The sequence below is a fragment of the Mesoplodon densirostris genome, chromosome 5, assembly GCF_025265405.1.
Source record: "Mesoplodon densirostris isolate mMesDen1 chromosome 5, mMesDen1 primary haplotype, whole genome shotgun sequence".
Classification (NCBI taxonomy): Eukaryota; Metazoa; Chordata; class Mammalia; order Artiodactyla; family Ziphiidae; genus Mesoplodon; species Mesoplodon densirostris.
In genome coordinates this window covers 89,356,923-89,417,870 of record NC_082665.1, presented here as the reverse complement: position 1 = coordinate 89,417,870, position 60,948 = coordinate 89,356,923, and the positions used below count along the sequence as shown (strand labels likewise).

Genomic DNA, 60,948 nt, shown 5'->3' with positions numbered 1-60,948 from the left:
GAGATAGATGGGCCCCAGGATGAGCAGCTGGCGTTTGTCTCCTGTGGACAGTGATGTCAGCCTACCCATAGGCCTCTTCACTATAATCCATCTGGGCTAAGAGATGTGCAGGCACACAGGGAAGGACCATGAGATATACTAAATACGGACTCAGAACCAGGCAAAGCAAGATGATTGGCCAGAAGAAATGTCCCATATAAGTGATTCAAACTACCATGAGGGCAAGACCTCTCTCTGAGCTCACCCCTGTGTGCTTATTGACATGTACTCTTTTTTCTCCTAATAAACACTTTACTTGTTTCACTACTTTCTGTCTTTGTGGGAATTCATTTTTACAAAGACGCAGGGCCAGGGACTTGTCACTAGCCAGTAGTCTAGTGCCATGTCCTGACTTCAATCTCTGGCTGGGAACCAACATCCTGCTTCAAGCCAATGCAGGCCAAGGCCACTCAAGATCAAAACCAGCACAGGATTTACAGGAAAATGCTAGAATCAAAAGAAAAAAAAATCAGGAAAATAAAGGATGGACAAAAAACACTCACTATGAAAAAAAAATTCTTGGAGCAGATAAAAATTGTGACCAAATATATTATCATTAAACTAAAAAATCTTAATAAGTAATTATATAACAAATAGTTCAAAGCAGAGATAAAAGAATTCAGGAAAAATGTCATAGGTAACAGAGATACAACACATGAGTCAGCAAAGCACAAGACAGAAGGAGGAAAAGATAAAATCTCAGGTATGATGCCCATATTAAGAACATCATAAAAGAGAATGATCCTGGCTGAAAACACACTGACAATATGACAGGATTGAAAAATAAACAAAATAAAAGAAAAGAAAAGCAGGAGTAAAAAAAGACAAAGATGAATAGGAACGATTGAAGAAGGACATACAACACAATTAACTTGCTAACTGTGAAAACTGAAATAGGAGGACAAAAAGGAATTGATGATGTAATTCAGGGGAAAAAAAGTATGTTAAATATAAACTTTTTGCCTATAAATTGAATAAGGGCACTATTTCTCAGGGAGAAAAAATGTTAGAATAGTACAGTACCCTAGGACTTCTCCAAGACTTTAAAAAAATTCTTCTTTGTGAGAAAGATTAGAAAACAACATAAATGTCCACTAATAGGAAGGTGTTAAAGCTAATTTGGCTTATTCAGAAAATGGAATACCATGCAGCAGTTGGATGAGGTAATTGACTCCTTATGTGTTGATGTGGAAAAATCTCGAAGATTCTTTTAATTGAAAGATATCAATAGGAATAATATTAAAGATGTGTTATTGAAACAGAGCAGGACCCTATGGCCCTTGCCCCCCCACCCCATGCCCTCAGCCTGCCTTTTGACTGTGGAAAAACCTTATCCAAAGAATAAGTTTAATCAGACAAATGAGAAAATGCAGAAACAAAGGAAAACAGTCAGAGACCAATAATAATAATTTAGTCATTGAGCATAGTCAAGGACATTTAGTTCCTCCTCAAGGGCTACAGATAATATTCTGAGCCATATCCTGTGAGCTGTCTTATAGATACTGAAACCCCCATCAGGTGAAAGGAGTCAACTATGTGATGACCAGGCTGATAGCCATGACATAAGCTGCCATAATTCTGAGAACTGGCCTCAAAGAAATGGGAACAAACCAACCCTGGAACTGAAGACTAACTACTTAAAACAATCAAATTGACACTGGTCAGACCACTGATGACCAATTTCAAGATGACTGTCAGAGCTGACTGTATTGTTTCTGCCTGTAACCCCCTCCTTCTGTCTATAAAAGCTCTTTCCCACTGATTGTCAGGGGAGGGTGTGGGGAGTGGGCCCCTGGACAGGCGTCCACCCTCCCCCTGGTTGTTGGCATCCAAAATAAAGAAAACTATCTTTTCCACCAACCTGGCCTCTTTATTAGCTTTTGAGTGGGGAGCAGCCGGACCCCACCTTTGGTTACATTATTATTTCTATTTAAAAACAATATGTTTGGTATCTATGCTTAGATATACATAGATTCTCTCTGGAAACACATATTAAAAGTACTATAGCAGTGAATACCTCTGGGGAAGGAACTAGATGACTGTGATAGAAATGTCAGACTGAGAATTATTTGTCATGTTCTGTCTTTGAGTGCCTTTTATATTTTGTAGCATGGGCATATATTACCTATTCAAAACAAATAATAACACATAATTGTAAAAAGGCAGCCAAACCTGTTAAATTATATGCAGGGAAAAAAATATAACAATGACTGAACACCCGTAGTGTTGCTTTTGACAGACATTTTCCTGCAATATAATGGATGATGTTAAATAATTCCATCAAACATGTTGATACCTTTGTTACCAAAAGCTCGACGTCTCTGTATGCTGGTGCCAAATCAAATCTCAGAGACAGAGTTTTAGGTGAAGTAGGAAAGGATAGCTTTATTACCTTGCCAGGAAAAGGGAGACACATCAGGGGTTTCTGTCTCAAAAAACTATGTGTCTCAACCCCAAAGGATTTGATGAGGGGTTTTATAACAATAATTCAAAGGTGAAGTCTCTGACAAGATTAGGGTGTGTGTAGGGCCTGCACTCCCTTAATCTCATCTCAGGTGGCCTTTGGTCTCGAAATCTTGATGAGCTTCTCTGGTCCCTTCATTCTTGACTCAGGTGGTTTCTTGGCTGCTCCCCACCTTGATTAGTAACTGCTTGAATCCACCTTTTGGAACTCAGGGAAGGTCATGAAGGCTGGAGTCTTGCCTATAAGAAATGGGGGACAAAAGGCCTCCGTGCCTGGAAGCTACACAGGGATTCACTCGGTTTCACCTTCAACTACTTAGAGCAGTATTTTGCTGCTAATTCATTTTGGAGGATCCATGAAGGCAGTGTTATTCAAAATTATACATTTGGCAAAGAAATTTACTAAAGTCCTTCAATGTCTATGGATAACTGGTAACACCTGCCCTTAACATTTCCAGGCCAAAATGGCTCTTCCACACTCCACAGTGCAGAACTCTGGGATCTCAACCAAGACATTGATTCTTTTACAGGAAAAAAAATATATATATATATATAGCCAATAGGACTCTTTAAATGAAAATACAATTTATAGTCTTTAATTTCCAAAATGAGCACTTACAGTTTGCTTCAATCAGTATCAGAATGTACCTATATCCTGGGTTTTTGGAACAGATGAAATGGATGTGAAGACTTGCCCAAAACACAGGTCATTTCACCCCCTTAAAAGATAAAGGAAAAGAAGCATCAAAATTTGAATAACAACCACGCCCAGAGAGAATTTCTTTGACCTTCTGTTACCCCTATACATTCCCTTCCTCCCTTTTTCTGTTGATAAGATAGAAGAGGAGGTTAACAAAAAGCAAAATAATCATAATACCATGCCCAGGAAGATTCTTTGTCAGATGATCAGGTCTGTTTTCTGATCAAAATAAAGCTACTTTTTCTTAGAATGTTCACCATACTCACTTCTGCAGTTTCTGAATAAAGCAAGTATGACTCTTATACATAAGATACTATTTTTTCCTATACAGCAAAACTTTCTCCAACAAGAAGTAGTGCATTAACAGGATGGTGGCCATGGAAGTCGGAATCCGCTAAGGAGTGTGTAACAACTCACCTGCTGAATCAACTAGCCTTGAAAATGGATGGCACTGGAGCTTCGGGCCCATACCCAGCCATTGCCAGCAGTTGGAGAGAGCGCGAGAGGGACAGGAGCGAGAGAGTGGGCGAGTGAGCATGAGAGGGACGGGAGTGAGCGAGTGAGCGAGTGAGCATGCGTGCGTGTGTGCGTGGCAGTGGTGGTGCTCACCGAGGTTGCCGCCACCGCCACTCGCTGCTGCCAACTGCCGTGGGACACCCCCATCCCCCACGGATGCTATGCCGTGATGAGTAGGAGGGCCGCTGCAGTGAGCCTTGAAGCCTAGGGCGTGGGCCCAGGTGGAGCCACTGCAGAGGCAGATCTTGGTAGTAGTAGCAAATATTCAAATGAGAACTTTGAAGGCCGAAGTGGAGAAGGATTCCATGTGAACAGCAGTTGAATATGGGTCAGTTGGTCCTGAGAGATGGGCGAGCACTGTTCCGAAGGGACGGGCGATGGCATCTGTTGCCCACAGCCAATCGAAAGGGAGTCGGGTTCTGATCCCCAAATCTGGAGGGGAAATCGACAGTAACACATTCATAGTAGGGGGCTTAAACACCCCACTTTCACCAATGGACAGATCATCCAAAATGAAAATAAATAACAAAACACAAGCTTTAAATGATACATTAAACAAGATGGACTTAATTGATATTTATAGGACATTTCATCCCAAAACACCAGAATACAAATTTTTCTCAAGTGCTCATGGAACATTCTCCAGGGTAGATGATATCTTGGGTCACAAATCAACCCTTGGTAAATTTTAAAATTTGAAATTGTATCAAGTATCTTTTCTGACCACAATGCTATGAGACTAGACATCAATTACAGGAAAAGATCTGTAAAAAATACAAACACATGGAAGCTAAACAGTACAGTACTTAATAATGAAGTGATCACTGAAGAAATCAAACAGGAAATCAAAAAATACATAGAAACAAATGACAATGGAGACACAACAACCCAAAACCTATGGGATGCAGCAAAAGCAGTTCTAAGAGGGAAGTTTATAGCAATACAACCCCACCTTAAGAAACAGGAAACATCTCGAGTAAACACCATGATCTTGCACCTAAAGCAATTAGACAAAGAAGAACAAAACACCCCCAAAGTTAGGAGGAGGAAAGAAATCATAAAAATCAGATCAGAAATAAATGAAAAATAAATGAAGGAAACAATAGCAAATATCAATAAAACTAAAAGCTGGTTCTTTGAGAAGATAAAGAAAATTGATAAACCATTAGCCAGACTCATCAAGCAAAAGAGGGAGAAGACTCAAATCAACAGAATTAGAAATGAAAAAGGAGAAGTAACAACTGACATTGCAGAAATACAAAAGATCATGAGAGATTACTATAAGCAACTCTATGCCAATAAAATGGACAACCTGGAAGAAATGGACAAATACTTAGAAATGCACAACCTGCCAAGACTGAATAGGAAGAAATAGAAAATATGAACAGAACAATCACAAGCACTGAAATTGAAACTGTGATTAAAAATCTTCCAACAAACAAAAGCCCAGGACCAGATGGCTTCACAGGCGAATTCTATCAAACATTTAGAGAAGAGCTAACACCTATCCTTCTCAAACTCTTCCAAAATATAGCAGAGAGAGGAACACTCCCAAACTCATTCTACGAGGCCACCATCACTTTGATACCAAAACCAGACAAGGATGTCACAAAGAAAGAAAACTACAGGCCAATATCACTGATGAACATAGATGCAAAAATCCTCAACAAAATGCTAGCAAACAGAATCCAACAACACATTAAAAGGATCATACTCCATGATCAAGTGGGATTTATTCCAGGAATGCAAGGATTCTTCAATATGCGCAAATCAATCAATGTGATACACCATATTAACAAATTGAAGGAGAAAAACCATATGATCATCTCAATAGATGCGGAGAAAGCTTTCGACAAAATTCAACACCCATTTATGATAAAAACCCTGCAGAAAGTAGGCATAGAGGGAACTTTCCTAAACATAATTAAGACCATATATGACAAACCCACAGCCAACATCGTCCTCAATGGTGAAAAACTGAAACCATTTCCACTAAGATCATGAACAAGACTAGGCTGCCCACTCTCACCACTCTTATTCAACATAGTTTTGGAAGTTTTAGCCACAGTCATCAGAGAAGAAAAGGAAATAAAAGGAATCCAAATCAGAAAAGAAGTAAATCTGTCACTGTTTGCAGATGACATTATACTATAAATAGAGAATCCTAAAGATGCTACCAGAAAACTCCTAGAGGTAATCAATGAATTTGGTAAAGTAGCAGGATACAAAATAAATGCACAGAAATCTCTGGCATTCCTGTACACTAAAGATGAAAAATCTGAAATTGAAATCAAGAAAACACTCCCATTTACCACTGCAACAAAAAGAATAATATATCTAGGAATAAACCTACCTAAGGAGACAAAAGACCTGCATGCAGAAAATTATAAGACACTGATGAAAGAAATTAAAGATAATACAAATAGATGGAGTGATATACCATGTTCCTGGATTGGAAGAATCAACATTGTGAAAATGACCCTACTACCCAAAGCAATCTACAGATTCAATGCAATCCCTATCAAACTACCACTGGCATTTTCCCCAGAACTAGAGCAAAAAATTTCACAATTTGTATGGAAACACAAAAGAACCCAAATAGCCAAAGCAATCTTGAGAACGAAAAATGGAGCTGGAGGAATCAGGCTCCCTGACTTCAGACTATACTACAAAGCTACAGTAATCAAGACAGTATGGTACTGGCACAAAAACAGAAAGATAGATCAATGGAACAGGATAAAAAGCCCAGAGATAAACCCATGCACATGTGGTCACTTTATCTTTGATAAAGGAGGCAGGAATGTATAGTGGAGAAAGGAGAACCTCTTCGATAAGTGGTCCTGGAAAAACTGGACAGGTACATGTAAAAGTATGAGATTAGATCACTCCCTAACACCATACACAAAAATAAGCTCAAAATGGATTAAAGACCTAAATGTAAGGCCAGAAACTATCAAACTCTTAGAGGAAAACATAGACAGAACACTCCATGACATAAATCACAGCAAGATCCTTTTTTGACCCACCTCCTAGAGAAATGGAAATAAAAACAAAAAGAAACAAATGGGACCTAATGAAACTTCAAAGCTTTTGCACAGCAAAGGAAATCATAAACAAGATGAAAAGACAACCCTGAGAATGGGAGAAAATATTTGCAAATGAAGCAACTGACAAAGGATTTATCTCCAAAATTTATAAGCAGCTCATGCAGCTCAATAGCAAAAAAACAAACAACCCAATCCAAAAATGGGCAGAAGACTTAAATAGGCATTTCTCCAAAGAAGATATACAGACTGCCAACAAACACATGAAAGAATGCTCAACATCATTAATCATTAGAGAAATGCAAATCAAAACTACAATAAGATATCATCTCACACAAGTCAGAATGGCTATCAACAAAAAATCTAGAAACAATAAATGCTGGAGAGGGTGTGGAGAAAAGGGAACACTGTTGCACTGCTGGTGAGAATGTGAATTGATACAGCAACTATGGAGGTTCCTTAAAATACTACAAATAGAACTACCATATGACCCAGCAATCCCACTACTGTGCATATACCCTGAGAAAACCATAATTCAAAAAGAGTCATGTACCAAAATGTTCATTGCAGCTCTATTTACAATAGCCCATTGATGGAAACAACCTAAGTGGCCACCATCCGATGAAAGGATAAAGAAGATGTGGCACATATATACTATGGAATATTACTCAGCCATAAAAAGAAACGAAACTGAGCTATTTGTAATGAGGTGGATGGACCTTGAGTCTGTCATACAGAGTGAAGTAAGTCAGAAAGAGAAAGAGAAATACCATATGCTAACACATATATGTGGAATTTAAGAAAAAAAAATGTCATGAAGAACCTAGGGGTAAAACAGGAATAAAGACACAGACCTACTTGGGAATGGACTTGAGGATATGGGGAGTGGGAAGGGTAAGCTGTGACAAAGCGAGAGAGAGGCATGGACATATATACACTACCAAACATAAGCTAGATAGCTAGTGGGAAGTGGCCACATAGCACAGGGAGATCAGCTTGGTGTTTTGTGACTGCCTTGAGCTGTGGGATAGGGAGGGTGGGAGGGAGGGAGACACAAGAGGGAAGGAATTTGGGAACAGATGTATATGTATAACTGATTCACTTTGTTATAAAGCAGAAACGAATACACCATTGTGAAGCAAAAATATAAATATATAAAGCAAAAGAATTAAAGTGTTTCATGGCGAAAAGAAAAAAAGAAGCAGTGCTTTGATTTCCATTCTGTTTCAAGTTCCTTATTTATGTTTCCAACTACTCAGAAGGTCTTATTTAGAGGAGCATTGTGATACCGTATGCCTGGAGGATGACTTAGGCTGAAGGGTCACAAATGGCCCCCCAAGTCAGTGATCTAAATCTGAGATGAAAATAACAAGAATGAGATCATCACACAGATGTCTGAGGAAGAGCATTCTAGGTTCCTGCAAAGACCCCAAGGCCATAATAAGCTTATTGTGTTTGAGGAAAAGATTAGAATTTAGGAAGAATATCATAAGCCACAGGAGATGAAGTTGAATCATGTAGGGTCATATAAGAGCATTAGGTCTTTGCATTTTATTATAAATTCAATGGAGAGCTATTAGAACAGTAATAAGTGGAGGAATGACATGATCTGATTTAGATTTTGAAAGATCATTGTGACTTCTGTGTGGCAAAGATTCCTGGGAAAGGTGCCCCAAACAGAAGCAGGGAGACCAATAAGGAGGCTATTAAAATACTGCAGACAAGAAAAGATTATGGCTTGAAAGTTTGGGTGAGAAGGTGGAATACGCTTTGAAGGTGAAAACATCAGAGCTTTTTAATGGATTGAATATGGGGTATGAAGAAAAAGGAAGACTTAAGAGTGAATCTAAGATTTTTGTTTTGATTAACTCAGTGTATTATGGTGAGGTGAGATGGGGCAGCTGAGATCAGGAAACTCAAGAAGTGGAGCCAGTTCATTAGTTGAGGGTGTAAATCAGGTGTTCTTTCTGACATATCATTCACACTGCCTATGTTTAAATAAACCTCATAATCCTTAGAAAAAATTATTATTTCTTCATTTCTGATCCAAGAGGATCTCTGGAACCACATCTCTAGTTAATCCTAACAAACACATGTAAATCCCATTTTCCAAAACAAACCTACTCTTCCATTTCCCTTTGTCCAAACTATCTACATCTGCACATGTTCCTAAAGAAGTATTACACATCCTATAAGTCCCAAGTATATATCAGTTTGTTTCTATTGCTTTCCTTGGCCCTTATCAGGCACAACTGCCACTCCCCCACAAGTATCATTTCATTTTATTCCTTCTTTTTAGAAGAAAGTATCACACTAACATTTTCATCAACTCTACCATGTGTTCCTCAAGTGTGAGTCTGTCTCTAATTTGTACTAAGATTCCTGGAAACTTGCCCAGTGCATAAATTCTCACTACAGACAAATTTTCCTACATTCTCATGCTGAAAACAGCTCACAAGTTGTATTTTAAACCCACCCACATATATAAATAGCAATCATTCTCTCTAGGTACATCTTCGAGTACATAAGACCAAGGAATGTTTGGAAAATCAAATGTTTAATTTAGAAACTAATAGCAAATATATGATTTTTTATTAAAGAAAACCTCACTTTAAATGTATTTTCATTTCTGTTGTAGAAACATTCCATTTTATATTAGGAAGAAAAAATACTATCTTCAAGTTTCTCAGTTCCCACTCGTTTGTTGGTAGTAAGTATTGCATGAAGGAACACATTATTTCTATGTTAAATTTGCACATTTGTAACTAAACACAAATGGTTTCCTTGCAAGTCTCAGATTTAGGTCAAGAATCTGACAGTGATTCAGGGGCTAAGAGGCAATGAAAGCAGTGAGTCTGGCTCAACTGTGGGCCTCAGTGCAGAAAAGGATGAGTGCCAGCTGAATGAGTGTGTGCTCTTCCTCTGCTTCTTTTTACAACTGTGTGGGGACTGCCAAGATCTGTATATTGCTGGCAGGCAAGCAGAGCCAATCCAAGCACCTGTGTTGCAAAATTCAGCAACTGTGCAATTGCTATTACCCATCCATCTGTGAGGAGGGTATTTGCCACATGTCAGTTGACTCACATAAGGGGAATTGGAAGGGAAATTCCATCAGATAAGGAGGACAGCAAAATTAATCGATAATTTTTTCTTCTTTTTGATTGAAAAAATATAGCAAACATGGATGGAAAGTGAGAATTATATGAATGATTTGAACAGATTAGTAATGGCTGTTTCGTGACAAATGGAAAAACTTTAATTCAAAGAGAAAACATAAATAATATTGTATCATTTGAGGAACAAAGATTTTACTGTTTTTAGTGATGCATTACACACGAATGAAGTACCAGAGTCACTAGTCCAGTATAGAGATAAAAGAATGATGTCGTCCCAAAGACTCTAAAACATTAAGTGAGGTTCATTATCTTAGATTCTTAAATAACAAAATCTCAATTACTGAGAATCAAAAAATTCAGACTGTGTGCTGTCATAACTTGTCTAAGCTAAAGTTGGGCTGCATTATCAATGAAAACGGGCTTAATAAAAATATCAATAATGTAAAAAATACTTATGGGAAAATATTGAAACCTCTTTTAAGTACAGACATTTTTAGCATATTTTAGTCTGTGAATATGCTAATAATATGCAAATTTAAATAATATGCAAATTTATCCTAATAGCAATTCCCACTTAGATTTACTGAGCATGTGACGTGCAGTGGAGGAAGTGCTACAAGTATCTTATTTTACTTCCTTTGAAACTGTTAAGGTTCTAGAACTGGGGCTCAAGGTAGTTAGTTACCTGTCTTAACCATTCAACAAAATGACCTGTTTAATGTTTTTTAAAATAAGTTTTACTCACTTTATTTTATTTCTGTGGCATAATTCTATTTTTTAAAATAAGCTTTACTCCCTTTATATTATTTTTGTGGCATAATTCATAGTGGTGCCTATTAGGCAGTACTTGATAAACATCTTAGTACTTAAGCTATTGAGACAGTACAATCCAACAATATTGTATTGTGAACTACATGTAGAATACTGTGCTAGCTGAGAAAATCAATAGAACTTAAAATACCCATGGACTAGGTCAATGAGAAAGGATTGAAGGATAAAAACAAATATTTGTCATGACAAGTTTCAGGTGGGAAATGATAAATTCATATTTTAAAAAGCAGTGTTTCTGGCCAGATCTATTAAATGGCAAAGATAATACATGCTTCCCATATATTTACTTTAGTCTCTCCAACTTTTAAAAGGTCATTTATTAAAACAAATTCTAGAAGAACATAATCACATATCTCTGAGTAGTGAGTATATAGATAATTTATATTTTCAGATTTTGCTCTTTTGTATTTAAAAATGCATTAACTCTTCATTGTGGAATTAAAAACTTGAAAGGAATGTTTAAGATGACCCACTGTAATCAGTGAGAAAGGTACACGTTGAACTTAGAAACTCCAAAGGCAAATGAGTTTAAACCAATGTAAAATACTATCTAAAGTAGTAGGCATAGAGATTGTTCTAGATTCTCAAGTGTATAGAAATACTAACTGAGAATGCATTATGTGAGGAAGTGCTGATTCATTTAGTTTTTTTTTCCAATATTTCATTTGGATAATTTTCAAACATACAAAAAAGTAGAAAAAATTTTTCTGTAAAAATTCATATATATACTATGTCAGTGCTTCAATTAACATTTCACTATATTTTCTTTATCACAGACCTATTTGTCTATATTCATCTACACATCCTTCTAGCCATTGATCCATGTATATTATTTTTGATGCATTTCAAACAAAGTTACAGACATCAGTATGGTTCCACAAATATCTCAACAGGCATATTATTAACCAGAGTTCAATATTTATTTCTAGTGCTTTTTTGTTATTGCTGTTGAGGTAAAATTTATATACCTTAAATGCATAAACCCTTAGTATCCTTTCAATGAATTCTGACAAATGCATCTATGTTCTAATTTTAAAACAGCATGGACTCATATTAAGCTCATCTTCTTATCCTCATTTTCTCAATAGCTTCCCAGGTTGGTGGGTTGAGGGCAATAAATGAAAATCAAACATTGTTTTTATGGATGAGGGCATTTTTTAGACAAATGATATCTTGTCAATCTGGCCCTATTACTATATTTTCTGGATTGACTAGTGATAACTTGTCAGGTTGGAATAGTGAGACCTCTTTCTCTGGACACAGTAGCAGGACCCATTGTGGTTAGACTAGGAGAGGTACTGACACCAACTAGACCAAATAGTTCCTTAGCAAGGCATCCAGACATTTAACTTTTTCATGGCATCCCTCCACAATAAGGATTCTAAACTTGAAAGCTAACAGTAGCCATTTTCAGGTATGAGAGGAGCTTGTTCAGCAGCAAGACTGAACAAGGAAACAGCCCAAAGTGACCATTACTGAGAAAGCTCTAATGGCAGTCATACTGGTGGTTCCAGTTCTTTTCCTGAGGTTTGGCCACATGAGGCCCTTGTGACCTATGAATTACCCTTATATTCTACTCTGCTAAATTTTCCTTTTTGATGAAGCAAGTCCCAATGTGTTTGTTATTTGCCAGTAAGAGTTATAATTATTCTATTAACTATAGGTAGATGATCCTGATCAGAAACCTCTTTATACCCACATTATAGAGTTATATGACAATTTATTAAATGTGGACCTCAACTATTTTCTAACTATAATCTTTCATGTAGTTAATACTGAATTTATTCCCTCCTTAATAAATAATGCTATAGAATGATGTGCTTCTTCTTAAAACAAGGAATGCCTTCTTGTACTCTTAGAAGTAGCTGAGACACCAAAAGGATTAAGAAGTACTGAAGAACCATCTCATCTTCATTTAAATTACTATCCATTTTATCTTCTCCACCCTGTTCTGTAAAACATTAATAAGTCTGTAAGTCTAAGCTCTTATGTCAATGTAAATGTGTGTAGCTTTTGGACTCTCCAAGAGATTGACTCCAAATATGGTATTTTCTTGCTACAATAATGTGTATATGAGAGGCAATAGCTCATCTCTGCAAGCTCTAATTCCATAATAATTTATTCCAAGGCCGTGGCAGATAATGCTTCACTCACTATTAATAGAAAACTGTGCAAGTGGCGTAGGTGGTACTTTCAGTTTAGTGATGCTGCAGTTAATTTCTTTAATTTATAAAGTATTTATAAATCTCATCTTTGCAAAGCTGCTGAAACTGTGTAGGCAGAAACCAGTTATCTCCTTATCTCACAGCCTTCCAAATTGTATCCTCTCCTGTAGGCTACATAATTACTTGCACTCCTCTCACTAAATCTGTGTGACCCCATCTGTTATTTTGTATCTTGTGAAATAGCTGATTATTTATATGGCTCATGACTAAGGATTATTTTGTTATTCCAGTTACTCTACAGCAGGTTTTGTTACAGAGGGCTTGGTACAATTCAGATTCCTGGGTTCTATGTCAGCCCAGTAAAAATCTCTATTTCACCTTTTACCTTTGTGAATTCTCCTCAGTTATATTTGGTAATACCCTGTGCCCCCAAAGCCTCCTTTATTTGATAATAGTAAAACCATATCAGCTTTTCATCATGCTCAGTGTTTGCCTGGTATGTCTTTTCTCATCTTTTTACTTTCCTTTGTTGCAATAAAACTCCATTTATATTTTGTGAAGTTTGAATTTCATATCATTTTTCATTTATCACATAATATTTTCTTCTGATTTTTGTTAAATTTTATTTATTTATTTATTTATTTTTGGCTGTGCTGGGTCTTCGTTTATGTGCGTGGGCTTTCTCTATTTGTGGTGAGTGGGGACCACTCTTCATCGCAGTGCGCAGGCCTCTCACTGTCGCAGCCTCTCTTGTTGTTGAGCACAAGTTCCAGATGCGCAGGCTCAGTAGTTGTGGCTCACGGGCCTAGTTGCACCGCAGCATGTGGGATCCTCCCAGACCAGGGCTCGAACCGGTGTCCCCTGCATTGGCAGGCAGATTCTCAACCACTGCGCCACCAAGGAAGCCCTGATTTTTTTTTTTTCATTTACAATGTAAACACCATTCCTAGGTTGAGGGCCATGCATAAACAAGCAGTGCACCCAATTTAGCCCATTGGGCAGCATTGGCTAACCCCTGCTCTACAATATAAAATAAACTTAATCCAATTTAAAATACTGGATTCAATATTTATAGTTCATATTTTTTTGCTCAATTGGTATTTATTGATTATCCAAATTGGGAAAAGTGCTGCAAAATTGCTAAGGTAAATAAACAACTCAGGCAGGACTCTGTAATTCCAATAGGGAAAATAACATATTTAAATGTGTAGGAAATCCAATATTAAATGTGGTAAGTGACAAAAGGGCATTACGGAAAATATTGGGCATTGATTTGAGGTTTTGTTGAGAAAGAATTTACATACAATAAAAAGCACAGGTGTATGGCCTGAAGAGTTTGACAAATGTGTACTGCTGTGAAACCACGATCCTGATCAAGAAAGAAAGTATCTTCAACACCCTGAGAAAATATAATTTGTCCTTTTACAATCAAATCCACACCATGATCAACCATTAATGAGATTTGCCTCAGATTAGATTAGTATTTTGTGTTCTAGAAATGTATGTAAATAAAATCCTACAGTATGCTCAACAATAATGATGGATTTCTCTAGTTCTCTCTTTAGTTCTGACAGTTATTATTTATATTTTGTTGAGCTCTGTTATTAGGTACATACAATGTAATATTTTGAGATCCTCTTGTCAAATTGACTCTCTTACCATTATGAATATTCATTATACCTGGAAATACCCCATGTCCTGAAGTCTACTTTATCTGATATAAGTATAGTCATGTCAGTTTTAGTTTGCTGCATTTACATAGTATAACTTTTCCAATGTTTTTACTTTCAACTTTACTGTGTTTAAAACTCATCTCTTGGGGCTTCCCTGGTGGCGCAGTGGTTGAGAGTCCGCCTGCCGATGCAGGGGACACAGGTTCGTGCCCCAGTCTGGGAAGATCCCACATGCCGCAGAGCGGCTTGACCCATGAGCCATGGCCATTGAGCCTGCGTGTCCGGAGCCTGTGCTCTGCAGTGGGAGAGGCCACAACAGTGAGAGGCCCACATACCACACACACACAAAAAAAACCTCATCTCCTGTATACTGCATATAGACAGAGTTTTCCTTATTTATCTGGTTTAACAATCTCTGACCCTTAATAGGAGCATTATGTCCACTTATATTTAGTATAATTATTGATATTTGGGGGTTTAACTGCACCTTCTTGCTATTTGTCCTATTCTTTTTTTTTTTTTTTTTTTTTTGCGGTACGTGGGTCTCTCACTGTTGTGGCCTCTCCCATTGCGGAGCACAGGCTCTGGATGCGCAGGCCCAGTGGCCATGGCTCATGGGCCCAGCCGCTCCATGGCATGTGGGATCCTCCCGGACCAGGGCACGAACCCGTGTCCCCTGCATCGGTAGGCGGACTCTCAACCACTGCCCCACCAGGGAAGCCCTGTCTTATTTTTTATCATCTATTCTTTGTCCTTTGCTTAGCCTTCACTGCCTTTTTATTTTGTTTTGCTTGTTTTTAGGAAAAAACAAAATCACTTTAATTTGCTACTTTTCACTTTGAAAGGTCATTGCAGTATCATTTGCAAAATTCTACAAGGAAAGATACCACTGGATGGTCATGCCTGGGAATCACTGAGAAACAACAGTCCTGTGTGTAGTAAACAGAGTGGTTGAGCCAGGCAGACTTCATAGGCCAGCATTTCTTCTTTTGTTCTCCCAACCCAATCCTGAGCTAAGAGAAGACTGAACAGCCAGCAGGTTTGGAGGGAACCAGGTTTATCTGATGCAAGCAACTGTTTGGGGGCTGGGAGGCAGGGGATGCAGAGCACAAGGCTCCCCCTGGCCCAGGATTCAGGTAGGTGACCCCCAGTAGAGGCCACGCTGTAGACTAAAGCTGACCCCAGCACCTATCTGTGCAGGGTTTGGGGGTCTCAACATTGCCAAATACTGAAAAGTGATGTGTGAACAATTACCTTGCGAGCTCTCTTCGGCTGTGTTCTGAACTAGGGCGTTGAGCTGCCTCCAGTTTCACAAAGAACTTGCAGAACTCCCTTGTGGAAGGGAGGAGAGAGGGTCCCAACCTCAGCTGCTCTTACCCCTTAAGTCAAAGTCTAGGTGAGGGCCTGGGTGGACAACTTTTATTAAAATGTCTGCAGAGAGATAACGTGCAGCTCCTATTCCTATGAATAATCTAAGCTCTTACCTGAGAAACTAGAGGCAAATAATGCCTTTGGGAAGCCAGCCAGGTCCAATAAGAAGATACTTTTAGTAAAATTTAACATCCCAAGTTAGTTTCTCCAGAACTGGGATCAGAACCTACATCCAAGGGAAGGACTGTTCTGCTGGTGCCAGTTCTCTAACCAAGGGTTGTTGGTTTCTATTTCCTCCCATCTCCATGGTTACCGAGAACCAGCCAGGGTATTCAAGGTGTAGTGAATACAGAGCTGATCTGCCTTCTGGAAGAGCTGAGTGCAAACTACTTGTGTTCATTGGTCACTTGGCCGGTCATCTGTCAGCAGACCGTACTGAGGTCTGCATCTCATAAACAGGAAGCAGGATTGGAAAAGAAAGATTGTACAGTCATTACTGAATACCACCACAGTGATCACATTCTTCTCAGTTTCAAAGCCCCATCAAACTGACGCTCGGGAAGGAGCTTCATTTCAGAAAGTGTTTCTAGACTTTTGTCCCAGGGTTGAATCATTGTAATTGTACTGTCCTTTCTTTCTCATCACAAATCCCCCTTTCTCTTATTGATGCAGGGGGCCCAAACATAAATATCTGTTACATTTATCACAGGACCCATGAAGAGGGAGGGTCCCAGCATATTTGTTCTTCCTCTATCTTTCTAGAATGATAGGAAGTTTCCCAAAAGCCCAGGCATACTGTGATTACAAATATGGAGTTGGGGGATAAGTCTATTGGTGGGGTTATTCCTTTGTTCCATTCTTGACAAGTCTTTTCTTCTCTCTTCTGGCATTGGAGGTGGAAGGCCTCACGTGTTTGGGGATAGAGGAGGTTTCTCTGCTGCATGAGGATATCACTGTCAGGACCCTATGAGATGACTGAACCCTGCGGAGAGCCTGGCCTGGGCTGGGTCGTGTGGGCATATGAAGGGGAGACCTTGGCTTTGGCCACCAAATGACCCTGTCAGGCTCATTAGCTCCCTCTTCTTCCCACAGGGAAAATGACCATTAGTACAAGAGCTCTTCACAGATCTTGCCTGTGTCCTCAGGCATAGACTCGTGTGGTCTGCAGTTCCCAGGTCTGTGAAGATCTCATGATCGTTCTGCCACAGTTTTGTCTCCAAAGAGAGAAATGGTTTTATAACCATGATTTTCCACATGTCCCAGGCAATACCTCTTGCTCTATCTATCCCAAAAGACCTCAAAGCTGATCTGGCCTCCTACAGAAAAGGTAAGGCCTTTATTTGCAAATGCTTTCCACAAATCTGCTACACATTTTTGTCTTATATTTTCTTTCTTTATAATGTGTATAGAACTCCATGTGTTCTTTGGGGCTGCAGCTTCTTTCAATAGAGGATGAATTCACATCCCATTTAGAATTTCAATGAAAGCACCCCTTCTACTTCAGGAGTTTGGTTTCTACAATGTAGCTCAGACAGTCATTGATTAAATCTTGGATTAGGGCCTTACCAAGGTGACCTTGAATAATCTGTTTATATAAGAGTTGCCCATCTCTGTATGCTACCAAGCCATTTCCTGGAAACACATAATTATATTTTTTAACCATATCATTTCCCAGCTTCACCTGCACTTTATTGAAATTCAACCTGCCTACGACTCAGATTTTGATCTTCTGCCTCAATTTTTGTAGAATGCCATTTATTTCTTTAGTAATTTTCTGCTGAGGGGCCAGCAGGGTCCAGTCCACACCAAGGAGGCAGAACATTGGGCCAGGAGCCCTCAAGTCCCTAGTTTCCATCCCCTCCCCTACTTTCTATTAAAATAATGAAAATAATTGACTGTTTTTAGTATTCTATTTGATCTCCTACATAGAATTTTATTATTCACTGTTTCAATTAGTTTTATAGTGATTTTTTTAGGGATTACAATATGCTTCCTTAACTTTTCACCTACCTTGAATTAACATCATACCACTTCATATAAGGCAAGAATTATTTCCAGTCTCATTTTCTTCAGCTGGATTCACTTCCTGTGGTGACCCTTGCAACTCTGCTCTGTTAGTCCTAGATTTTCTTTGGTTTTGTTTTTCTGAAAGTTTATTTGGCTTCCTTTTTGAAGAATACCTTCACTGGATATAAAATTCTAGGTAAATGTACAGTTTTTTTTTTCTTTTTTTCTAACTTTGTACTGTGTACAGAAAACTTTCAAAGGTAGTACAAAGAATTTTTATATATCCTTCACCCAGATTCCCCAAAGGTTAACATTTTACCATATGTGCATTATCTGCTATATGTACCTGTTTCTTTTTCTTGGGACCATTTGAGAGTAAGTTGCAGACATGATGACCCTCTATCCACTAATATTAGTTTAATTTGCATTTCCTAAAAATAAGGGTAAATGTACTTTGTTTTCTTTTTTAAATTTTATCTCTTTTTTAATTTATTTTTTTATACAGCAGGTTCTTAAAGTCATCAACTTTATACACATCTGTGTATACTTGTGAATTCCAATCACCCAATTCATCACACACACATCCCACAGCCCCGCCACTTTCCCCCCTTGGTGTCCATACGTTTGTTCTCTACATCTGTGTCTCAATTTCTGCCCTGCAAACGAGTTAATCTGTACCATTTTTCTAGGTTCCACATATATGTGTTAATATACGATACTTGGTTTTCTCTTTCTGACTTACTTCACTCTGTATGACAGTCTCTAGATCCATCCACATCTCTACAAATGACCCAATCTCATTCCTTTTTATGGCTGAGTAATATTCCATTGTATATATGTACCACATCTTCTTTATCCATTCATCTGTCAATAGGCATTTTGGTTGCTTCCATTGTAAATGGCTATTTATAATAGTAAATAGTACTGGAATGAACATTGGGGTGCATGCGTCTTTTTGAATTATGGTTTTCTCTGGGTATATGCCCAGTAGTGGGATTGTTGCATCATATGGTAATTCCATTTATAGTTTTTTAAGGAACTTCCATACTGTTCTCCATAATGGCTGTATCAATTTACATTCTCTCCAACAGTGCAAAAGGGTTCTCTTTTCTCCACACCCTCTCCAGCATTTGTTGTTTGTAGATTTTCTGATGATACCCATTCTAACTGGTGTGAGTTGATACCTCATTGTACTTTTGATTTGCATTTCTCTAATAATTAGTGATGTTGAGCAGATTTTCATGTACTTCTTGGCCATCAGTATGTCTTCTTTGGAGAAATGACTATTTAGGTCTTCTTCCTATTTTTGGATTAGGTTGGTTTTTTTTTTTTAATATTGAGCTGCATGTGCTGTTTATATATTTTGTAGATTAATCTTTGGTCAGCTGATTCATTTGCAAATATTTTCTCTCATTCTGAGGGTATCTTCTGGTCTTGTTGATGTTTTTCTTTGCTGTGCAAAAGCTTTGAAGTTTCATTAGGTCCCATTTCTTAATTTTTGTTTTAATTTCCATTACTCTAGGAGGTGGATCAAAAAAGATCTTGCTGTGATTTATGTCAAAGAGTGTTCTTCCTATGTTTTCCTCTAAGAGGTTTATAGTGTTCCATCTTACATTTAGGTCTCTAATCCATTTTGAATTTATATTTGTGTATGGTGTTAGGGAGTGTTCTAATTTCATTCTTTTACATGTAGCTGTCCAGTTTTCCCAGCACCACTTATTGAAGAGGTTGTCTTTTCTCCATTGTATGTCCTTGCCCCCTTTGTCATAGATTAGTTGACCATAGGTATGTGGGTTTATCTCTGGGCTTTCTATCTTGTTCCTTTGATGTATGTTTCTGTTTTTGTGCCAGTACCATATTGTCTTGTTTACTGTAGCTTTGTAGTATAGTCTGAAGTCAGGAAGTCTGATTCCTCCAGCTCCATTTTTTCCCTCAAGACTGCTTTGGCTATTCAGGGTCTTCTGTGTCTCCATACAAATTTTAAGATTTTTTGTTCTACTTCTGTAAAAAATGCTATTGGTGATTTGATAGGGATTGCATTAAATCTGTAGATTGCTTTGTGTAGTATAGGCATTTTTACAATATTGATTTTTCCAATCCAAGAACATGGCATATCTCTCCATCGGTTGGTATCATCTTTAATTTCTTTCATCAGTGTCTTATAGTTTTCTGCATACAGTTCTTTTGTCTCCCTAAGTAGATTTATTCTTACCTATTTTATTCTTTTTGCTGCAATGGTAAATGGGAGTGTTTCCTTAATTTCTCTTTCAGATTTTTCATCATTAGTGTATAGGAATGCAAGAGACTTCTGTGCATTAATTTTGTATCCTGCAACTTACCAAATTCATTGATTAGCTCTAGTAGTTTTCTGGTGGCATCTTTAGGATTCTCTATGTATAGTATCATGTCATCTGCAAACAGTGACAGATTTGCTTCTTCTTTTCCAATTTGTATTACTTTTCTTTCTTTTCCTTCTCTGATTTCCATGGCTAGGACTTCCAAAGCTATGCCAAATAATAGTGGTGAGAGTAGACATCCTTGTCTTGTTCTTGATCTTAGAGGAAATGCTTTCAGTTTTTCACTATTGAGAATGAGGTTTGCTATAAGTTTGTTATATATGGCCTTTATTATGTTGAGGTAGTTTCCCTCTATGTCAACTTTCTGGAGAGTTTTTATCATAAATAGGTGTTGAATATTTTCAAATGCTTTTTCTGCATCTATTGAGATGATCATATGGTTGTTATCTGTCAGTTTGTTAATATGCTATATCACGTTGATTTATTTGTGTATATCGAAGAATCCTTGCATCCCTGGGATAAATCCCGCTTTATCATGGTGTATTATTCTTTTAATGTGTTGTTGGATTCTGTTTGCTAGTATTTTGTTGAGGATTTTTGCATCTATATTCATCAGTGATATTGGTCTGTAATTTTCTTTTTTTGTAGTATCTTTGTCTGGTTTTGGTATCAGGGTGATGGTGGCCTCATAGAATGCATTTGGGAGTGTTCCTTCCTCTGCAATTTATTGGAAGAGTTTGAGCAGGATGGGTGGTAGCTCTTCTCTAAATGTTTGGTAGAATTCACCTGTGAAGCCATCTGGTCCTGGACTTTTGTTTGTTGGAAGAACTTTAATCACAGTTTCAGTTTAATTATTTGTTATTGGTTAGCTCATATTTTCTATTTCTTCCTGGTTCAGTCTTGGAAGGTTTACCTTTCTAAGAATTTTTTCCATTTCTTCCAGGTTGTCCATTTTATTGGCATAGACTTTCTTGTAGTAGTCTCTTAGGAGAGACTACTAATTATGTGGTCTCTGTTGTAACTTTTCCTTTTTCATTTCTAATTTTATTGATTTGAGTCCTCTCCCTCACTTTCTTGATGAGTTTGTCTAATGGTTTATGAATCTTGTTTATCTTCTCAAAGAACCAGATTTTAGTCTTATTGATCTTTGCTATTGTTTTCTTTGTTTCTATTTCATTTATTCCCACTCTGATCTTTATGATATACTTCCTTCTGCTAACTTTCAGTTTTGTTTTTTCTTCTTTCTCTAGTTCCTTTAGGTGTAAGGTTAGATTGTTTATTTGAGATTTTTCATGTTTTTTGAGGTAGGCTTGTATAGCTCTAAACTTCCCTTAGAACATCTTTTGCTGTATCCCATATGTTTTGGATCATCATGTTTCCATTGTCATTTGTCTCTAGATGTTTTTTGATTTCCTCTTTGATGTCTTCAGGGATGTCTTGGTTATTTAGTAATGTATTTTTTAGCCTACATGTGTTTGTGTTTTTTACGTTTTTTAGCTTGTAATTGATTACTTTTTTTCTTTTTTTCTTTTTTTCCGGTATGCCGACCTCTCACTGCTGTGGCCTCTCCCGCTGCAGAACACAGGCTCCAGACATGCAGGCCCCGTGACCATGGCTCATGGGTCCAGAGGCTTCATGGAATGTGGGCTCCTCCCAGACTGTTGCATGATCTCCCGTCCCCTGCATCGGCAGGCGGACTCTCAACAACTGCGCCACCAGGGAAGCCCGTAATTGATTTCTAATCTCATAATGTTGCAGTTAGTTTAGTAAAGATATTTGATATGATTTAAATTTTCTTAAATTTACTGAGGCTTGATTTGTGATCCAAGGTGTGATCTATCCTGCAGAATGTTCCACGCGCACTTGAGAAGAAAGTGTATTCTACTGTTTTGGGCTGGAATGTCCTATAAGTATCAGTTAAATCTATCTGGTCTATTGTGTCTTTTAAAGCTTCTGTTTCCTTATTTATTTTCATTTTGGATGATCTGTCCATTGGTGTAAGTGAGGTGTTAAAGTCCCCCTCTATTATTGTGTTAATGTCGTTTTCCTCTTTTATAGCTGTTAGCAGTTGCCTTATGTATTGAGGTGCACCTATGTTGAGTGCATATATATTTATAATTGTTATATCTTCTTCTTGGATTGATCCTTTGATGATTATGTAGTGTCCTTCCTTGTCTCTTGTAACATTATTCATTTTAAAGTCTGTTTCATCTGATATGAGTATTGCTACTCCAACTTTCTTTTGATTTCCATTTACATGGGATACCTTTTGACATCCCCTCACTTTCAGTCTGTATGTGTCCCTAGGTCTGAAGTGGGTCTCTCGTAGACAGCCTATATATGGATCTTGTTTTTGTATCCATTCAGTAAGTCTGTGTCTTTTGGTTGGAGCAGTTAATCCATTCACCTTTAAGGTAATTATTGTTATGTATGTCCTATTACCATTATCTTAATTGTTTTGGGTTTGTTTTTGTAGGTCCTTTTCTTCTCTTTTTTTCCCACTTAGAGAAGTTCCTTTAGCATTTGTTTTAGAGCTGGTTTGGTGGTGCTGAATTCTCTTAGCTTTTGCTTGTCTGTAAACCCTTTGATTTCTCCATCAAATCTGAATGAGATCCTTGCTGGGTAGAGTAATCTTGGTTGTAGGTTTTTCCCTTTCATCACTTTAAGTATATCTTGTCTCTCCCTTCTGGCTTGCAGAGTTTCTCCTGAGAAATTAGCTGTTAGCCTTATGGGAGTTCCTTTGTATGTTATTTGTCATTTTTCCCTTGCTGCTTTCAATAATTTTTCTTTGTCTTTAATTTTTGCCAATTTGATTACTATGTGTCTCAGCATGTTTCTCCTTGGGATTATCCTGTATGAAACTCTCTGCACTTCCTGGACTTAGGTGGCTGTTTCCTTTCCCATGTTAGGGAAGTTTTCAACTATAATCTCTTCAAATATTTTCTCGGGTCCTTTCTCTCTCTCTTTGCCTTCTGGGGCCCCTATAATGCGAATGTTGTTGCATTTAATGTTGTACCAGAAGTCTCTTAGGCTGTCTTCATTTCATTTCATTCTTTTTTCTTTATTCTTTTCCACAACAGTAAATTCCACCATTTTGTCTTCCAGGTCACTTATCTGTTCTTCTGCCTCAGTTATTCTGCTATTGATTCCTTCTAGTGTAGTTTTCATTTCAGTTATTGTGTTGTTCATCTCTGTTTGTTCTTTAATTCTTCTAGGTCTTTGTTAAACATTTCTTGCATCTTCTTAATCTTTGCCTCCATTCTTTTTCTGAGGTTGTGGATAGTCTTCACAATCATTTTTCTGAATTCTTTTTCTGGAAGGTTGCCTATCTCCACTTCATTTAGTTGTTATTCTGGGGTTTTATCTTGGTCCTTCGTCTGGTACATAGCCCTTTGTCTTTTCATCTTGTCTGTCTTTCTGTGAATGTGGTTTTTGTTCCACAGGCTGCAGGATTGTAATTCTTCTTGCTTCTTCTTTCTGCCCTCTGGTGGATGAGGCTATCTAAGAGGCTTGAGCAAGTTTCCTGATGGGAGGGCACTTTGTTTTCTTAAGCACTTTAAAGATGTCATTTCATTGCCTTTTGCCCTCCATTACTTCTTCTGAGAAATTAGCTGTCCTGTTTATTGTTCTTTACTTTATGCATTGCTTGCTCTCTCTCTCTCTCTCTGTCTCCCTTCTTTCTTTTTTTCTCTCTCTCTTTTTTAACTGGTTGCTTTCAAGATGTTCTCTTTATATCTCATTTTTAGTGGTTTGAACATACTGAGACCTGGTGTGGTTTTTATTGTATTTGTCCAGGTTGGAATTTCCTTTCTTCTTGGCTCTGTGGATTGATTTTTTAAAAATCTACTAAAATTTTTAGTCACTGTTAATATTTTTTCTTTCCCAGTATTGCTCCTCCTCCTGGGACAACAATTACATGTATTTTAGACTGTTTTTATCATCCCCTTGTCTTTGTGGCTCTGTTTATTTTTTAATATATATATATTTTTTATCTGTGCTTCAGATTAGATTGAATAGTTTCTATTTACTGGTCTTCAACTACAATGATTCTTTTCTCTGTATTATTATTATTCCCATCTAATAATTTTATTTCAAATATTGTATCATTTTATTTCTCAGATTTATTTTTGGTACTTTTCAAAGAGATTTCAATCTGTCCTAAAATTACTTATATCTTTACCATTCTATTCATCTTTTACTGTAAATTATTTAACATATTTCTAATAGTAATTTTGAACACTTTGGCTGCTATTTCCAACAAATGTGCTATCTGAGTATCTTTTTCTATTCACTTGCTTTCTCCTTTTATTATGGATTCAAATTTACTGCCTCTTCACATGTCTAAAATTTTAACTATATATGAAACATTATAGATGTTATATTGAAGAAAATCTTAATTTTGTTATCCTCATCAGAAGAATGTTGAATTTTTTCTACCAGGCAGTTAAATTATTGGTGGATCTCTTTATCTTGTGAAGGTTTTTATTTTAGGCTTTGTTAAAGTGAATCTATATTTATTCATTTTTTCCTACAATGTCAATGTCATTCTATAATTTGAGAAAGACCTTTACTCCTAAAACATTAGCCCATCTCTTTTTCACTGGCATTCTTGAAATGTTTGATATATGAGCTGTTCAGACACCTTTAAAATTTTGACATACTGTCATCATTTTTTTTAGCATTTTTTACTTGCCAGTGTAACAAGAATTTCCAACCGCATCTCTTACTTTTCCTGTCCCATATCTGTAATCAGTCAATTGGAAATTGGAAGTCAGCCATAAGGGGTTTTGTTTCATCTCAGTGATTAATAGTATTTTAAAACAAGGATCTGGATGCTGGGTAGCCTTGTGTTTATGATGTATCATTATTTCTGGGCCTTTTCAGTGAAAGAAATAGAAAAAAAATTTTAATGACTTCAAGCGTATTTCCACTTCTGTCCATAAAGCACTGCTCTAAGAATAGCTCTGCTTCTTTAAACAGCTATAAAAACATATATATATATATATATATATATATATATATATATATATATATATATATACACACACACACACACACACATATATATATACAGGTTTCAGACATCAGAAAACAGCCAGAACAGGACTGTGATCCTTGAGAGAAAGAAAACAAATAAACCAGCCTTATGCTTAACATGGATTACTTTCTGAAGTCAGTTTCCAGGCTGTGGTGCAGGGAAAGAGAAACCAAACAAAGCCAAGTAATCTCAACCAGCTGAAGAGCCAGCAGTTGGGGTGGAAGGAGGTAGAGGAGGCTCAATGTGTCTGAAAGAATATGGGGGAGGAGTTGACAGCACAGAGAGAGAGCTTCAGAGGACTACAGAGAGGTTTTCTTGCATATTTACCTTATTACTTGTCTGAATATGAATAGGGTGATATTCCGTGAGGTGGCTAGGGTAATACCAATCTAAACAAATCCTAGAGCTCAAAAATACAAAAGCAGAAATGCATTTTACTTTATGGGGCATAAGAGATAGTTCACACATGGGTATCACTTTAGAAGTTGGGTCAAATTAGCTGTAAAGACTCCTCTGAACTCACCCTCACAAGGCTTAATGGCTGTCCCAAAAGGATCAAAAAAGTAGCTTACCTACATGCCAGAGGAAAATCCAAAACTTATTAAAGAAATAAAAGAAAATCCATCACTCCACAATGTAAAAATCATAATTTCTAAGATCTAATACAACAATACTAAGTATGCAAATAGGCAGGAAGAAAATATGGTTGTTAATCAGCAGAAAAATGAATCAAAAGAAAGAGATGCAGAAATGACAGAGATGAAGGAATTAGTGGACAATGTATTAAAATACCTAATATATATGTCCCAAATGCTCAGAATATAAACAAAACTATGAATATGATGAGGAGGGAACTAGAAGATAGCAAAAAAGACCAAAGCTTCTAAAAAATAAGTCCATAAATCTTTTAGATGTACAAAACAATATTTGAAATAAATAGTACACTGGTTCATGTTAACAGAAGATTAGATGCCACAAAAGAAAAGATCAGTGTGCTTGAAGACAGTAATAGAATGAAGCACAAAGGGAATAAGGACTGAAGGTGGAAGAAAAAATATTTTAAGACATTATGGCCAAGGAATATCCTAGTTTGATGAAAACTATGAACCTAAGGATAAAAGAAGTTCAATAAATCCAGTAAGCATAAATATAAAGAAAAGCACATTATAGTCATAGTTTGAAAATCATTGAAAAAGAAAAAAAACTATTTAATTTAAAAATTCAGTATTAATAAAGATATAGTGAAAACTTTTAAGTGTAGATTAATTATGTTGAATCTTTTCTATGTCAGTTTCCTTGCCAGAAAATAACACAAGGGTCCATGGTGTAAAAAGGAATTACCAGATCAAAGGATAAGAAGGAAAGGGTTAAAATAAAGAGATGATAACGTAGACAACTAATAAAGAGTTATTGACCAATAAATGTCCTGCCTAAGGCAATATCTGTTTTGCTCACTCTATTATTTATATTAATGAGTTTTTAATGCCTTTATATTTTCTTTGTGAGCTTAGACTTGTGAGTAGCTAGACCTTAGAAAAAACTCTATATACACCTATGATTTAATGACATACTATTTTTAGCATCTCCTGGAGATGCTGCAAAATTAATAATGCCACATATATAATATAAAGATTCCTGTTCTTTGAATTTGCTGCTTGAGCAACTTTGCTTTAAAAAATGTATATAAATTATATGGTGACATTTAGTGAGACGAAACATTTCCAATTATATTAACCCTCTAAAATAATTTATGCAGAAAGAGGAGTTTTCTAAATACATTTTAAAGTTTCCTTAGAGTACAATATTTTTTCTAAAAAAATCTAAGTGCATATACCTTTGACAATCTATCCATCTATCCATTCATTGATCCATTTACTTTTTTGAGAAGGCTACATTGATTATAAGCCTAATTACTATGCAATTATGGAAACTAATCTGCACTAAGAAAACATAAACATGAATATTTCACTTAGACTACTTAGCAGTAGTCTAATAATAATCATGTCACATTTGCATTATGTTTTATGTTTTACAAAGTGTATTTATACATCTTATTTCATTAGAATTTCACAACCCCATGAGAGGGGAGAGAGCTGACATGACCCCCACTTTAAATATGAGAAATATTACTTACAGAGAAAATGAGATTTTTGTAGGCTCAAGTGGCCAGTATTGCACTTGATATCAGCTATTTTGGTTGCTCTTCCAGTGCTTTTTCTAATATAACACAAAATCTCTTCAGAAACAGATGCAAATCTGTATACTGCCCATACATTGACTATGCTTTCACTGAAAGTAAAAATGGTGTCATATTTATAATTTATTAAATTAAACACACAATTAAATTTAATTACATGTGTGGTTTTTCTATGTGAATAAATCTCTTAACATTAATGTGTTGTCATGGGAACTAAAAACACAATAGCAATGAACATCAATTTAGATAGTAAATTAGATTTCTATTGCTACATAACCAGTTGCAAATATAGCAGCTTGTAACTACACTCATTTATCATATCACAGTTTTGGTAGGTCAAAAGCCTGGCATGCCATAGGTGAAATCTCAGTTCAGTGTGTTACAAGGCCAAGAGCAAAATGTCAGCAGGGCTGCAATTCAACCTAGGGCTTGGGGTCTTTTTTCAAGATTAGTAATTATTGGCAGAATTTATTTCCTTCTCATGTTTACCATGTGGTTCCCTCCATCTTCAAGCCAACAGTAAGAGGCAAAGTCTTTCTCATGCTTCAAATCTCTCTGATTTACCCTTTATCCACATCTCTCTGACTTGCCTTTCTGCTTTTAAGGGCTCATGTGATTGCATTGTGCCTACCTGGATAATCCCAAATAATCTTTCTATCTTAAACTCAACTGATTAGTAACCTTAATTACAGCTCCAGTGTCTTTTTTGCCATGTAATATAATGTATTCTTTGATGTAACACTAGGGCCAAATGCCATGGGGACAAAGTTCTGCCTAATATAGAGATATTTCCTGATAAGAAAGAGCTATCAAATAAAGTTTTGTCTGTGAATACAGCTCTATCTATTCAAACTTAAGCTTTAAATGATAAAAAGAAAATTGAGAGTAAAACTCATTCAAAAAATATTTATTTGGTATTTATTTGCTAATAACACAGTATTTCCTTAATAACACAGTCAAGAAATATATATTTAGCACTTGCTATAGAACAGTACTACTAGAACCAAGACAAAACCATATAATATATGTTTGTTCCTGGTCTGCAGCATAGTATCTGACAAAGAAATATGTTGGACATATATCTCATAAATAACCATAACATAAAAAGTTATTATCTCTGACCCCAAACAACTCGCAATATATAAAGAGTAATTGACATTCAAATTCCTATGAAAGCAAAAAAATTGCTGTAGCAAAAGACCATGATGTATAAAGATAAAAAGGCAAAAGATAAGCCTGGAAATGTAAGCAAGAACCAGACCTTTAAAAGAAAGGTTTGAAAAACTGACTCAAAAAAAGGACCTTGAGGGAATTCCCTGGCAGCCCAGTGGTTAAGACTCTGTGCATCCACTGTAGGGGGCATGAGTTCAATCCCTGGTCGACTTTGATAAAACAATCTAAAGGCTTTTTATAGTCTTTTTCTCTTTAGTATAAATTGAAAACAAGTATTGTCTCTTCTAAAGCCATATTGGGGTATTGGGGTGGGGAGATTGGAAGAATAAGATGATATTTTCATATGTGTGCCATGTTGAATACATTATAAGTATCAGTAAATAAATGAAGTAATGTAATATTTTAGGTAAGTAGTTTCTATTTGTCTATGAAATTATATAATATAGGTTATCACCTGTTCTGTTTATATGTAACTTATCTCTCATTGTCCATTATCAGATTCATTATTATGAGCAAGTATGCATTTTCTCTGTGACCCATGATCAGACACCAAAAGGATTCTTCAAGATTGCAAAATTGGTGAAATTATTATAATTGAACATACTTCATAATTAAACACATCTGATCAGTTCTTTCCACTCTTTAAAACACTCTCATGCCATCCTATTGTATTTAATGACAACTTTCTCAACAAGCCCAGAAGATTTTACATTTTCTACTCTCTGCTTATTTCTCCAGCCTTTTCTTATATCAGTTATCCATCCGTCCTGTCTTTGCTATATTAACACTGTCATTTTTTTAAGTACACAATAATACATGCTTCCTTCACCTCAGAGCCTTTAATGTTTTATTCCTACACACACACTTCAGCCCAACTGACTCATGATGCTTGTGCCTATTGTAAATCAATGTTTTCCTTTTTAAAAAAAAAAAATCATTATTAGGTATAGTGTGGGTTTTTTTCATTAAAACAATTTATTTTTAAATTTCCCTTTCTATTTTGCATTGTGGAACATTTAAAATAGCATGGCCATATTCTTACCTTAAAAGTTTGATAAAATTCCTTTTTTTTCGGTTCTGAGGATTTGGGGAGAGTAGCGGCAGAATTCTTGTATTATTTATTGAATGATGACTTCTGTTTTTTTATGTTTCTGCCTTCTGGAAATCTTAGTAGATTAATATTGGATATCAGACATCCTGGGTCAATGCCTTAATTTTTCTAACATCCTACTTTCCATCTCTTTTTGTTGTTGTTCTACTTTACAGAAAGTCTGTTCAAATTATTTTCTCAGTCTATTAAATTTTATATTTCTGCCATGATATTGTAAATCCTAAGATCTTTCTTGTTCTCTAAATGCTTTTATTTATTTATTTATTTACTGTGATTTATTGTGATATCACACTCCTTGCTTCTGTATGCAATATTTGTTCTTTTTGAGAATATAAACTATAATTTTTGAAAAATTGCCTACTTTCTCAATACCTCTCTCTCTTTCTTTCTCTCTCTCCCCTCCTTTCTCCCTCTCTCTTTCTAATTGTCTGTATCTTTCAGTTGGAGCATTTCCATCATGTATATTTTGAGGTTTTAGGAGTGAGTGACAGTGAATGCAAAATTAAAATTTCCAGGTTTAATGACCATATCTAGTAAAACCAAAACCAAATGCAAGATATTTTAATCCTCTAAAGCAGCTAATACCTCTTAATTTTACAGTTATATTTTTGTCAGTTTACTTTCTAGAGTACCTTCTAAATACTGGAGAGGGATGGTATTTATAACACAATTTTCTAAATTGTATGTCTGATCCTTACACTTTATGTAATGGAAATATATTCCACAGGTGAGCAGTTTTATTATCTTGATTAACAGAAAAGCTAAAAAGTAGACATTATATCAATGCTCATGGATCCTCATGTTAAAATTTTGGCTATATTGAAGTATAATGAATGAATGGTCCCAAATCTTCATCCTTGCCATGGCCACATAGTGAGTATAGTGTCCTTCTCTTCTTCCCTGACTTTAGGACATGACTTTTGTACATCTGATTATTCTGGCTAATAGAATACAAATGAAAGTATCAATGAGCTAAGGCTTAAGAAAATTCTTCTTTTCTTCAGAAGATATTCCTTGGTTATATTATTCAGGGCTCTCCAGAGAAATAGAATCAATAAGATACATGTATATTATTTATATGTATAAAGACAATATAATATTATATTTAATATATATTATATAACATCATTACATATTACATATTATCATTCCTTACTATATAATATATAATGTATATTACAAGGAATTGGCTCATATGATTATGAAGACTGAGAAATCCCAAGACCTGAAATCTGAAAGTCAACAGTTTTAAGATTCAAGAACAATCTACGTTTCAGTTGGAGTCCAAACACAGGAAAAGACCCAAGTCCTGGCTCACGGTAGTCAGGGAGAGGAGTTCCTTCTTACCTGCAAGTATGCCTTTCTGTTATTACCAGATCTCCAGCTGACTGGGTGAAGGCCACTCACATTAGGGAATGCAATCTGCTTTAGCCAGTCTATTGATTCAAATGTTAATCTCATCTGAAAACACTATTACAGACACACTCAGAATAGTATTGGCCAAATATCTGGGTACACTAAGCCAAGTCCAGTTGACACCTAGAATTAGCCAACATATTTCAGTAGCTACCATCTCTACAGCCTGGATCCCAGATGAACATGCTTAAAGCAGAGCTGTCAGTTAAGCCTAATCAGACCAACAGCTTGAAGCAAAGCATAGTCTATATTATCAAACTCTAGAAATCCACAGAGGCATGAGAATAAGTATTTTTTGTGTGAAGCCATTGAGTTTGGGGTGGTTGGATATGCAGCAATAATTAATGTATACATCTAGCACTTCCTTATTATATAACTGGATAGTCAAACATATTTGTGAAAAGACCAAGCACGAAGCTACACTAATGTATTCAAGTTGAACATCACTACTGATATCCATATATGCTTCTTTATTTTGAGCCATTACCACATTTGCTATATTGGAAACTACAAGTTCATGGTTTTAAGTGGGAAACTAGTACAGGTATAAATGTATATCCCACAGGTGACTGAAAGTACTGTCTTACAATGATAACAAAAATAAGTTATTGAAGCAATACTGAAGCAATTTTATTTTTCATTTTGAATGTGGTATATCTTTGTAAGCATTTATTCTCCATACTTGATTTTCTGATATAGTTTCCCCCATAATTTATGTTAAGCCAACCAATTTTCTATTCCTATACTTGTCATCACTTAATGACTTTCTGATAAGTGTGTTATGACAACCACTTTCTAGTCTTCAGGAATCTTATCTGTCACAAGTGCACTACTAAAAATATAATTTGCAACTTCCCTAATTTCTGCTGCACTTACTACAAAGTCTGTGGATGTGTATGCCATGTGTTTCCAACACAGAGCATTTTATTTCCCTGAAGAACATTTGATGATACCTCAATGCTACTGGAAGATCTTTCTTAAAATGAAATAAACATTTTCTTGTCTCAACTACACATAACCTCAGCTATAGATAACTCAAATTCTCCTTGAAATAAAGACAAATATAGTAAGAATTAAATCAGATGTTGAAACAAGACAGACACCTGGATTTGAATGCTGTGTCCACTGCTCTGTAACCATGTGATAGCAGGTAAATGCTTTATTTCTCTAGCCACTTGTTTCCTCATCTTAATACCTCGCTTACAGGTATCTTATGATGATTAAATGAGATAACACAAATAACAGATCATTTAGAAGTGGTAAGTTGTTCCACAGTGGTATTTATTCTTTCTATTTTTATTTACAGAGAGCTCTGTTCATAGGAGGAGAGGCTCCTAATGTCATCTTAATTGTGATTTTGTTTTAAAAATATTTTTTTAGTACAGAAAATGTCAAGTGACAGCAACTTGTAATAATTATAATAACAATAAGAAGAAACCTGCAGAATTATGAGACCATAATGGCTACATATAAAAATATACTAGGGCTCCCCTGGTGGCGCCATGGTTGAGAGTCTGCCTGCCGATGCAGGGGACACGGGTTCATGCCCTGGTCAGGGAAGATCCCACGTGCTGCAGAGCAGCTGGGCGCATAAGCCATGGCACTGAGCCTGCACATCCGGAGCCTGTGCTCCAAAACGGGAGAGGCCACAACAGTGAGAGGCCCACGTACTGCAAAAAACAAAACAAAACAAAACAAAACTAAACTAAAAAAAATTTCTTCTAACAGGTAGACAACAATTTTGTTATTCATTGCCTTTAGAATTCTAGTCTAATTGAGAAACTGCTATTATGTTGTTAGTAAGTACAGTGTTACTATTATCTTTTCCTTTGGAGAAAGATTTACAGAAGAAATATTTATTAAAATTGGTTGTATTGAATAATACAGAACAGAATTGTTCTGCAAAGTGCAAGGGTAAACATTTTTTTAAACTCAGGGCATTTTGTAGTATAAATATGGAGAAAAAGGAATCTGTGCATTGTATATAATAAAAATAACATTTATGGAGAATTCACCATGTTGTATTAGCTACACATTTTGTATATTAATTAATTTAAAACTCACAGCAAACCTCTGAGACAGTTATTGTTGTTATCCCATTTTACAGGTAGGAAATGTAAGTGCCAAGAATTTATGTCACTCATCTGAAGTCACACAACTGGAAAAAGAGCTGGTGTGAAACAACAGGTACACTTCATTTACATCCATGGCTAACACTTAAACCTTGATATTACCCTAACATCCTCCACCCTGCAAATTTAAATCTAGTATTCCACTTTCAGACCAAAATTTCCTAATTTTCAGTTATCTCAGCAATTTATCTGGGCTTCCCTGGTGGTGTGGTGGTTAAGAAACCGCCTGCCAATTCAGGGGACAGGGGTTCGAGCCCTGGTCCGGGAAGATCCCACATGCCGCAGAGCAGCTCAGCCTGTGTACTACAACTACTGAGTCCATGTGCCACAACTACTGAAGCCTGCATGCCTAGAACCTGTGCTCTGCAACAAGAGAAGCCACTACAATGAGAAGCCCACACACCACAACGAAGAGTAGTCCCTGCTCACTGCAACTAGAGAAAGCCCACGCGCAACAAAAAAGACCCAACACAGCCATATATACATATATACATACATACATAAATTTATAAAAAACAAAACAAAACAAAAACAAAAAAGCAATATATCTTCCTTTTACAGTTCCAAATTTATGCTGCTGGACCAGAAGGTAGAAAAAGCCGTATACCTCTCTGTTTCTTGCTATGTAAGTCCAGGATTCTTAAGTGAAATGTTCCCCGCCATCCTTCAACTCATCCCCAGTAAAATTCCACTTGGTACTGAAAAAACGGGCCTTTCAAGTCCTCTAATCTAAGTCATTACCAATTTCTTATTGCCTATTACTTGAGTACTACCACCATCTCACCACAAGAACCAGAAATGTTTGATAATTCAGAGAAAATTGAATTTTCTTCTGTACACTTCTCAAAAGTAACTTCTTATCCTCTCCCAGCAAACCTGATTCTCTTTAAGTGGTACTTAACTCTGAATAGTATTAGCGTATATTTACTTCCTCAAGATAGAATACTAGAAATAATTGTTTACACTTCATATCCTCTCATCTTCCATTTCCATCAGCAGTTCTTGAGATCTCACCTTTTACAGATCTCTAGAATCCATCTCTTGACCTCCACATTCTCCTCACTAGAACAAGCTACTATAATCTCCTAACTGGGCTATCGCCATGCAATTCTATGAACGTGTCCCTCTGCATTCACTCTTGCCCATTGCTACCAAGGCAATTAGTTCACAAAGCAAGTCTAATCAGCTCAAGATCCTTAATCAAAATACTTCAATTTTTTAACAAAAAAACTTTAATAGAACCTAGTATGATCTTATTTTATTATTAGTTTCTATGTTCTACCACACAGTGGTCTTCTTTCAATTGCTTAACTGAACTTCAGACTTCACCACTGGGCCTTTTACACGTTCCTTCCTCTGTCTTAAGTGCACTTTCCCCTTCTCTATGTGTTCATTTCCTGTTATTTCTTGATATCACAATTTAATTTCCTCTCCCTTAGTCCCCAGTGACAGGTTTTTCCCCTACTCTATGGCACTATGTGATTTATCTTTACAGATCTTACTCTATTGTAATTGTAATGTTACATGTTTATGATCATTTTATTAATGTCTGCCTCATCATCTAAAGAGTTGTAAATTCCACAAGAACAGAGATAGTGTCATATATTGAATCTTGAAAGTAGAATGTCCTTAATAAATATTTGTTATTTAATGGATTGATTGATGTTGGTGGTAGAGGGGTTCTTTATTCTAAGCATTTCAAATTTCTGAACTTCAGGATGGTGAGATAATAAATTTGTATTGTTTCAAGCCACAGAGTCTGTGGTAATTTGTTAAAGCAGCAATAAAAAACTAATACACAGGTGTAGTATTTGTAACTTAGAACTTATTTATAGCAAGGAATTGTAATTTTCTGTTTGTTATGCCTCTAACCAGATCTTACCTCCCAGAAGAGAGGAACTCTTCTTGAACAAACAGCCTGAGTAAACTGCACAATGCTTGGCATATAGATTAATGGAGTGAAAGAATAAATTCTCTTCTAACAATCTATTAACAGGGAACAACCTTTTGTGCATTGTGACAAAATTTTTATTACTCTTTCATTTGGTGTAATTTCTGTAAACCCTGCAGATGCTGCCGGTATGTCTCTGAAAAAAACAATAAAACTTGCTTTTCTTGGTATTCCTTTCTCTTCTTCATGGTAATAAATGTTTACTTCAAACTTAGCCTTTAACATTTTTTTACATTCTAATGACTATATAAATTAATTATTAAGAATGATAGGAAAACATTATTATTCATTTTTTTTCTATAATGATGACTTTTTAAGCCATAGTTTTGCTCCTTTTTCTGATTTTTAGGTACCGTCTTTTCTGAAAAAAATCAAAATTTCCAGTGGTCAGTTCATTTAAAAAATCTGACAGGTGAGAAATAATTAACAAAATGGAAACATACTTTAAGCAATGAGCCAGAATGTAAAGCAGATGTGGAGTTGAATGTATTTCTTTACTGTGGGCCCAGGACTAGAGCTGCATGATTTGTAACATCCACATCTGTCTGCAATTGTATTGGGAATATTTGAAATAGAGTAAAAATCTAATGAAAATAAATATGAGTTAAAAATTCTTATAGTAAATACTATTTAAATGTCTACCATATCTTTTGGCAATGTCCTTCTATACCTAAATTTACAGCAAAGTATTCAGAGACTCACCTTAATCCTTTCTAAACATTCAAATAAGGTTTTATATAAGTGACTTTTATTTTGTTCTGCTTTATCTGTTTCTGTAATATTATATTAATAATAAAATGATAATAAAAATTTAACTGACTGAGCAATTTTAAGAATAAATTCAGCATGTGATAAGCATACAACCCAACTAACAGGAGGAGAGGACCATGGGCTCCACCAGAAAGCAGTCTCCTACCCCAAGCCTGCTTTGGAGCCATGTCATAATGATTCACAGCAAGGCAGTTAACCCAATTAATTAAATGGAGGTTGCTCTGTATGATTTTCTTAATTCCACTCTCTTTTCTATCTGGAAATTTCTTATTCCTCTTTTAAAATTCAATTTACTTTTTACCTCATCCGAGAGGCCTTGACTGACATTACCTGACAGAGCTAACAGAGACTGAGTTCCTCTGTTTTCTCACAAGGCCTGGAGTACTTACACTTGGTAATAGTCAGTCTATTATTTGCCTCCTTTGGCAAAGTTTCTGTGATCTCCAAAGTACAGGGATTGTATTCTGTTCATTTTGTATCCCACTGACTTTCACAAGCCTGCTTTTAAGCTAATAGATGATAAATAATTTTTTGTAGTGAGTGAATGACATTTTAGATATAAATGTATGCTAGATAAAGATTGGGTTCATACCCCGGGGGGGAAAAATTGTTAAAATGAAGTAAATATAAAGGAAAGACATTGTAATGGATATTTGAGTGAAAGTTTTATGCTAAGAAATGATTTAAATGAAAAAACAGGTTTGAAGCAAAGAAGGAGTGAATTCTAAGCTTTCATTTAGACACACACTGTTGTATATTAAGCAGAGTCAGTACTAGGAAAGTCATCATAAAGCTGTCCAGAGACATGGGAAATAGGAGTAAAACAGAATGAAGCAATGGGGGTTGTGAGGCTGGATTATTCCTACATTTAGCAAGTATTTATTGAGCTGACTCTTATAGGTCTTAATGAGGCTATGAGTTATCTGAAAGTAAGGAGGCCTTGATTGTAATGTATATAATCTTCAAGAAATATACAGTGGGATACTACTCAGCCATAAAAATAACAAAAAGATAGGCTCAAGAACATATTGTACAACATGAGGAATATTGCCAATATTTTGTAATAACTGTAAATGGAAAGTGACATTTAAAAATTGTAAAAAAAAAATTTTTAAAGAAAACTGCCATTGAAATTTTAATAGAGAAAAAAATTAAGTTAAAGAAATGGTAATACAGAGGTATTGGATTAAGAGACACAAACGACTATGTATAAAATAAATATAGAAGATTAAGAGTTATGAACTACTATGTATAAAATAAATAAGCTAGAAGGATATATTGAACAATACAGGGAATATAGCCAATATTTTATAATTACTATAAATGGAATACTACCTTTAAAATTTTGAATCACTATGTTGTACACCTGAAATATATAATATTGTACAACAATACCTCAATTAAAAAGAAAGAACTGGTGATATTGCTTAGGTTTCAATGATAAAGGCTGAACAAATATGCAAGAAAAAGTTCAATCATATATGTAAGAGAAAACAAAGAAATGCACAAATTAACCTCCTCCAATTAATCATAAACTAGTAGATAATACTGGGTACAATATTTAAAATGTTGAATAAGCAGAGAGCATGAACACTGACAAACAGAATAGACACAAACCAGTTTGTCCAATGGGAGCTTATCCACTCTTAGATAAGTAGACCTGGATATGACACTTCCTTCCTAGAAGACAGCAATTTATTTTCACTTCTTTAGAAATGTTTGGAATAGTTTCAAAGTCTATTCTTTCAAGAATTAAATTCTTAGCACTCAGTGTCTTCCTTATTTAGCCCACTATTCTATTCTCCTAAGCCAGGTGTTTAGTCACCTACTTACATTTTGAACTTTCAGCAGTTTTTAATAATGCTGACTTTTCAGAGTTTTTCACTGTAATTTAAATTACAATGTTCATCAATATTTCTTTTCAGTATTATAATGTGCTTAGTGATATTAAGAAATATAATTGCTCTTTGGCTGAAAATGCATGGTCCAATAAATGTGAAGAAAGTTTTATTCTGCCCTGTCAAAAATAGCTTTCAAGCTGGAGCCACCAATATCTTCTAGATTTTTTTCAAAATATTTTTATGCATCATGAATGTCTGTGTGTATTTTCTTTTTTTATTAACGAAATCATCTCTTGATATCTTTTCAATATGACTGAATTTTGTGAAAGTTTGTGTTTCTTTAACAAAACAGAAATCACGTTATTTAGAAAATAGTAGATTTATAAGCTGTATCTTTAAAACAATGAAATAATGATTTCAGTCAACTAATTGCTTTCAGATTTAACAGTTTAAAATTTTTCACATTGAATTAATCACTTCAATTAAAATGACAATTATTAAAGACAGTGCATGTATAAATATTTCATCTTAAATTCTGTACTTTTTTTTTTTTTTTTTTTTTTTGCGGTACATGGAACTCTCACTGTTTTGGCCTCTCCCGTTGTGGAGCACAGGCTCTGGACGCGCAGGCTCATCGGCCATGGCTCAAGGGCCAACCACTCCGTGGCATGTGGGATCTTCCCGGACCGGGGCACGAACCCGTGTCCCCTGCATCGGCAGGCAGACTCTCAACCACTGCACCACCTGGGAAGCCCAATTCTTTACTTTTAATAACAAAATAGTAATTGATTAATTGAAAGTTTAAAATATTTCATGGCTTTATGATTTTTTTAATCTGTCTGCAAACCCACTCGCCCATCCAGTTCCAAAATAAAATCATAGGTATGTTAAGTCACCTTAAAGAAACAGAATGGCTACAGAGCTAGCTCACTTTAGTGTTAATTGTTTTAAAATATGAACTTATTAGTGAGAGGCCCATGCACCGCGATGAAGAGTGGCCCCCGCTTGCCACAACTAGAGAAAGCCCTCGCACAGAAACGAAGACCCACCACAGCAATCAATCAATTAATCAATCAATAAAATTTAAAAAAAGAAAAAAAATGAACTTATTAAATAGACTATGCCAGTTAAAAATGAGATGGTTAGATACTGAATAATAGAAAAAGTAGAATTTCAGAGTAAAAAGTAAACAGTGTCCACTCCAGAGCTTTTCAGAAAAAAGAGAATTAGTCCTCCTCTTTAAGCTGTTTGGATCATGGACAAATTCCACACAACCATGGGGATGGCTGCAGCAGCCTATCTTAACCTCCTCCCTTAAATAATCAAAGGATCTAACCAGGACAAGATCATTACAGCTCACCAAATATTTGTATGCATTTCCACAATTCCCAGCCCTCTTCCAACTAAGCAGTTTGACTAATTCTGGCCAATTGTTTGTGAGCAGAAGTGATGTGCGTCAGTTTCAACTGAAACCTCTCCAAGAGAGAAATGAACCCTAGATAAATTAAGCCACTGAGGCTTTAGGGTTTAATGTGTGACAGGTATCTCCGGATTTTCTAAAATTTGCTCTAGGCCCCTTCGTTTTTACAAAAGACCTACATTAGTACCTGTTTTCACTATCCTAAAGAAATCCGAAGAGGATTTTTGCTTTTACAGAAAAAGTGAAAATAGCATTCCTCATTTGTTCTGCAGCGAGTCTTTGCAGAAGCAGAGCGTGCATCCTGAGCAGCGAGAGTGGCGCCACCCAGCGCCTTCCTCGGGAACTACACTCAGCATCTTAGCATCAAGGTGCCATGGCGTTGAACTGCGTCTGCGAGCATCTGTGATTTATCGGGATATCTTTAGTGCACCCGTTAGCAAGATGTGTCCTAAGGTGATTGCTTCTTCATTTTATGCCATTTCAGTTTTGAAAGGTTTCATAGGAACGCTCTAACTTCGGATAGCGGGGGAAACCTGCACCACAGTATAAACTGGCCTGTCTGCCTGGTGCACTAATTCACTTTATTTTAATTTTATATTCACAAAACAAAAAAAATATAGTTTTACTCTGCACATAACCATAATTTTTGAAAAAGAATGTGTGTTCTGGCCATGAAAATCTTATAAATGTGACAGGTACATTTCTTGTTGTCAATTCAATGTATTGGTAGTAGAGTTTCATGCATCAGTCTTCTTATTTTGGTTAATTTTAGTCTGTCAAAACGATAAGTATTTCTCCTGTATAAAACATAAAGTTTTAGAGCCTAAAATACTGAGTTCCTTCATAAATGGTACCCTAACCTTATACACAAAAACTCTCACCTCCATTCTGGTAAAATCTTTTGCTGTATGTTCACTCTGCCATTGCTGCATGCATTTTTCATTTAATGACTTTTTGCAAAATGCATTTAGAAAAACACATTTATTAAAATCATAGAAGGTCATTTAAAAATAACTAACATTTTCTTTTTATCCAAGTAGCACTAAATATAATCCAACATGCTTAAGAGTTTAGTCTCTTGCCCTCAAAATGCTGTAGAAGCACAAACCTCAGAAAAGATTCAAGTGTATAGCACCACAGTTCATCTTCTGTTTAACCTTTTTTTCTCGGTACAATTTAAGTACATTTTTACATGTTCTGTTTTTGGTTCAAATAGAATTTTCAGTAACCCATTCCTCAGGATTCTCTTTTATAAGCCAGCCATGTCTTTTAGCCTTCTTTATATATCTTATTTTCCAGACCGTTTAGTATTATCATAACTCATGTCTGCTCTCTGGATTCTTCCCAGAATTTTCTTTTCTTCTTTAAAATTTATACCATAAAATTCTCAGAATAAACTAAACTTGATACCAAAAAAATCCATGTTTACTGATATACTTGCCATTCAATGGCTTGAGATTATTTTCTGAAGTAGAAATAAGACCTAAGAACTAGTATCATTTCACAAATAAGATAATTTGCTTTTAAAAAGTAGTGCCAATAACAAACTGCTGCAATTACAGTATGACAGTGAATTTGAATATATTTATGTTTTCCCACTGATGTCAGAGTGAATTCAAAGTATTGAAATCTGGTCGGTGATTTTGCCCAGTGAGTAAATTAGACATGTGTTAATGGAGATGCCAAGTAAATGCAAGATACTCAATTTTAAGTAAGATTTTTATTCTACATAGCTTGAATATTATTTTTAGTATAATCTTATGTTTTTTTATTTTAAATAAGATTAGTTTACTTAATTTATATTTTTTGAAATAATCACTATCTGTGGTTTGAATTCATTGGTCTGGTTTATATTTTTTGTTGTGTATTTCTTATTTTAATTTTCTATGAAAATGTATAGCATAGATATTGTGTTTTGAATGTTTAATACATTCTTAAAGTTATATATTTTATTTGTCAGAATCAAATTCTTATTAATAACTAGGCCCCAAGTTAAAGTCCCACACAACTAACTGTTTCTTAGCCTTGGTTAAATAAACCTATCAGACTTGAAATTAGATGACAGGTCTCTATGCTTATCATTTAGTAAACTTTTTAAGAGGCAACACTCATATTATTGTCCCCCTTATATCCTAAGATTCTATTCTAAGACTCCAAAACTGTGTTTCTCAAAGTTTTCTTGCAAAACATTAACTTCTCAACATGTTTCATCAGAAAGAGTATCCAAGGTCAATTAAGTTTGGGAAAGCAGGGCATGAAAAATACCACTTCAGAGATTTAAAATGTCCATTAATATATTCAAGAGTCTGAGGAATACTGAAGCAAACAACCTATTTAACCTTCTTGTCAACTAATTGGGCCACGTAGTTGTTTATGTGTATGTACGTGTGTAAACATGTACTTGCACAAAATCTGTCGATATTCTGTGGAACTTGTACAAATTGTGTTCTAAAAACAGCTATTTGCTAAATGTTTCTCTAGTGATTCTCAACCTCAGCACTATTGACATTTGGGGATGCACAGTCCTTGGTTGGGGGCAGGGACTGCTGTCCTGTGTGTTGTACGATGCTTAGCTGCTTCCTGAGTCCTACCGACCAGATGCCAGTACCAATAAAAATATCTCCAAACGTTTCCAAATGTACTCTCAGGGGCAAAATTGCCCCCATTTGAGAACTACTGATAGCAGTTTTCCACTCAGGTGTGGACTTGAGTGGAAGGTAGTTTGGAATATTACAATAAGTATTTGGGCAGAAGGGTTGAGAATAAAAAGAAAGAAGATAGAGAATGTTAAATGCTCATAGTGTTGCTAGCCTAGTTCTGAGGCTGCTGGTTCGGAGGAATGAAGTGTGTGATTCGTTGCTCTTAATGTTTGCACAGCTTGCTGACCTGAAACTAATTCACTTGATATTCAAAGCATGGAAATCTTTTTTGATCTCTTAAGCTTTATATTTTTACTCAACCTCTTATATTGCAAATATTTATGGACTCCTTGGAACTTTTCTTAACTCGCTTCTACAATCTACCTGGATAATCTTTAGTACTGTCATGGGTTCAAATAATACCACTGTTTGATACATTTAAAGTACTGTCACCAATTTGAGTTTTATGCAGAAATTTCCATTTGAATTGAAAAATTCAAAATATATGAATCCCCAAATTATGTTTTTCATCTTTAATCTGCTGAAGCATCATCATCTCTATGACAAAGGAGGAATGAGAAACTGATGCAGGTTCCAGTCCAACCTCACCTGTTCCAGTTTGTCCTCACTCTCCCTGCTTCATATCTGTCTTCCCAACTTCCTGCCCTGCTGATTTTCGTCTTCAGTTCCAGATGCAAAGACGGAAGACTTACATAGGCTTAATCAGCTCCCACACTGTGTGAATTCAAATCTTTATAAGAAATCCCTTGTATATCCCTCCTAGTGATTCTATTTCAAAAGAATGAACAATCTTCCACCTTCGTTTCACCATCTTCACCTTCATTTTTCATCCTGCCCTCTTTCAGGTCTTTATGAGTTTCAATAATCCCCTATCTGGTCAGCCATCCACCAATCTCTTCTTTGTTCACATGGACCTCAGAGCTACCTTTTTAAAAAGTATACATCCATTCATGTTTTATTCATTCGCATGTACAAAATATTTAATGAACACTTGCTGTATATCAGGCACCATAACAGACATTAGAGATGAAGTGACAAAGAGGACAGACATAACTCCTTCTCTTATAGAATATACTTAGTAATGAGGGAGACAGACAAATAGCACGGAAGTTTAATAAAATAAGTATAAATGATGATAAGTGCTTGGAAAGAAATGAACAAGATGAGGAGATAGTGTAACTAGAGGAGTGAGGGGTAGAACATTCTGGATAGTGTGGTCAGGGAAGACCTCTCAAGGAGGGATATTTAAGTTGAAGCCTGAGGATAGAACAGAAGCTAGAACTATCAGTGAGTTTTGTTCAAAGGAACTGAATCACTGAGAGTGATATACAAGGGATTTCTTATAAGGATTTGAGCTCACAGGATATGGGAGCTGATTAAGCCTGCGTAAAAGCTCTCTTTGCACCTGGTGCTGGAGGCTGAAGTCTGAAATGCAAGAAGTTGGGAAGATGGATGTGAAGTGGGAAGAGTGAGGACACACTGTAACAGGTGATAATGGACTGGAACCTGCATCAGTTTATCACCACCTCCAAGCTATCAACCTTAAAGATTCAAGATATTTTCAGGAAAAGCTGCAACCCTTGTCATGGGGCTAAACATGCACCTAGTATAGGAGCAGAGGAAGTCAAAGGAGGATCTGATGTTTCTGAAGGAGTTAGAGGTCCTGCTGCTACTCCTTGCTACCAAGGGGAGCTAGCCAAAAAGCAAAAACCTGTGTGAACTATAACAGCACCTGCACACAGTTTCTTTGCACCAGTTGAGTCTGAACAGAATACATATGTTGCTCCTCTTTTGCCTTTCAAATTTCATGCCAAATATCCTTGTGTTTGCTTATAATTTGGAAATATGCTGGGAAGCGAATTCAGGGAAATGTGATTCCTGCTTAGCTAAGTGTACATAGTAAAATTCTATTGAGCTGGTTAGGTAAGGAGTGGGGAAAAGTGTATTCTAGGCATTGTGACTAATATGTGTGATATCCCTGAGACATTAAAGTGTTTGATATATTTGATGAATTGAGAACGAAAGTGGTTGGACAACAGTAAAGGAGCAGTAGAAGAGCATGAAATGATATTAAAGAGCCAAGCAGGGTTGAGGTTCTGCCATGTTACATGGGCTACGTAGGTGGCAAATGGTCATCATTTACTTCAAAGTCTTCTGTTTCCTCCCATCAGTAAATCCAAGTTTCTTGCCTTTCCATTCTAGTTGCTAAAGTGGGGTTACAACAGCTAACTAAAGTGGGAATGCACAGAATGCTCTGAACGCACATTATAATCACTGCAGATATATATATATATATATATATATATATATATATATATATATATATATATATATATTTTTTTTTTTTTTTTTTTTTTTTTTTTTGCTGTATGCGGGCCTCTCACTGTTGTGGCCTCTCCCGCTGCAGAGCACAGGCTCCGGACATGCCGGCTCAGCAGCCATGGCTCACGGGCCCAGCCGCTCCATGGCATGTGAGATCTTCTGGACCGGGGCACGAACCCGTGTCCCCTGCATTGACAGGCAGACTCTCAACCACTGCGCCACCAGGGAAGCCCACAGAGATTATATTTTTAATTGGTCTGAGCTCTATTCGTGGTGCCTGCTAAACTAGAATAGTATTGAGATGGGCTCATATTAAGATACACGTGAATATTTGAGGGTTCTCATTAGCAATTAGGCCCTGGAACATAAAAAGTTAAGATGATAAAATAATTAATTGGAAATCAAACACTGAGTCTTTTTGTAGGATAACACCTTAGAAGTTTGACAGCACCTGCTTGTATTCTTAGTAGGGATGGCTGCTTCCATTTGGGATGAACTAATTGTGAGGATAGACTTGCAAGGTCATTTTCCTTATCACCTTCCTTTAGATCCTAGGTTTTGAATGACGTAACTCTTCCTCCTGCCTTCTACTCACACCCTCCACCTCCTTCTAAGGAAAATGAAGTAAGACTTAATACTGCCTGTGAGGAGATTTATTGACTGTATTTTATCCTCTACTGGGCTCCTCAGATATGTCTGATAATGAAATAGAAAAACTTCTTGGTAACAGATTATACTTTCCTCCTCTCCACATTAAGGCATAGCAAACGGGTGATGAAGTGAAAAGAAAAAGGATAAAGTTAAATTTCAGTTTTCAACTTCAAGTTTTCAGTTTTGGTGAGAACAAGTTGCCTCCATCATTTTCTACACTTTTCTGCTACCCAACATCAAATGATTCAATGTAACATTACTAAGCTAAAATTAGGTTTGGTTAACATTATTAATTTCATAGATACATAATAGATAGAAGGCAGAAACATTATTAATTTCATAGATACATAATAGAAGGCAGATACGCAGTATGTCAATTTATGGAATAAATCTATATGGCTATATAGAAATATGCAATGACATAACAGTAATGTCTCTGGAGTCAAAGTGCTTCCTCTATCACTTTACCGTGTGACTTGGACTAAGCAACTTCACTTCTCGGTGCCTAATATTCTTCATATATAAAATAATGATTAAAAAAAACATCCCATAGGCTTATTGTGAATTGTCAAGATTAAATGATTTACTGTACAAAGTACTTAGAAAAGCACTGGACACTACATAAACTTACTATTAGTATGTGTATGTGTGTGTGTATAACACATATATATGTATGTATCACATGTTTATACACTATATACTTGTATTTATAATATTTTATACATTTTTAATCTGTCATGTAAACATTCTTGGAAGAAGTACATAATTAAGAATTTTTTTAAATTATCAGATAACATCACAGTGTATTACTCCTGAAGATTTTCACAATTGAGATACCTCAGCCTGCTCAGGGGAAGGAAGATGAAACTGCAGGTATTATCACTAAGAGATTTTGAGGTCTTGTATGGAATAGAAGGGAAAGCAAGATTCTCACAATTGTAATGTAGCAGGATAGCATTTCAATTACTATGCTATTTGGAAAAGGTTATGGTCTCAAAAAGGTAATTTTTATTCAGCATTATTACAGGGTATGCAATTGATTCCACTCATTTCAGTAAAGGGATTCAGAATTACAGACGATGAATCTCTTTTCAAAGAAAAACACTTGCATCTTCAGAAAGTAATTTATGAGGCCACATTCATGTCACGAACAGAATAAAGAATGGCAAGAGGTAGTAGCTTCGCCTATTATTTACTGGTGGTTCTTTTTTCCTTTCTTTGGTGTCTATTACTCTATGAAGTGGAGGTGTTTATTGGTCCTTATTTTTCTCTTTCATGTGAGAAGAACAATTGCTGTGCTCCCATCATAAGGTCACGTTGGCCTTCCCCCTTCCCCTACTGCTTTTTCCTGCTGCTCTAAATTACACATGCTGCTGAATTCCAGCCAGGAACAAAGATAAAGATAAATGCTTCAACTAGGAGTTATCTTTATTGTTGTTGTTTTATCTTTATTGTTGTTATATAATGTTGATATTTTATTTATTTATAATATTAAAATATATTGTAAAGTCAGCAAAAAGAAGAGTAACCTCTGATGTTCTCACTTGTTCCCATGGGACAATATACACATGAAATCATAATTTTAGAGCTATGGCAGACTTGAGAATTTATCTACTCAACACCCTTCATTATACAGAGGAGGAAATAGAGGCCCAAAAAATTAACATGAACACAGCTTTCTTCCTTAATAAACCACTAATATGATCAAAAAATAAAATCACCACAACCACAATAAGGAAAGATTGACAATTTACCTAAAAAAACTAGTAATTATAACAGGAAATGGAGAATATGAAAAAGGATGGGAATAAAGAAAAAAACTGGGAACAAAAGGCACTACATGAACCTTATTCTAAAGAGAGCCATCAGCAAATGTGGTTAGATAACCCAAGGTATTATTAAGAGTCTCAATCCTCCCTTTCTGCTAGAGAAAAACATTACTGGTACCTTCATTTATCTTCCCCAAAAAGGTCACAGATCTAGAAACTACCATGTAGATATAGTTGAAGAAACTCTTGATGCTTAATTTTAAGAGAGGACCTTGTGAATATAATAATGGCTTTTAAAATTTTTGAAGGAGTGTCTAATGAGAATGTATCAAATAGTTTATGAAACTATAGAGAAAACCAGGAGAAATAGGTGAGCCTAGAAGAGAGACAGTTTCTAAATATAAACATAAAAGAGGCAGAAAGTAAAGCAACCCAACCCCTGGAGCGTTCAGATAGAATGAGGGAGGAAGACCAGTATTAGGGACCAAATGCCAAGCACACTTTCTAGACAGTGAATAACAAAAAGTTCTTTCAAATAACATTGAAGACATTTCCCATGAAGAATGTATGACTCATGCCACAAAGTAAGAGACCCACATAGCTTGGCAGGTGGGTATTGAAAATGGACTGCTGATAGTAAAACAACTGGGTTAGAGTATTAAATGGTCTGTTCCTTGTCTTCTACTTAAATAATATCATTCTTTAAGATCTGTTTTAGATCCATTTCCTCCAGGATGATTTCTTTTTCCAGCTGACCTGCAACTATCTTAATATCATTTACTGTAATGGACTGGTTTGACCCCTTTCTTTTAGGGGCTTAACTTTCTTCTCTGTGAACTCCTACCAAACTCATTCTCAGTTTACATTCAATTTGTCCTAAAGATCTTTCACATTCTGTTTCATGTTTTTCCATCTCACTCTTATAATACTTATACATTTCATTTAAATTAGTTATTTACATGCCTGTCTCCCCAATAAGACTGGGAGGGTCTTGAAAGCAAGAACATTGTTTTGCTGTTATTGTAGTTTCAGTGTATCAGTGCTTAGAGTGTTCATTGCAAGTGTCCAGTAAACTTTTGTAGATTAATTGATTGAATGCATACATAAATGAGCAAAGAAATAAGAATGTATTACCTGGTAACTTAGAATGGTACCCTTAAGGGCTTAGATCATGTCATATTTCTTGGTACCCCATAGCACTTGTTGATTTGCATAGAATATAACAAATACTAAATATTATGCATGCTATGATTTAATTGTCTTTAGTTTATTTACACTGTCATACTACAGGATCATGTTATACTACAATATGTTTTGATTTATATGCTTTACAGGTACACCTATAAAAGAGGAGCAAATTTAGAGTTTACTATTTATAACATTATAATTTATGGTCTGCCACAGTCTTTAAGCCTAGTGTATTCTAGGCTACTATATAAAGGACTCTAAAAATACACATCTACAGGAAAAACAAATTAAAAATTATGTGATCCTCACTCTAATGAATAATTTGTATGAGTGGAAAGTCACCCCAAAACCAGAAAAAGTCAAGAAAGAAATTATTTTCATGGTATCATTCATAGGTCATTCATTCAACAGACATTTATCAAATATCCACTCTACAAATATTTCTATAGCAGCTTCTAAGGCTTTGAAGACAAAACTTACATTTTCCTTATGTAAAAATAGCTATAGTAAGGACTTACATTTATTTAGTATTTTTTTTATTTTGCCAATCACAATGCCAAGCTCCAAATATAAATCATCTCACAATATTTTCACAACAATGGAATGAAGAGAAACATTTCTGTATTACAGGTGAGGGAACTGAGACTCAAGGATACGAGCCTCATGCCCCATGTCCCACATCTAGTAAAGGCTGTAGTCAGGACTCACCCTGGGGTGGGTTGGCTCCACAGCTGACTTCACAGAGCACCCTAGTAAACTCAGTAGAGTTCACCTTCATTCACTGTCCAGAGCACCTGTGTTCCCTGAACAACCTACCATCACAAAGCCTTATTTAAATATATTTCACACAGTGTATTTTACTGGATGATATATTTGAAGTTTTATTTTTTAGACTTATAAAGAACCAAGTGTTGCAAGGACTTTCAAGGATATCCTTTTCCCCTTCCTTCCCCTTAAACCTGAGCGGTCTTCCACTGCTTCCCAAGGTTTCAACTTGGACTTAGAGTTCTTATGTCAGTTTCTTTTAGGGGACCTTTTATCCTCTAGCAGAGATAGCTTAATAAGCACTGGGTCTGGCAAGATATCTCATGTGCTGAAGTTCTGCTCTGTCACTTGCTAGCTCTGTAAATTGTCACATAACTTGACTGAGCCTTTATGTTTTAATCTGTGAACAGAAAAAAGAAATGTCTACTGAAAATGAAAGGCATCAGCTTCACTGAGGACATCTGGCGACTGTGTCTTGTGGTAACATCAGCATTAGCCAATTCTCTGTTGGGCAAGCTGAAGATATCATTCATTCAATCAGGGCTAATATTCAGCCATTATGCCATGATAAACAAATACTGGTGGTTAAAATATGAAAATACTTCCTGGAGAGTAAATAGTTGCTCCTCTGGGTCCTGAGTGCCTTTCCTCTTCCCAGCCTGTCTCTTCTACCTTCTTCCCTTATCCCTTAGACCGCCCTACTGTCCAGAAAATAAAAGGGCCCAGCAGGACCCTCCAGAGTCCTGCTACAATTCCACATCTTACATTGTTTCTGACTAAACAGAACTCTTGCTATCTTGGTTGTAAATTAGTTTTTAAAATACTCTTGCTTCTAACAGATATTTCTTGAGCATACTAAGTGCCACTCAGAATGAGACACATGTGGCACTGTCAGAGAATTTAAAGTCTCTGCTTAACCTTTCAGAAAAGAGAACCAGTTTCAAAGAAATAAGGAACACTGTCAGCAACAGTTTTAGAATATGATTATATGTCTGACTTTAGAAAGAGCTGAGAGTAATCAGTATGCTACACAATTTTCTTAACTGTTTATACTGCTCTCTTTACCACCAAAGTGGCTTAGGCTTAATGAGAATTGGGGATTTAAGCATTCAGTTTTATTCTCTACTATAAGGTATAAATCGTTTGTGTTCTTCTGAATAGTTTGTAAACTCACAGGAAGGCTTGGCACCTGGATTCCCATTGATATTTGATTCTTGCCGAATGTTGCATGTGCTGCAAAGCCATTTATTGCTTTACAACAATTTTTCCTTCACCTTAGTCACTAATGACTCATTACTGATCCATTATGGTCCAGCTATTCAACTTCTTTATGGCATAAGCTTGTATATCATTTTCAAAAAATCTGTGCTTTCAGTTTAAACCAGAGGAGCTATTGATGTACGGATGCAGAATATGCATGAGTAAGCCTCACATGGGAAAGATTTTTCTGCAACATAAAACTTGTTTCATTAAAGAAAAGTGAAAATGTTGACACCCAGAAATCAACTGATCAGAATCTTAGTCGTTAACAGATTACCATATAAAGTGTAAGTGTACAGGAGAGAACAATTTGAGCTGAAGACAGAGCAAATCCAAAAAAAATCTGGTATTAATAGTGAAATCTATTTTATAGTTAATGCTATATTCACTTAACAGACGGTAAATTATACATTGAGAAATTAACTCTGTTGGGAACATTGACACCATGTAGTTAGAACCTAGAGTTGAGTCTGCCATTCTAGAAGGTTCCATAGAGGATAGGAGTGCAAATGTACTTGATAAGTTTATTGTAATCTTGTACAGAATTTGTAAAAGCAAATACATCCCCAAGCCATCTTCCCTGCAGCTCAAAGAAGTTCCAGTTCTAATTATCTTCGTAAGATTTTATGCATTAAAATGGTTTTCTCCATTAAACTTGATAATTATTCTACATAATCATGAATTTAACCATAGCACAAATATGCAAGTAGATTAATTTCTGTGTGTCACCTCAGAGGGTTCTCTATGGCTGTAAAGTTGAATGGACACTAAAGTTAGATGAAGCAAGGAGTTTGTTTGTAAATGTAGATTAAATGTAAAATAAGTTTAAAGATGATGTCAGTCATCACTGTTCCTCCACTAAGCATTACCTCTTTCCTGTAACTTTCCAATGAGAACACAAAATCAGAAAAAATCTCAGTGATATTATAAGAATGAGAATAACAGACTAGTGAGAACTCAGAGAAATATTTGATAGTCCAAAGAAGAGAAGGAAGTATATAAGGGAACAGAGATTAGATTGAATTTATTCCAAAGCATACTGAAACTTATCTCTACCTAACACTGAAGGAACCAAAGTTTACTTTTCTGATACACATTTTTTGTGTAAGCTTCCTTCCTGAGAAGAATCTTGTATAAAATTGATAAATATTACAGATGTAAAGATTACTATTTTTTTGACCATTTCATAGCTCTTTTCTTCCTTGAGAAGAGTTTGCTTTTTTCATTTCCCCTAAGTTGCTAAATGGCATTTAAGATGTGATTTAAACTATCTAAATGTTGTGGTTGAAAAAGGACATGTAATGCAACAGAATTCAGAGAAAAGTAGAAAGAAAACACTAACTACAAAAGATGGGAACATAACTTAAAATCAGTCACTAATAATTTATAAAGCAATATGTTGAGTCCAATTACATGACTAGCTTTTGAAAAGTTTAAAATATAGTTGGTGAAAATACATAAAAAAAATAATAATAATATCAATACTTCAAGATAATGTAATTGATTTTGTAGTATGAACTTAATGATATTATAGGTTTTCAGAAAAGAGAGACCTGGAGTTGGGATGAATTTCTGAATTAAAAAGAAAAAAAAAGAAAGAAAGAAAAAGAAAGAGGAGGAAAAAGAGACACAGGGTAACTGGAGTGTATGAAACTAGAATTAATACTGAAAAATGAGTACCGTGTTGATAAATGGTAAGGATGCAGGAAGAATTTCAAGGGAGAGGCCACTCCAAAATGGTTAATGACAAAGTGCACAGTTGGCTATAAGTAGAGAAGTTGCATAGGATACAGGGAAGAGAAATCTGAAGAAACTGGTGTCTCTAAATGCACGGTGACTTAGGAGACAGACTTTGGTGTTCACATAAACAGGACCAGTTGGAAACAGAGAAAAAAGAGGGGGGGATTACTAATAGAATGCTAAAGTGTATAGAGGCTGGACCATTTTAAAGCCACTGGATGGCTGAATGCATAACATTTGCAAAGGCAAAACAACTTCAGACATTATTTTTGAAAGTCTGTGTGGCATTAAAGAGAAACAAATCTTTCAACTTAATGTGTGTTAGGAAGTAGCAGAAGATTTCACACAGCCTGTTACCTTTAAGACAAATGCCCAGAAATACATTATCCCAAGTGATCTGTCCATTTGTGTGTGGATTCCAATCAGGATATAAGGAAAAGTAGAATCTAGCCCAACTTCAGGGAATAATGTTGAGAACAAACCAGGAGTGTATGCCCTAGCAAGGCCAGTCTTTAATATGAGAAATATACTGGACTGTTAATAAGAAAAATCAAATATAACTCAAGTAAATGACAGAGAACATGAAGAGAAAAGATAGGACAAACAAATAACCCTGAGATAGATTTTGTCTGCAGATATGTTTCATTTAGACTACTGAGAGTTTTAATCAAATATTGAATGAGTTCCAAACATTTAGAAATTAGAATATTTAATATTAGAAAAAAAAAAACCCTGGAATTCTAACTTTGAAAAACCCAATTGCAAAATTGGGTTCTGATTTCTGAATGATGAAGATGCCCTATTAGGGCATCTCCCCTTGAATGTACCCAAGTTCTTTTTTTTTTTTTTTTTCCAAGTTCTTATTTCATCTGCTTAATACCATTATTAAGACCATGATGACTTAATGCAGTTACTTTACCTGCCTGGCTCTTATGTACACCAACACTTGGGATCTCTGGTTTAAAATAGTGGTCTTCAAGCTGAGATATACAACCTCCATAGCTCATAAAGATTTTCTAATGTGTACCTGGTCATGAATGGTTTTAAGAGAATCAAATTTCCAACTTTGAACATTCATATTCTCTTTCTTAAAATTTGCCTTCCTGAGAAGACATTTGGTGGAGACAATCAGCCTGTTTTTCTTAACAACTTTTTCTTTCACAACTGTCAGTCTTACTATGCTGCACTGCCACAGGGTGTCAAAGCCCATAAGTCAACTAACTATAGGGAGAATTCAAAGAATTGGTATCACCAATGCCTGATATAGACAAAGTAAGACAAACCATATATGGAGTTTCATATCTTTGGCAATCTTACTAACTCAAAAATGGCTTTAGAAATGGTGCATTTTGACTAACGAATTTAATATTTTCTGAATTTAAATATTTTATAGAGTGGAACTTAAGGAATATGAAAATTTTCATCTATATTGCCTCCTTACTCCACATTGCCTCTCTTCAGTTATTTTTGAAAAATGCATTGCTGTTGAGGAGAGACTCATGAGATCAAAGTGAAACATTGATAAGAAATATTGATAAAAGCATTGCCTCTTTTCATCCAGGCAACAAATCCATGATAAGTTTCCATGTTTTTATTAAGCTAGTCATTCCTCCATCCATCTTAGAACTAAAATTCATAAGTCAGATGATAATCTCAGAAATTTATTTGTATTGAAACCTGAAGTCATATTTTTCTTGGTAAAAACTTACTCTGAGGAGAGACCTTTAAGAGGGCAGAGGAGTAAGACATGGAGATCAATTTCCTCCCCATAAATACATAAACAATACAGGTACATGTGGAACAACTCTTACAGAACACCTACTGAACGCTGGCAGAAGACCTCAGACTACCCAAAAAGGAAGAAAATTCCCACATAAATGGGTAGGGAAAAAGAAAAAAAAAAAACAGAGGTGAAAGAATAGGGATGGGACCCACACTTCTGGGAGGGAGCTGTGAAGGAAGAAATGTTTCCACACACAAGGGAACCCCTTCACTGGCAGGGATGGAAGGTGGGTGTGGTGGGGGGAAGCTTTGGAGCCATGAAGGAGAGCACAGCAACAAGGGTGCAGAGGGCTAGGTAGAGAGATTCCTGCACAGAGGATCAGTGTCAACCAGCACTCACCAACCTGAGAGGCTTTTCTGCTCACCCACCAGGGCGAGTGGAGGCTGGGAGCTGAGGCTCACACTTTGGAGGTCAGACCCCAGTGAGAGGACTAGAGTTGGCTGCACGAAGACAGCCTGAAAGGGGCTAGTGCACCACAGCTAGATCGAAGGGAGTCCAGGAAAATGTCTAGACCTGCCAGACAGGCAAGAGACCTTTGTTTCGTGGTGTAGAGGGAGAAGGGATTGCTTCCCAGTGTGCCCACAGAAGGCACAGCACCATGTAAATGAGCTCCAGTGAGGGACACAAACCATGGTTATCAGCTTGGACTCCAGAGATGGGCATGAACTGCTAATGCAGCTGTTACTGCCACCAAGAATCCTGTGTGAAGACACAGGTCACTACCCACACCCACTGCCCACACTGGGAGCCTGTGCAGCACACCACTGCCAGGGTCCTGAGATCGAGGGACAACCTCTCCAGGAGAACACGGCACACCTCAGGCTGTTGAAAAATCACATCAGTCTCTGCTGCCATAGGCTCACCCTGCATTCTGTACCCCTCCCTCCCCCTGGCCTGAGTGAACAAGAACCGCCTAATTAGCCTCTGCTTTAACCCACTCCAGTCTAGGTGGGGAACAAATGCCTGAGGCTGGCCTACACACAGAGGCAGGGCCAAAACCAAAGCTGAATGCCAGGAGGTGTGTGAACAAAGAAGAGAAAGGGAAATTTCTCCATGCATCCTCAGGAGCAGCAGATTAAATCCCCACAATCAACTTGATAAACTCTCCATCTGAAGAATAACTGAATAGAAAACAAATGTTCCCAAAATTGAGGCAGTGGACTTTGGGAGCAACTGTAGACTTGGGGTTTGCTGTCTGCATCTAATTTGTTTCTGGTTTTATGTTTATCTTAGTTTAGTATTGAGTGCTTACTATCATTTGTGTATTTGTTTATTGGTTTCATTGATCTCTTCCTTTTTATATATATATTTATATATTTTTCTCATTTTTCTCTTTTTTGTGAGTGTGTATGCTCTTTGTGTGATTTTTGTCTGCATAGGTTTGCTTTTACCATTTGTACTAGGATGTTGTCTGTTCTTTTTTTCTTTCTTTCTTCTTTTCCTCTGAACCACATGGCTGTCAGGGACTTGGTGCTCCATCTGGGTGTTGGGCCTGAGCCTCTGAGGTGGGTGGGCTGAGTCCAAGACATTGGACCACCAGAAACCTCCTAGCCCCAAGTAATATCAATTCATGAGAGCTCTGTCAGAGGTCTTCGTCTCAACACTAAGACCCAGCTCCACCCAACCAGCAGCAAGCTCCAGTGCTGGATGCCCCATGCCAAACAACTAGCAAAACAGGAACACAACCACACCCATTAGCAGAAACACTGCCTAAAATCATACTAATTTCACAGAAACTCTAAAACACACCACCGGACATAGCCCTGCCACCAGAAGAACAAGATACAGTCCCACCCAGCAGAACACAGACATGAGTACTCTCCACCAGGAAGCCAACACAAGCCACTGAACCAACCTCACACACTGGATGCAGACACCAACAATAATGGGAACTATGATCCTGCAGACTGCAAAAAGGAGACCTCAAACATAGTAAGTTAAAAACAAAAAAGAGAAAACAGAGAAATATGCAGCTGATGAAGAAGCAAAGTAAAAATCCACCAGACCAATCAAGCAAAGAGGAAATAGGCAGTTTATCTGAAAAAGAATTCAGAATAATGATAGTAAAGATGATCCAAAATCTTGGAAATAGAATGGAGAAAATACAAGAAACCTTTAACAAGGAGTTAAAAGAACTAAAGAGCAAACAAGCAATGATGAACAACACAATAAATGATTTTAAAAATTCTTTAGAGGGAATAAATAGCAGAATAACTGAGAAAGAAGAAAGGATAAGTGACCTGGAAGATAAAATAGTGGAAATAACTACCACAGAGCAGAATAAAGAAGAAAGATGAAAAGAAATGAGGACAGTCTCAGAGACCTCTGGAACATTAAACACACCAACATTCAAAATATAGGGGACCCAGAAAAAGAAGAGAAAAAGAAAGGGTCTGAGAAAATATTTGCAGAGAGTATAGTTGAAAACTTCCCTAACGTAGGAAAGGAAATAGTCAATCAAGTTCAGAAAGCTCAGAGAGTCTCATATAGGATAAATCCAAGGAGAAACATGACAAGACATATATTAATCAAAATATTAACATTTAAATTCAAAGAAAACATATTAAAGGCAGCAAGGGGGGGCTTCACTGGTGGTGCAGTGGTTGGGAGTCCGACTGCCGATGCAGGGGACACAGGTTTGTGCCCCGGTCCAGGAAGATCCCACATGCTGTGGAGCGGCTGGACCCGTGAGCCATGGCCGTTGAGCCTGCGCGCCCGGAGCCTGTGCTCTGCAACGGGAGAGGCCACAGCAGTGACAGGCCCGCGTAACGCAAAAAAAAAAAAAAAAAAAAAAAGACTTCCGGGTACGATGGCGGAAGAGTAAGACGCGGAGATCAACTTCCTCCCCACGGATACACCAGAAATACAGCTACACGTGGAACAACTCCTACAGAACACCTACTGAACGCTGGCAGAAGACCTCAGACCTCCCAAAAGGCAAGAAACTCCCCAAATACCTGGGTAGGGCAAAGCGGAGAGATTCCCACACAGAGGAGCAGTGCCGAGCGGCACTCACCAGCACGAGAGTCCTGTCTGCTCGCCCGCCGGGGCGGGCGGTGCTGGAAGCTGAGGTTCAGGCTTTGGTCAGAGCGCAGGGAGAGGACTGGGGCAGGTGGCGAGAACTCAGCCTGAAGGGGGCTAATGTGCCACAGCTAGGCGGGAGGGAGTCCGGAAAAACTCTGGAGCTGCCGAAGAGGCAAGGGACTATTTCTTCCCTCTTGGTTTCCTGGTGCGCGAGGAGAGGGGATTAAGAGCGCTGCTTAAAGGGGCTCCACAGACGGGCGTGAGTCGCAGCTGAAAGCGCAGAGCCCAGAGATGGGCGTGGGACGCTGGGGCTGCTGCTGCTGCCACCAAGAAGCCTGTGTGCGAGCGCAGGTCACTGTCCACACCGCCCTTCCGGGAGCCTGTGCAGCCCGCCACTGCCGGGATCCCGGGATACAGGGGCGGCTTCCCTGGGAGAACGCACGGCATGCCTCAGGCTGGTGCAACGTCACGCCGACCTCTGGGGCTGCAGGCTTGCCCCGCACTCCGTGCCCCTCCCTCCCGCCCGGCCTGAGTGAGCCAGAGTCCCCGAAGAGGCTGCTTCTTTAACCCTGTCCTGTATGAGCGAAGAGCAGACGCCCTCGGGCGACCTACATGCAGAGGCGGGGCCAAATCCAAAGCTGAGACCCAGGAGCTGTGAGAACAAAGAAGAGACAGGGAAACCTCTCCCAGCAGCCTCAGAAGCAGCGGATTAAAGCTCCACAATCAACTTGATGTACCCTGCATCTGTGGAATACATGAATGGACAACAAATCATCCCAAATTGAGGAGCCAGGAGTCAGTGCTGTGCCTCTGAGGTGGGAGAGCCAACTTCAGGACACTGGTCCACAAGAGAACTCCCAGCTCCACATAATATCAAACGGCGAAAATCTTCCAGAGATCTCCATCTCAACACCAGCACCCAGCTTCAATCAACGACCAGCAAGCTAGAGTGCTGGACACCCTATGCCAAACAACTAGCAAGACAGGAACACAACGCCACCCATTAGAAGAGAGGTGGCCTAAAATCATAAAAAGTCCACAGACACCCCAAAACACACCACCAGACGTGGACCTGCCCACCAGAAAGACAAGATCCAGCCTCATCCACCAGACCACAGGCACTAGTCCCCTCCACCAGGAAGACTACACAACCCACTAAACCAACCTTAGCCACTGGGGACAGACACCAAAAACAACGGGAACTACGAACCTGCAGCCTGCAAAAAGGAGACCCCCAAACACAGTAACATAAGCAAAATGAGAAGACAGAAAAACACACAGCAGGAGAAGGAGCAAGATAAAAACCCACCAGACCTAACAAATGAAGAGGTAATAGGCAGTCTACCTGAAAAAGAATTCAGAATAATGATGGTAAAGATGATCCAAGATTCTATTTCCAAGATGCAAAATCTTGGAAATACAATAGACAAAATGCAAGAAACAGTTAACAAGGACCTAGAAGAACTAAAGATGAATCAAGCATCGATTAAAAACACAATAAATGAAATGAAAAATACTCTAGATGGGATCGATAGCAGAATAACGGAGGCAGAAGAACGGATAAGTGAGGTGGAAGATAAAATAGTGGAAATAACTGCTGCAGAGCAAAATAAAGAAAAAAGAATGAAAAGAACAGAGGACAGTCTCAGAGACCTCTGGGACAACATTAAACGCACCAACATTCGAATTATAGGGGTTCCAGAAGAAGAACAGAAAAAGAAAGGGACTGAGAAAATATTTGAAGAGATTATAGTTGAAAACTTCCCTAATATGGGATAGGAAAAAATTAATCAAGTCCAGGAGGCACAGAGAGTCCCATACAGAATAAATCCAAGGAGAAATACGCCAAGACACATATCAATCAAACTCTCAAAAATTAAACACAAAGAAATCATATTAAAAGCAGCAAGGCAAAAACAACAAATAACACACAAGGGAATCCCCATCAGGATAACAGCTGATCTCTCAGCAGAAACTCTACAAGCCAGAAGGGAGTGGCAGGACATAATTAAAGTGATGAAGGAGAAAAACCTGCAACCAAGATTACTCTACCCAGCAAGGATCTCATTCAGATTTGATGGAGAAATTAAAACCTTTACAGACAAGCAAAAGCTGAGAGAGTTCAGCACCACCAAACCAGCTTTATAACAAATGCTAAAGGAACTTCTCTAGGCAAGAAACACAACAGAAGGAAAAGACCTACAATAATGAACCCAAAACAATTAAGGAAATGGGAATAGGAACATACATATCGATAATTACCTTAAATGTAAATGGACTAAATGCTTCCACCAAAAGACACAGATAGGCTGAATGGATACAAAAACAAGACCCATATATATGCTATCTACAAGAGACCCACTTCAGACCTAGAGACACATACAGACTGAAAGTAAGGGGATGGAAAAAGATATTCCATGCAAATGGAAACCAAAAGAAAGCTGGAGTAGCAATCCTCATATCAGACAAAATAGACTTTAAAATAAAGACTACTAGAAGAGACAAAGAAGGACACTACATAATGATCAAGGGATTGATCCAAGAAGAAGATATAACAATTGTAAATATTTATGCACCGAACATAGGAGCACCTCAATACATAAGGCAAATAATAACAGCCATAAAAGGAGAAATTGACAGTAATACAATCATAGTAGGGGACTTTAACACCCCACTTTCACCAATGGACAGATCATCCAAAATGAAAATAAATAAGGAAACACAAGCTTTAAATGATACATTAAACAAGATGGACTTAATTGATATTTATAGGACATTCCATCCAAAAACAACAGAATACACATTTTTCTCAAGTGCTCATGGAACATTCTCCAGGATAGATCATATCTTGGGTCATAAATCAAGCCTTGGTAAATTTAAGAAAATTGAAATTGTATCAAGTATCTTTTCTGACCACAATGCTATGAGACTAGATATCAATTACAGGAAAAGAGCTGTAAAAAATACAAACACATGGAGGCTAAACAATACACTACTTAATAACGAAGTGATCACTGAAGAAATCAAAGAGGAAATTAAAAAATACCTAGAAACAAATGACAATGGAGACACGACGACCAAAAACCTATGGGATGCAGCAAAAGCAGTTCTAAGAGGGAAGTTTATAGCAATACAATCCCACCTCAAGAAACAGGAGACATCATGAATAAACAACCTAACCTTGCACATAAAGCAATTAGAGAAAGAAGAACAAAAACATCACAAAGTTAGCAGAAGGAAAGAAATCATAAAGATCAGATCAGAAATAAATGAAAAAGAAATGAAGGAAACGATAGCAAAATTCAATAAAACTAAAAGCTGGTTCTTTGAGAAGATAAACAAAATTGATAAACCATTAGCCAGACTCATCAAGATAAAAAGGGAGAAGACTCAAATCAATAGAATTAGAAATGAAAAAGGAGAAGTAACAACTGACACTGCAGAAATACAAAAGATCATGAGAGATTACTACAAGCAACTCTATGCCAATAAAATGGACAACGTGGAAGAAATGGACAAATTCTTAGAAATGCACAACCTGCCAAGACTGAATCAGAAAGAAATAGAAAATATGAACAGATAAATCACAAGCACTGGAATTGAAACTGTGATAAAAAATCTTCCATCAAACAAAAGCCCAGGACCAGATGGCTTCACAGGCGAATTCTATCAAGCATTTAGAGAAGAGTTAACACCTACCCTTCTCAAACTCTTCCAAAATATAGCAGAGGGAGGAACACTCCCAAACTCATTCTACGAGGCCACCATCACCTTGATACCAAAACCAGACAAGGATGTCACAAAGAAAGAAAAGTACAGGCCAATATCACTGATGAACATAGATGCAAAAATCCTCAACAAAATACTAGCAAACAGAATCCAACAACACATTAAAAGGATCATACACCATGATCAAGTGGGGTTTATTCCAGGAATGCAAGGATTCTTCAATATACGCAAATCAATCAACGTGATACCCCATATTAACAAATTGAAGGAGAAAAACCATATGATCAGCTCAATAGATGCAGAGAAAGCTTTTGAAAAAATTCAACACCCATTTATGATAAAAACCCTGCAGAAAGTAGGCATAGAGGGAACTTTCCTCAACATAATAAAGGCCATATATGACAAACCCACAGCCAGCATCATCCTCAATGGTGAAAAACTGAAACCATTTTCACTAAGATCAGGAGCAAGACAAGACTTCCCACTCTCACCATTCTTATTCAACATAGTTTTGGAAGTTTTAGCCACAGCAATCAGAGAAGAAAAGGAAATAAAAGGAATCCAAATCAGAAAAGAAGAAGTACAGCTGTCACTGTTTGCAGATGACATGATACTATACATAGAGAATCCTAAAGATGCTACCAGAAAACTACTAGAGCTAATCAATGAATTTGGGAAAGTTGCAGGATACAAAATTAATGCACAGAAATCTCTGGCATTCCTATATACTAATGATGAAAAATCTGAAAGAGATATTAAGGAAACACTCCCATTTACCATTGCAA

The 60,948-nt window shown here is 36.7% G+C and overlaps 1 pseudogene; it reads right to left on the bottom strand.

Annotated features, from left to right (window-relative positions):
• Positions 1-17,022: 17,022 nt before the first annotated feature.
• Positions 17,023-17,773, bottom strand: LOC132490484 (phosphomannomutase 2-like; annotated as a pseudogene).
• Between the last annotated feature and the right edge of the window lie 43,175 nt (positions 17,774-60,948).